At 42.9% G+C, this 72089-nt stretch overlaps 1 protein-coding gene across 4 annotated transcripts; it reads right to left on the bottom strand.

Annotated features, from left to right (window-relative positions):
• Window positions 1-21918: 21918 nt before the first annotated feature.
• On the bottom strand, window positions 21919-61937 carry TMEM200A (transmembrane protein 200A). Of its 4 annotated transcripts, XM_035109008.2 has the most exons (3): window positions 61268-61937; window positions 51297-51433; window positions 21919-25058 (listed from the first exon to the last, which is right to left on the bottom strand). In XM_035109008.2, exon 3 carries the CDS (start codon window positions 25040-25042, stop codon window positions 23576-23578), a length of 1467 nt encoding a protein of 488 aa, XP_034964899.1. In that variant the 5' UTR covers window positions 25043-25058; window positions 51297-51433; window positions 61268-61937; the 3' UTR covers window positions 21919-23575. The 4 variants fall into 4 exon arrangements, with proteins under 4 accessions (XP_034964899.1, XP_034964898.1, XP_034964900.1 ...); XM_035109007.2 differs by lacking the exon at window positions 51297-51433 and having other exon boundaries at window positions 61268-61936; XM_035109009.2 differs by lacking the exons at window positions 51297-51433; window positions 61268-61937 and adding an exon at window positions 60076-61003.
• Between the last annotated feature and the right edge of the window lie 10152 nt (window positions 61938-72089).

Raw genomic sequence — 72089 nt, 5'->3', positions numbered from 1 at the left:
ATCTAAAGCCAAGATCTGTTGGTATAAGTGAGTTTGGAATAGGCAGGTCTTGGGCTCAGCAGGGGCTACACTGGTGTAATTTCCACACCTTGGCTCAGCTGGGAATAAACTCTCGCCACTCATTCGCTGAAGCAGCCAGTCCAGCAACCATCCAGATCAACTGAATTTTAATAACTTCTGATCACTATTGTTTTATTTTAAAAAGGTGTTCAGTAGATCACAAAGGTTGTTGTTGCTGATAGTAGCTCAAACTGTAATACGGTATACAAGCAGAGGGCAGGGCCATAGCTTTTTCATGAGTTGATGTTATGTGCTGGCTAAAGGCACAAGCAAGCTATCCCTATTTTGGGGTAGGATTCCATCACAAAGCAGCAAATCCACCTTGCCAAATTAAAGTTGATTTGGAGGTATGTGGTGCTGTGGTCTAAACCACAGAGCCTAGGGTTTGCCGATCAGAAGGTTGGCGGTTCGAATCCCCGCGACGGGGTGAGCTCCCGTTGCTCGGTTCCAGCTCCTGCCAACCTAGAAGTTCGAAAGCACGTCAAAGTGCAAGTAGATACATGACCCGGAAGCTGTCTTTGGACAAACGCCAGCTCCCTCGGCCAGTAAAGTGAGATGAGCGCCGCAATCCAGAGTCGCCTGTTTACTTCTTCAAAAGATCAGACGTTCTGTAATAAGGAAAGAGTTGGGAAAGTGTGGGTTAACACTTGCTAAATGCGTCATCTAACTTCTTTGCAAACAAAGAGAAACAAATGCTCAACAAATAGCAAACAGCTTCTAACCTCCCACAAATGGGCAGGTCATCTGGAACTGATATGTCCCAGGTCAATGAAGAAGGAAGTGGTGGTTGCAATCTTGGTATATGCCCAGCCACAACATAAAAACACCCCCCCCCAATTGCCAGGACCACCTACATTCGTTTTCAAACAAGACATACTGAAGGGTAATGGAGAATCAATCTTCAATGAGCTTTTATTTTTTTGGAGTGAAACCAGTTTCTCAAGAAGTTATTTCCAGGGGCAAAAAATGTGCAATAGATTTAGTGAGTGTGTGCACTGCATAGAAAAAACAAATATGCTGTGTACATTGATTTGATAATAAAGTGTTGCATGCTAAGCAGCCTAACAACACCCTTTGTTTCATTGTTTTTACAACAATCATGCTTCTTTTCTTTCACTAAATTAAATGTTCCTTGCTTAGGGAATAAATCCTAGATCAGAAAAGGTAACAACAGAACTCAACTGGGTGCAGAAGGAGATGCCAACATAATGATTATTAGCTTACATTTTCATAAAACAGCAAAAAGCTGGTGATCAGCTTTCCTCATAGAAATAATGTATATGCTGTATAAGATTTCCTACATTTCTATATAAAACACTCAGTGGGTGAGTATCATTTGTTTTGTTGAATGTGCAACACCACTGACTATATTACATTTCAGAGATCTCATTAGACTCTCACTGCCATGGTGCTGTGCTGTGTTTTTTATTCTCTCTGTCAAAATATCAAAGGCAGTTGCATCTATCAATATTAATGAGCAGGAAACCTAAAACATTTCATACTTAAAAATTAGGTTTGGTGTAATTTAAGGACTTAAAAGAAATACCAGAAACAACTGAAAAATAATTTAGTTTGTACTATGCAGCAAAAGAAATACAATAAACACATTTTGGTGCAGACTTACCGTACATATGAACAGCAGTGCCAAGCAGCTCCTTATAGGAATTGTGAGTTGTGGAGAGGCTAGTCAATAGCAGTCTGCAACATATCTATGCTTTGAAAATGCAGGCTGTATTTCCCAGAATAGTGGGGTTTTTTAAAATGACTTTTAAAGATAAAATAAACCGCACATAGAATTTTACAACAACTGCTGTGTTGTGAACCACTTTGAGCATTCCCTCTCCCTCCACTGCCTTCTCTTGTTCTGAGATGTGTGCAAGTATTTTTGCACCTGTACATATGCACAGAGGCTTCCCAGGTATTACATTAGTGTATGAGCAAATGCTACCTGCCTGAGTTTGGTGGCGCAAGCCAATTGGGTGCCTGGGGTGGCGTGCATGCCGTGCAACTAGTTGCGGGACCAGCCACCCGCGGAGGCGGGGCCAGCTGGGGCAGGACGCTCTACGGGGTCTCCAAGGAGTCTGCCTCCCACTCAGCTACTCTACAGCTGAGGGGGAGGCGGCGGGCAGGCCGTTTGGGGCAGCGCAAAGCCTGCGGGCGCCCAAGCCACCGTGTCACTCCCAGGAGAGACACGTGGCTCAGGCGCGCTGCAGGCCCCGTGGTGAGCACCGCACGGCATTTTGTCACCCCCCTCAGTGGTGACACCCATGACACCCACTCCGCCCCTGCCTGAGTTACTATGTCTCAAAATGGGCAAAATGGAGTCTTGTGCTTTTTTGGTGGGTGGGTGGGTGCAGAATATATATTTCCATTTGTTTTGTTTTGTTTTTCCATTTAATACTGAGGTCCAGGCAAGAATATTTTTCAGACTTAGGGTGTGTACACACTGCATGTTAATGCATATTCAGTGTGCCTTTCAGGGGAGCTGTAGACATGACACCATTCCCATGTCATCCCTGTTCCGCACTATCTGTGAGTCTAAAGTGCATTCTGCTGGACCAGTTATAATCTGTTTTGTGCTAAGAATACCAATCATCACCATCATCATCATACTTAATTACTTGCCCTAAGACTGAGGAAGGTCCCTCAACCATGCTTAAGTCACTAGGTAGCAGTGGACTTGCTTGTAGAGTCAGGAGCTTCTTGTTGCTCTTCTGTTCTTGATTAAAAATACACAATAAAGTTATTGTTTAATTTTCTGACTGTCCTATATGCTCAACCTTCCATGGCCTTGCCTCCTTCCTTAGTTTTTTCCGTATCACAAGTCTTTTGATCAGAATTTATCAATGATTTCAGTTCTAAAGCAGTTTAATAAAACTCAAGATAATTGTTCCTCCATGAAGGTCTGAGTTCTAAAACAGATTAAGCTTAAAACACAACATAATTGTTTGTTGAGGTAAGAAACTCTGAGTTTTCCCCTAAAGTATGTGTTTCCCATTTATACGATAATATGGATTACTGTCAGTATATTGCTACCTCATTAGCCTGCAAGGACTAATGTTCAGAAGGTTCAGAAACCTACAATTGAATTTCTGTTCTTTTCTATTTCAGATACCTTAATATAATTAATCTCTAAGAAGACGACAGAACATCCTGATGAAGGAAATATGTCAGCCTTTATATCAATGGTAGAAACTCCAATACTTCAATTTTCCATGACAGGTATATGAAAAATAAAAGTTTGAACAGAATATATACTGTTAGTACTGTATATGTGGATTTGATTTGGAACAATGTTTTTTCAAACCCACAGTCATTTATTCATTTCTGTACTTCCCTCCAACGAGCTCAAGATGGTGCAAATGCTTCTCCCTTGTTTCATTCTCACAACAAACCTGTGAGGCAGGTTGGGTTAGAGATATTAACCAGACCCTTCATCCAGTCATCCTAGGGTTGCCATATGTCCTCTTTTTCCAGGATCTGTCCTCTTTTTCATGGGTAGTCGTCACTGTGATCCATAGTTAAATGCAGAAGTCTGCAAATATGTCCTCTTTTTTGCTCTTCAAAATATGGCAAACCTATCCAGTGCCCTTCATGGCTGAGTTGTTACTTGAATCCAGGTTTCTCCCTAATCCGAGTCTGGAACTCTTCCCATACCACCATACTAGTTATCTGAGTCATACTAGGTTGTTTTCAACTAAGATTAGTTGTATTGCCCCACCCTCCATCAATGTTTATGTATTGTTTTAGTCTTCAGCTTGGATGGCCATCTGTCATGGATGCTTTAGTTGAGATTCCTGCATTGCAGAGAATTGGATTAGATGACTCCTGTGGCCCCTTCCAAGTTCCAACCCTATAAGTCTATGAATTTATGATTCTATGACATTGTGGGGAATGATGCATATGTCTTAATTCATAACCTTGGATAGGATTCATAACCTTGGATAGGATTCTTCATACACTCAATTTTTTTTCATTCTAGTTTCAGCACACAAAACACACACACACACACACACACACACACAATACAAACAATGGAGAAACCCTATTAAGCCCAAGTCTCAGAGTGCCGTTATGAGAACAACTGAGATGCGCTCCTTGTGTGGGCAAGGACTTTTTTCTACTCTGTAATGTGAAATTATTGTTTGCATGGACCTGCTTCTATTATTTAGGGAAAGGGAATATACGGTATATGCTCACTAGGGCTGTGCCCTGGATTTGACCAAGCCCTGAGCCAGATCAGGTACACACAGTCATGGATCACTGTGAATCAGGGCGGATTGTCGCAGAGTGATCCATGACCGTCAGGAGGCGTGACATCAGAAAGGAAGGAGAGATAGCAGGGTGGCAAAACCGTATGAAAAAGGTCAAGACCAGAGGCTGCATCATCCTGGGAGACGATAAACCCAACGCCACAACTCTCCTTCCTTCCTGAAGCCCCATCCTGAATGATCAATGCCTCTGCTCAACAGCTTTTGATGGTAGCATCGATCCTGTCCTGTGGGGTACAAGTGCTGCAAGAGGAGCCCATCCTGCATGATGCTGGCTGCTGCTCCTTTGCAAGAGGCAGCAGTCAGCACGGAGTAGGACTAGATTCTTCCACTTAGCTCTGCCCCCTCTATTGTTTCAGGGATGGGTCCAGGGGTGTATGGGTGGCTCCTGGAGTGGCACAGGGGGAATCATCCTGATCTAGGAGCCACAGGGCAGATTGGGGTGGTGGTGTCTGTGTACTAGAATGCTCAGAAGGAATTCCGTGCTCACACTTGATGCTTGCCGCTCAACTTTAGTCAAAGTGTGGGCAGCTCCATTTAGAGGCAATATTGTCTATTGAAGAAAGTACAAACTGTCCCTTATGTAATTTCAGTGTAAAGTGAGAGGAAAATACACAGTGGGTAGATTTTGGACGAATGCCAGAACTGATATTTGGCATGATAAAAATGTTTTTGTTTGGATATTAAAAACCATACTTGTTTGAGGAAGATAATAATATTTTTTAAAGCATGAAAAAACTTTGATGTACTCAATTTTGTTCTCGCTCTTGCTGTTTTTCCCTTTTTTAAAAAATGAATAGCACACACACAAAATAATCAAACAGATATACAGCAATCTGTGTCACAAGAGTGTGTTTGTTCCAACTGGTCTTCCAATATAACATTGTCTGCATATATTCTTGCTTTTCTTAAGAGAAATAAATTGATGACAACCTCTGTGGGTTGGTTTGCACACAATGTTTGATGATATGGAGCAGAACTAACTGGAGTATTCTCTTGAAAAACGTTTCTGAGATAAATGAGAGTGAATCTTCCATTCATTTAAGTGAGTATTCCTACCTATTGTGCCTATGGATGTGACCTCTGTGATTTAAAAAAAGTTTGTGCATTGTAACTTATGAAATGTGAAGCTAGTGTTTGTTTTGCCATGAATATCTGGATTAGGAAGCTGATACAACTTTTAAGAATGAACTTTTTGGTACACTTCAGAAATGATTATGTACCCAAATTTTACACTCTCTTGTGTTTTGTTAAAAAGACTCTCCTCTGCGTTTGTTTACAACATGATTTGGATTACGGCACATTTGTAGCCAACTGCATTTTTTCCACTTGTGAAAACTAATATAAAACCAGAGTGTACCCTTCTTCTGGAATCTATCCTAATATTACTTGCATCAATATGTTAAGTTATATTGCACTAATTCATGATAAAATCAAAATTATTCACACACACACACACACTCCTCCACAACCACACATACAACGTTAGTCATACTGGTATTAATCATCTCCAAAGTGATCTATGTTACCATGGTAATAGTATGTTTGTATTCTGTATTTTATCTGGACTTCAAAGTTTGGAACCTTTCAGAAAGTAATCCAGCTGATTAAAAATGTTAATTCTCTAGCATGAGCCTTTCTTTGCAGCTGTCAGGCTGAGTCTATCATTGATAAGAATAGTAAATGTTATGTCCTATTCTTTGCTACAGACCATCAAATATATATGCTAGGTATCAGTCACAACCTTAGTTCTCAGTGTTTCTTCCATATTTTGTTCCACTTCAGGCAGTGAAGCCTCTGGCACTGATTGGGTGGTCTAAAAGTTCTTCTGCAAAGGAAAGCAAGATTATCAGTTTGGCTGGGCTTAAAACCCCAGGCAGGAACAGCTTTGCAACTCAGACTGAGGACTGAGCAGAGATCCTAAGAGGTAATGAAAAACAAACCTCAGAGACGAGATGATAGGAAGGGGTGTAAGGGATTGAGAAAGAACCTGGTGGAAGGATAAGTGAAAGAGAAGGAAGGAAAAGAGAAGGAAAAACAGACAAGGCAAAGAACTGAGGTAAGGCTGTGAGAGAGGAGCCTCTGAAGAAACTTTCCAGCATCTAAAGTCTGAGACAGATTTGTGTTGCATCTAGTGCACAGTGATATGCCAGCCCTCAGGGCCAGAAAGTAGTGTCCAGGAATGGAGGTCGGGGGGGGGGGGAGAGACAGGATTTACTTGAATAACCACACAGCTTGGCCAAAAGCTTCTAGCTTCATTTCATTCTGTGATGTGATGTTGACTATAGCCAACCCAGTCCTGTCCGTTGGCTCATCGAAGTTTGCCTGGGGCCAGTGCTCATAGTTAAGCTAATTGCTTGTCATCCTATCTGCATGTCAGTAAACGAGTTCTAGGCAGGAATGCTTCTCTAGTAACTCCCCTATATATACTCATCTTCATTTAATGCAAACACAGATCTTCCCATTGACAGATCGCTCGTGATGACAGCTGCTGTCCGTCCTCAAAAAAATAAAAAATAAAACCCAAATACTGTCTCTTATATTTTCCTCTTGCTGATTTGCTGTTGTACATAAATGGACTCCCCTCACATGGTTGTGTAGTGCTGGCCCATATCTGTTATTTTCTTCTGAATTTGCTGTTCTCAGTAAACACCACCAAATACTGTAGACAAAGGGGAGTTTTTCAGCAGGAAACTAACGTCACAATCAGGGACACATTTTGGATCAGCAGACTGGTCACACAGCTTATTTTTATTTGAAATAAAAGTACCACCTTAAGAATGCTTTTAAAAAATAACAGTGCAGTAGTCTGGAACTTAATATAAAGGTTCTCTGTGCTGTTGCTACTCAAAGTGGAGGTCTGGGCTTTTGTTACCTTAATATGCAATTTGCAATCATGCAGATTAACAAGATTTTCAAACAACATTACAATGCAGGCACAGCAGGACAAAGCCTTGGTTTTTTGTGTTCCTTTTAAAAACAGTTTTAATTTCCTGAGTGCAATACGTGAGTCAAGACGTGTATTTTGAATTAAGCTTTTCAAAATGTTTAATTTAGTTCCATACGGCATGTTCAGAAATATCAAATGAACTTTTCGGTCTTGGTTCAGTTGAGCTGTGATCGCACAAATCAAAGAAATGGCAAATGTTTGCATCAATGTAGCTCCAACATCACTCTCACAAAGGGATTGGAGCAGTGTTAAATGTAAGTGCTCTGTGTGCGACTTGCGTAGATGTGATCAAGTCAGCCTTAATTACCATTCTTTGTCACACTGAGCATGCCATAAATCAAAGTAAAAAATTCAAAAGGGAGGAAACTCATTATCAGAGTGTTGTACAAAAAATGTCACAAGCTAAGGAGGAGAAATTTGGGTTACTCCCTAATCGCATAACCACGAATTATATATAGCCGATATTCTGGAAGATTGGCAGAGATTTTTCAGGAGTCATTTAAGAGGTATGCCCTTTCTCATCAATAATGAAGAGCCGCACATAATGATGGAAGTTGAATCAGCTTCTGTTCCCTGGAGATGCACACAAATCTGTACAATTTAGGAGGAAATTTCCATAGTTCCCATTTTGAACCTTTTCAGAACCTGAGTGTGGTCTGCCTCTGGAGGAGTTTGAAGAATGAGACAAGGGTTATAATAAATAAGACAATAGTTTTTTTTCGCGTGAGGTTTCCAGGTTTTACTGTTAGTGGGTTTCAATGCTGTATTCACACCTTTATGATGTGTGCCTGGCAGATATATTTCACCCACTTGCCTCTCTCTCACTTTTGGATCACTTTTCCCCCACCCCTCCCTTCTCCTCTTGTGTAATCTCCAAGGTAACACAAGTTTTTATGAAAGGGGGAGGGCGATCTCAGAATCAGAATAGAAGCTTAGGAGGAATCTGGGTAGCATGGAAGTCCAGTGGTGTGGAAGTCTGGGTAGTGTGGAAGTGCTAGCAGATCACACCCACTGCAAGAATTACAGGTAAGGTGGTAAGAGAAGGAGCTGCAGTGAGATTTATCCAGGAAATAAGCTCTGAATTGGCATGGTGAAACATCCAAATAGATTTTCTCTGTGAGACACTAAACTAGCAAACGCAAGCAAACAAACAAGCACCTGGAAAATACAAAAGGGGGGGGCGGCTAAGCCACCATCTGATTACACCTAACCTCTCCTTCCTTCCCCCCCATCAATGACCATTGCGTAAGGGAGGGGAGAAGAGCAGGGATCATAGAATCATAAATTTGTTGAGTTGGAAGGGACCCCGAGGGTCATGTAGTCCAATCCCCTGCAATGCAGGAATCTCAGCTAAAGCATCATGGCAGATAACCATCGAAACTCTGCTTAAAAGCCCTCAATGAAGAAGAATCCACCAAAGGAATCCATTCTACTGTTGAACTGATGAACTCATTGTCCCTGTCTCCTCCACCACACAAATTTCATTGTCTTCCATATGTTGGGAAGGCACCTAGTGCAACGGGAACCCTTGTTGTACTCTTACAGTACAGTGGTACCTCGGGTTAAAAACTTAATTCGTTCTGGAGGTCCATTCTTAACCTGAAACTGTTCTTAACCTGAGGTACCACTTTAGCTAATGGGGCCTCCCACTGCTGCTGCGCGACCGGAGCACGATTTCTGTTCTCATCCTGAAGCAAAGTTCTTAACCCAAGGTACTATTTCTGGGTTAGCAGAGTCTGTAACCTGAAGCGTCTGTAACCTGAAGCGTCTGTAACCCGAGGTACCACTGTATCTTCTTCTTGTCATTGTTTATTTAAGTCCCTTCCGCTGTAGGTGGAGGGGAGATTGTGGGCACCACGAAGCCTACACATGGTGGGGGAATGGTTGCCATCCAGCCCCCAGCCCATTGGCCGGCTCCCGGCTGTGGCGCTCCCTTGGAGCATCCAATCAGGACGCACCAGGGGGGCGTGGCTCGCTGATTTAAGCGAGTGCACGGCAAGGAATCGGCTTCTTTTCTCTTGCAGGACCCCCAGCTGCTGCGTTTTCCCGCCCACCCTCCCACTAGGCAGGTCTCTCCTTCCGACATTGCTATGGACCTCAGTTGGTCGCCGTTGAGGGGCCTGGTAGGATTTTTTTCCACTTGGCAAATTGGCTCTGGCCTGGTGGTTTTCGCCTACCTCGTAGCAACTTGTCACAACTTTGGTTTTGGCGGTAGGCATTGGATTATCTCTGAAAGGTTACAGGTGTGGGGGGGGGGAAGGTTGCTGCCATCACCTCCCCCAAAATGCTGAAGGGTACTCCCTTAAGGAGTCCGGGGTGTGGCCATGTCCGAAGCCGTGATAGGTGAGGGCCTAAGGCATGCCCCTAGTGGTGGCCCCGGGGTGAGTTCCTAGTTGATGTGCATCGCAGGGCTCACTCAATGGTGGTTAACCCTTCACAGACTGCCAGCAGAGCGGGCTGGAGTCGGATATAGATGGTTAGATCCAATGCCTAAGCCAATACCTCTCTACATCCATAATCAATAAAGTTGTGGCCTTCTATGCCCATTAACCTTATGCAATGTGTCCTGTGTCTTTATTTATTCTGGGGAGGGTTCGGGGTATCGCCACACAATTTGATTAGTCCCTTGCTAAGCACGTCTCCAAGTGACTTACATTTAAAAACAAAAGCTCATGTAGGCTCCCTGTGCAATTTAGAACCCCGATCTTCTAAGCTTCTGAATCATGTTGGGAGCACACACAAGTAAGGAACGCTTCCCACTGCAGAGGTTCTCGCCCCTACATGTGGAAGGCACTGAAACCACAGCCTAGAGGGTGATTTTCCCTTTGTTGTGTGAAGTTTGAATACTTGAAGAGGGAGGTGATCCCATGTAGAAGTTTTGAGGGGGGACGTCCAAGCAAGAGAGAATGGAAGGAGTTATTTAAAGAACAGGAGAGATCAGGGGCTTCTGGGCAACTGAAGGCAATGGCTGTGGGTGTTTTCTCTATGTCTGTGGATGGAAGAAATCTGACTTTAGTGCACTCATCTTTAGTGTGCATTGGTGTTAACAGCTTTGTGAAATGTCTACACGAGGATGTTATAATGAAGACTTAAACTTTAATGGTATACCCGGGATAGGCAGTTACTGTCTCATAACAGAGAGCCAAGGAAGTCGCTAGGTCAATTCATACAGCACAGTTATAGATGAATCAATAATATTTTAAGCTAGAATGTATTAGAAAGTTATCCAGCCTGAGGAATACCATGAAATTACATTTCTTTCTTTTCCCCACACTCTTTCGAAGGAGGAGGAGAGAAAGAGAGAATATAAGGAAAAAATTTCGGGTATATATTTTGAGGGAATACAAAGAAGTCTGATTGTAAGCTTCCTTTCCTAAAAGTATTGAATTGTGGAAATCATTATTATGACACCAAATTCTAGATGGGGAAAAAAGGGTTGGAATAATAGTTCAAATGGTTCAATTTGGCGCCAGCTAATCTTATGGTTCTATGACTCCTGGCCCACAGAGTAAATTAAAGATATTGAGCCTTTGTTTGTTTTCTGTACTGTACTGTCTTTCATGCGAGGATAAAAAGAACTTGCAACTTCCTCGCAATCCATGGTAGGGGCAGGGTGCCTTGATAGGTATCAAGTAGGGGATCTGAAGGCAGTGTGGTAAGTGCTTGTGCCACACTGGTGATTCCAGCTATAGGACAAAGATAACATTTTACCAAGTCAGCTGAGATAGATGTATCCTCCCAGGACCAAAATACTTAGACAATGGTTTGTAGTTTGAGGCTGTTTTTAAAATCTAGGCCTGATATTCCGTCTGAACCTTTTAAATTGTAATTAAAGGGGTAGATAAAAGTGTCACAAGTGATTGCTCTCCCCCGGTGCCCTCAAAACAGAAGAAGGGTTGCAGGTAATTAGGGTTGGCATATTTAATTACAGTTCTAATTACATGAACTCTTTTCAGCCTAAAACAGCAAGAAATAATCCCTGCTGCTTAATGGAAGCTATTCTTTCTACCAGTCAGCAATTCGATGAAACATCCACTCATTTATGTAAAGGTCATTAGAGCAGCATCTCACCTCACTCGCAACCATGTGGATGTGACGATCTGGTATATACTGTGTCGTATATCCATTATATTCTCTATTTGAGTCGCCCATAGCGATCTCCAAGATTTTAGTTTCTTATTCCCTCAATCATTCACACCAGTGATGGGCGACCTATGAGCTGGGCGGGGCGGGCTGCGTGGAGCCTTTGGGGCACTGTAAGCCAACTCTTGCTCTCCAGGCACCCCCTCTGGAAAGCAGCCCTAGAAGCCCTCAAGACCTTCAGAATGAACTGAATGGAAGATAATGAGTCATGGGGTGGGGGAGGGTGTGTGAATTCAACAGTGCTTAGTTTGTTTTCGGTTGCTAGTTAGTTAATGTTGATAATATTGTTTTGTGGATTATGAATGCTGTAGTGCTTTGTGAATCTTATGACTTTTGTTGTGGTTGTGCTGTTTAGGTTATTTCTTTATTTAATAGTGTTTTATAGAATGTGGTTGTTTTGCTGATTATTTGTGTTCTATATGATTTATGTTGTATTTGTGATGTTCTGTTGTGTTGTTGTTATTTATTGTTTGCAACGTTCTGTTGTGTTATTGTTATTTATTGTTCTGTGAGCTGCTTTGTGATTTGGGTAAGTGAAAAATGGCATAGAAATAAATGAAAAATGAAAACGAAATGGTCAGATCATTGTTGCCATTACCCAGATAAGATGGCACCATGAAGGCCCACTTTGAACTTTGAGCCGGCCATTGTTAAAGGCATGCAGACTTCATTCATGAAAGTAGTGACAACCCTGATTGTGGCCAAACTCTTGTCTATGAGTTTTGCTCACCCTGGAGACTAATGTGTGAATGCTGAATCCAGACAGTCAAACAATTTATGAGCCTGGACATAGCCTTGAGGGAAGAAAAGTCTCTCCTCTACTTTTTCCACTATGCATTAAACATAAGACAATGAAAGCAGAATCTTTTCCCAAATATCTGATTTCTTCCTATTTTCCTTTTCTAAAAGAAAGAAAGGAAACATCATTTCACATATTCTCATGGCAATTGCAATATTCCCTTCTCAGCAGTTCTGTGACCTTCATTTGCAGTGCACATCCCACCCCCCAAAGGAGATACAGCTGTGCACCCCTGGAGCTTCATTGGGAATAGGTTGTGTGTACAGTAAATGATCAAAAAGATAACTTCCTCTGAATTATATTTGCAAGTATGATCAGTTCTGGCCACAATTCAGAGAGAGGTCCTTCAGCATTATTTTACCAAGGCATTTTCACAGCTCCAGTTTTGTGCATCCATCTTGCAAACTCTTGTGCACAGCTTATTCTGCATAATTCTCTGGCACAAAATCTGCTGCTCATTTTGCTCCTGGCAATTTTACATGGAATGATTTAAGACATGTACAGGCAAAAAAGGCAAAATGATTGCCCTTTGAGTGTACTTGAGGGCGCACAGCCTATAGTCCCAGTGGTGTCACAAAAGCAGTGGTGGTAGAATGCAGCAGAAGATCCTTAAGTTTTTTTTCTTCTGTTGTTCAAAGTTAAAAGAATGCAAAATATTAAATGGAGAATTTAAAATAACAGTAGTGTTTGTAAACACTGCAATGCATGAAAAGCCAAAAGTGAATTAATGAAAAACTTCAGCAACCTATACCAGCTTCACTCTGCCCAGTCACCAACAGCATGGAAAGTTTTAAAGTGAACTAAACTGATCTGTTCAAAGTGCTTCATTATATTTTATACACTGGTATCCACTGGGAAATTTTTATGGTTTATTTAAGGTAAGAGTAGTTTTATTGGCTGGAACTACATATTGCATTGAACATGATGGCACAGCTGAATAAACCAACCTCTCAATTCCCTTTACCTTTCATAAAATCTAGGGCAACTTAACTCTGTCTTGAGGTCAAAGTGTTGTGTTCTTCCTCACAGGCTGGTGGTGACAAGGCAGCTGAATCTCCTGGAGCAGTACCTGATTAATTGCAGCAGACAAGGCTTCTCTGATAGAAGGAAGTACTAAAAACTCGTGCAGTGACGATACAACAAGGACATGGGCAAGTCTCCACAAAATTTGATTTCTCTTGAACTAGACCAGTTCAGAAGTGTACAGACCTATTTCTGTGATGTGCAGTATGTTTGTGGGTGGGGGGAAGTCAAGCGGTCTTCCACTCACTATCTGATCAATGTTTCGCTTTATATTTTCTGCTTTAAAATATCACAAATTCAGTTCTAGAGACCCAAACCCCCATATTGGACAAACAGGATGACAATCCCATGTATTGCCTTAGAATTTAGCTTAGTACTTAGCATATCGGCACAATTTCAACAGTGTGATGATGATCACACAGAGTATCTTCTGGTTTGCTGATTAATAAGGGACTTGCAAGAAAATGAATAAACCTTGTGGAAAATTTGTTCTCAAGGAAGGAACTTGATCTTTATCTTGGTGAAGGGGAAAAGGGTTATTCAGCGACAGATGGGTTTTGCACACAGGGGAAAATAAAGCAAAAGGATGCCAACAAACCTGGATCTGGAGTAAAAGGTTTTCTGCTATTTGTGCATTCAGTGAGGGAATAATTATTCATTTATTTGAACTACCCAGTTGATTTTCTGGTATGCGTCCTGAGTTGTTAGGATTGGAAATGCTGAGGGTGAATAATTCTGTATCTCATTAACATGATCTTAGCACAGGATGGAGGGAAGGATAAAACAGCCTGGGATGCTGTACAGTGGTACCTCGGTTTACAAACACAATTGGTTCCGGAAGTATGTACTTAACCTGAAACGTACTTAACCTGAAGCAAACTTTCCCATTGAAAGTATTGGAAAGTGGATTAATCCGTTCCAGACAGGTCCGCGGAGTACTTAAACTGAAAATACTCAAACCGAGGCGTACTTAAACCGAGGTATGACTGTACATTGTACAAGAGCTCAGTTGTGGTCCAAGACACTGGAGAAGATAGAAGTAATGAGTGGTATGAAGGAGCCCCAGCCCTCTGCTTGCAATGTTTCCTCAGCTTTTACTTGATCTTGTAGACTAAGGGTGGGGAACCTGTGCAGCATGGTCCACAGTCAGGGATGAAAGGATTTAGAGCTCAACAACATCTTGAGAACCACAAGTTCCCCACTCCTGCTATAGATTGCTCACCTCTTTTTACATATAAACACAAACTGTTCATTGAAAATGTGTAACAAGAAACAGATTCATTGTGGCTCAGCAGCCTGTTATTTTTAGCAAGTTTTGCAGTGCCCTTGGGGAACTCATGTGGAATTTCCAGGACAAAAGAGGGTAGCTGTTATGCTGGCATTTGGCACATGGATAGGGTTGCCAGACTCAATAGTGGACAGGACTTCTGTGCCTTTAATTGCCCTGCTCTTTTTGAGTCTGGAAACCTTAAAGAGAAACCAGCAGACCCTTTGTTTAATTTCCAGACTATTGAGTCTGGCAACCCTACACATGGACAATAATTAAGACAGGAAGGTGGAAATATGGTGTAGAACAGGTGTGGGCAATGTGTAGGCCTTCAGATGTTGCCAAGCCCTATCAGCCCAAGCTACCATGAGCAATGGTCAAGGGTGATGGGACTTGTAGTTCAGCAACATCTGAGAGGCTAAAGGTTTAGAAGACCTAGTGTGAAAGACTTACACAGGAATATGAAAATACATTTACTTAATAAGCCAGGGTGGGGCTGCAGGGACCAGACCAACCTCTTAAAGTTAGGAGCCTTCTATACTCAGGAAGGACTCCCTGTGCATTTTAGAACCCTAATTTTTCAGAGCTAGCGTGCTCACCCCTTTGTGTGTCAAGTAAACATGCTTGCAAATTCCTACAAAGGGCTAGAGAGGTCAAATGAGGGGGCTCATTTAAAAAGTAGGATAGTTTCAAACAAAAGTAAATAAATCAATGAGCTTAGATGCTCTAACTCTGCTTTGGGTTGTGATCAGTCTATTTCATTATACTGGGTTTCATTTTCCTGACTGGGTTACATAACTAACCTATAACTTAAATGCATTTTCTTCTCTCCAACCAATGTGCATTTACAATGTAGTAATGTCCGCATATAGCTGGAATGGGGAATGTGTTATTGGACTTCACCAGCCTCAACCAGCATGGCCAAAGGTCAGGGGTGATGAAAGTTATAGTCCAGCATCACAAGGAGGGCCACACATTCCCCATTCCAATTTATAGGCTGTCCTTTAGTTATACTAATTTGAATCTACATTACTGTCCATTGACTCCTTCAAATTAGCACTCAACTTGCATATCTTTATTTTCTGAAACTAGGAAATGTGTCCTTCTTCAGCAATTCACCAGGCTCTGCTTCCAGACAAAGTCCCTTCCTTTTAACAGAGGCTGAATGTGAGCAGTTTCATTTGTACCCTTTGATCCATGATAATCTCCCTTGGAACAATATGCTTCTGTACCTCCCCCCCCCCCTTAATTTCATAGCAGCATCTACACATTCATCACTGGAGCTCTGTATCTAAGACCCTTTCATATTCTGATGGAGAAGCTACATGACTGGTAAGGATATAATTCTCTCACAGCATATCAGTGTGATCTCTCTATTAAAATGATAATGAAGACTCAGCAGGAACAGGTATTGTTTCATTATAACCCACTTGCAGGGTCAACCTATATCCAAAAAGCACTCCACACTGGTGACTGGAATCCTTTAAAAAGCTTGTGACGCGGGCAATATAATCTATCAGAAGAAGCCCCGAAATACATTATGAACATCTATTATTTCTGAACCATGCTTGAAATTCCTTGCCTTTGAGTAACAGATTTTTGACCCAACTGTAATTCAGAAAAGTGATATCCATGTTTTCAGATATTGTGCAAACACACCATCTGCTCGCTGTGCATAAGATGGCCAAATATAATGCAAAATGTTATTGTATTGGCAGAGAAGGGCAACAGCAAAAGGGGGGGGGATAGGAAAGGAAAGGAAAGGAAAGGGGAATGAAGTGTAAGAATCGAGGGAATTAGCCTTATCCTGTTAGAGAGCCGGTTCACAGGTGCCCCCTCCAACCTCCAGACATTCACTGGATGCATATGTAGGAGAAGTGGGGCTCTGCTCATTGCCCTTACTGACCACACTGTTGTACTCACCACATGCCCAGTACAAAGTCTGAGCCTACACATCTATAGCTGAATGCACACATGCTCCTCCGTGTTGTCAGTCATGTGGAGGAGGAGGAGCCTATGCATTTACAGGGGCACATGTGTTGTTGTTGTTGTTTAGTCGTTTAGTCATGTCCGACTATTCGTGACCCCATGGACAATAGCACATCAGGCACTCCTGTCTTCCACTGCCTCCCGCAGTTTGGTCAGACTCATGTTGGTAGCTTTGAGAACACTGTCCAAACATCTCGTCCTCTGTCGTCCCCTTCTCCGTGTGCCCTCAATCTTTCCCAACATCAGGGTCTTTTCCAGGGAGTCTTCTCTTCTCACGAGGTGGCCAAAGTATTGGAGCCTCAGCTTCACGATCTGTCCTTCCAGTGAGCACTCAGGGCTGATTTCCTTCAGAATGGATAGGTTTGATCTTCTTGCAGTCCATGGGACTCTCAAGAGTCTCCTCCAGCACCATAATTCAAAAGCATCAATTCTTCGGCAATCAGCCTTCTTTGTGGTTCAGCTCTCACTTCCATACAACACTACTGGGAAAACCATAGCTTTAACTATACGGACCTTTGTCGGCAAGGTGAGGTCTCTGCTTTTTAAGGTGCTGTCTAGGTTTGTCATCACTTTTCTCCCAAGAAAAGTCTCTGCTTTTTAAGGTGCTGTCTAGGTTTGTCATCACTTTTCTCCCAAGAAGCAGACATCTTTTAATTTTGTAACTGCTGTCACCATCTTGGGTGGAGCCCAAGAAAGTAAAATATCTCTCTGCCTCCATTTCTTCCCCTTCTATTTGCCAGGAGATGATGGGACCAGTGGCCATGATCTTAGTTTTTTTGATGTTGAGGTTCAGACCATATTTTGCACTCTCCTTTCTTTAATTCCTCCTCACTTACTGCCATCAAAGTTGTGTCATCTGCATATCTGAGGTTGTTGATATTTCTTCCGGCAATCTTAATTCTGCCTTGGGGTTCATCCATTCCAGCCTTTCGCATGATAAATTCTGCATATGTTAAATAAGCAGGGAGACAATATACAGCCTTGTTGTACTCCTTACCCGATTTTGAACCAATCAGTTGACATGTAGGCTCCCCATTTTGACATTCTACTGAATTCATACAGATCAGTGCTTGGACCCATCAAGCAGACCCAGTGGGAGCAGCCCACTTTTCCTCTATGTGCTCAGTGACTTTGGGGTGGACACCAGTGAATTCATTCTAAAAGGCAGATTTTAAGATTTTACAGCCTATATTTCCATGCTTTACTTTGCTGCATGTAAGAAAATGAATAGAAATTGAGAAAGGCTATCTATTGGAGAGAGAGTCTAAAGATTATAACTTTTAAGGGGGGAATTAATTAGGAAGGTTCTGTCAAAGACGCAGCATAATTAATGTTATGTAAATTAGTTGCCTCTATCACCATTTCTCATATTAGAAGAATTAATAGACTGTGCAATGAAATTTAAAAAGCAACTCATTTAAAACTTATTAAAGGGCACACATTTTAACAGGTAACCTGTAGACCTTTAGGCAAAGACACAATTGATTAAAGCACAGTATTAATTATAAAGTGTTAGACTGTTCAGGATGCAAGAATTCGTAACTTAAATTGATTGAACTAAAGGAAAAATAGACAGCAGCCTTTGCGGTTGGTGGACATAATTATGGTTTGGATCAGTAGCAAAGTGCAGAGCTAAATGGATCAGCTTTAGTTTCAGAAAAGCATGATGGTTCCTAAAATAAAGGTCTGCAAAATGGATCCTGAGATCCCTTGAAACTCCACTCACAGGATCCCCCCATTGGCAGAAGCAAGACCCCAAAATACTGGTTCATATTATTTGTTCAACTCATTAAATTAAAATTCTTATTCAGAATCCAGTTGCATCTGTAAGGCAAACCCGCTGATTCCTTCTCCACACTGAAGTCCTTGTTCTGGAGACTTGGGGGAAGGGGGATTTGGCAAAAATCTGCCCCCCCCATTTCTGCCAGTGGGAACCACTGCTGGATCAGAGACCTTTCCACAAATGGAAGGAGCTCTTCCTTTTGCAGAAGGGCAACTGAAAATCCAAGACAGAAATATGTACCCTTGTCATGTTGAATGGTTAGAAATATGTCAATTTAATACCTGAAACAGCATTCTGTTAAAAATAGTGGAAATAAGCTTGCCCAAGGCCAAAATCTTTGTAAGTATATAGGTTCCAGAGGACATAAAATATGCTTAGTAAGACACCAGCTTATTTTCAAAATGTTGGAAGTGTGAATTTGTACCCTTCTTCAGGCAAAGGCAAATGAAAGGATTGGTAAAATACTGATCAAAGTAACAGTAGCTGCGTCATTATTATTTTTCTGATGAATGGAATCAAACTACACCTTTAAGAATGGGCATGTGTAGGTGAGTTCATAGTAGTTAGCAGAGATAACTGTGTTGTGAAACCACCCTGAGATGTTCAGATAAAGGGCAGCATACAAAATAACAACAACTTTGACTTGCATGCTCCAGTTCTGCTCTTGCCATTGATAACACAGGTAAATAATTCCCCAGAAAAGCTCATGGTCTTTAAAATCTTCTTCATTAGCCTTACAGATACAACTGGATTCTTTTCATAAGACTGTCAATTTAATTCTATGAACTAATACATTGGTGGGGGGATGGGGGTGGTAAGCCTTGTGGGATGTTGGAGTAGTTGGCCTTTCCCGCTCCCTGTCCCACTGTTGTTAAAAGTGATGCAAACATCACACAGTGTTATCCTGAAAAGGTTTAATATTCTTTAAACAAAAAACCAGAAAGGAAAGACAAGAGCCATAGTAACTTGATTGTGATTGATCCCTCTGCCGGAGGGATCAGGCTTTGCTTCCCCTTAGGTAGTGGAGTCTGCTCCTTTAGGACAATCGGGGCACTGCTCTACCGACCTCAGTCTGCCCTCCCCCAGTTGCCACCGGCCTGCCTCTTTCTTACAACCAGTCCAGGGTGTGGTGGCACTACCAGTTAGCTTCCTCTTGCTTAGCCTCAGTGTTGACCTTGTAGAACTCGGCAGAGAGGAGGATGTGGGGGAAACTAGAATTAGATCTGCCCATCATTGGCTTGGGCTCCTTCTATTCTTGGGGCTCCTAGCATTCCGCCCTACCAGTGTCGATGCCATGGGAACCAACCCCAACTGCCCTTAGGGTAGCAAAATTGTTGTTAGCAAAATGCAGGAAATTGTTCACGCAAATGAAATGCAAAGTTTGGCTGGATTCATTCCATATCCAGTACTATCAGACCCAACATAACTCTTCTCAGTAGAGGGTGAATAATGCAAAACAGACAAACTCTTACATTAGCAGAGCTGGAGCTACATATCTTTCATGGTATTCAGCTCCAGTTCCTGGAGTGTTCTTGGCAAAGATATGGATCATTCAAGGAAGTCCTTTTCTAGATTTAAATACTTCTTTATGCTTCCTTGACTGATGCTAAATGTAAACCTTGGCTGGCATTCATTTAGTTGTGCATCTGGGAATGGGGAAGGCTTTTTAATGGGAATCTTGGGGAATGCTGTGTATCTTTTTAAAGGGTTTCTTTTAAGGAAATGCTGCTGCTTATTCTGATTTTCGTATGCTGACATTTTCCCTGTGGATTACCACTTTGTCTGTGATAGTCTTACTAGTATTTCAAAAACTCAGCAGGGCTGGAGCACAAAGTAATCTGGGTAAAAAAGCCAACCCCACTTTGGTCATTTTCATCAATGTTATGTAGTACTAAGTTTTGATGGCGTGTCTCCAGCGACACAAAATCCTATGTCTAAGGGTTCCTCTTCTAGATGCTACCTGTATTAGGTCTTCTTTATTATATGGCAGTATAGAAATACTTCACACATAAATAAACTTTGTCTGAAAAACAATGGAATCTTCCAGAGCTAGACAGATTTTGCTAGTGTTGGGTGCACATTAAACAATTGAATGAACAGTTCCCCAAGACACTCATGAATGATGCAGAAACCCTGTCTAGTGCCATAGTCAATGTGGGATGTTGCTATCCAGGGATGCAATCTAAATGCAGTATTGTCAAAAATCTTGGTTAAGTGCTCAAGGCCCACACAACCAATTAATTCTATTTGACTGAAATTGGCATGCACTCAGTAATTAATTTTGGGCCCTGTGTTGTTTTGAATGTATAGTTCTGTCGTTCTTGTTAATGAGAAATATCTTTAGAAAAGATTTTGCTCCTTTGTAAAACAGTAAGAAGCACCGGCACTGTTAATTGTTATGTAGGGGGAAAGGAACTCACATCAAGGAACAATTAGTTTGTCCTTCCCTTTTCATTTTAACAGCAGAACTAATGAATCCCAATGACACATTTATGATACTCACGTAGTTAAACATTTGGTTTTTATTTTAAAAAAATAGCAAATATATTAAGAACACTGACCAGAAAATTATTTAAAGCTTCATAGCAAAATATGTAGCCAACTCTGTTACAATATATAGGCTTGAGATTCTAACAGGTTAACACTATGCCTCAATTCACTGGGCAAGTAATGCTTTTGACACAGAAACACCACATTGTTAGAATATGGAGTTGGACATTAATAGGGGGGGGGAGCCCTATTCATTAATAGGGAAAAAGTCTTTCACAGTCAACTGGAGTACAACATTTTTACATTTCTGATTGTTTAGGGAGAAGCTATTCAAATAATTCCTGAGTTATTTAGGTTAAGTGAAAATATGAAACATCTGCTAAAATGACCAGTTAACACTGTGATCCTATTGGCCAAACCACAAGGGGTGGAATGGATTACAATAGACTAGTTAGCAAAAGTAGGGTCTATCTGCCTTAAGGCAATGTAAGGAGGTTTTCTGGTAGACCTATTCACAGTGCTAATTTCTTTAGCAATAACTTTCAACTTCAACAGTGACCCAATTGGAGGGGGGGAAATGTCTGCTAACGGTATCGTCACCTTTGCGGCAGTTCACAATGCAGTGTATCCCAGCAACAAGTAATGTTTTAGTTCTTGAAAACTGTGGTCAAAAGCAGGTTCATATTTAATGTCAGCATCATTAATGAATTGCAGTATTTGTTATTTGAGTTCACACTATAACCAGAAAAAACCTTTGTTGTACAACAGAACAACCATTCTACACACATCATTTATTTAAATGCCATAACTACTTGAATTCACTGCCATCCTACTCTTTGACAGGTAGGTTACATGCATATTGAAATTTATATCTCTGAAGTGCCAGGTATAGCTATACCATACCTCATACTTCTATAGAAACACCTAAAAATGTTGTAACAGTGATAACGCCAAACTAGGTGGGTTTTTCCTTGGCCAGCACTGAGCTTTAGGTAAAGGTAAAGGACCCCTGAACGGTTAAGTCCAGTCAAAGGCAACTATGGGGTTGCGGCGCTCATCTCGCTTCAGGCCGAGCAGGGCCGGCCCTTTGGCCAGGCTGGGTGGCGCAGGGCACCACGGCGCCGGCCCACCAGGGGGGGGGCGCCGCGAGCTGCGGCCACCCGCTGGCCGGCCAGTCCGCCACGCACCTGCGCCCACGGCAGCTGTGCCCGCCCGCCGCGCTGAGAAACAGGGTGGGGGGCGCCGGAGGGATCCGCCGCACCACGGCGCCAGGGGCGCTTAAGACGGCCCTGAGGCCGAGGGAGCTGGCATTTGTCCACGGACAGCTTTCCGGGTTGTGTGGCCAGCATGACTAAACCACTTCTGGTGCAACGGAACACTGTGACAGAAGCCAGAATGCATGAAACCCCATTTACCTTCCTGCCACAGTGGTACCTATTTATCTACTTGCACTGGTGTGCTTTCAAACTGCTAGGCTGACAGGAGCTGGGACAGAGCAACGGGAGCTCACTCTATTGTGGGGATTTGAACTGCTAACCTTCCGATTGGCAGGCCCAAGAGGCTCAGTGCTTTAGACCACAGTGCTACCCGCATCCCCCTAGCACTGAGCCTTATTCAACCCCTAGCCACAAAGTCCCACATTTATAACAACCAGCTATCTTTGCATCCTAGATCAGAAACCATCTCATCTTTCTAGCTTAATCCACCCCCTTGTCATCATAACAGAACTACAAACAACATTGGTATTCAGTTGATTATAGCAAGTTCACAAAAATGGTTTTCAATCTCCATAGTCTTTCTCCCAAATCCTAATCACTGTGGTAGCAGGTTTTTTTGTTTGTTTTTTACTAATATTTGACAATGCATTATTACTACCATATGTAAGAGAATTTCTTGTGCATTCCCTGCTTGGAGTGGGGATGAGCAGTTACTACACAGATAAAATGCTATGTGTTTATTGCATGGTAGAAATATCCTTGCGGATCATACTCATTATCTACTTTACGCTTTGGATTCCAAGAAAAACCATGAACTAGTTTCATGTGCCCAAGGGAAACCTGGACTCATTCATGTTGCTCAAAACACTAATACCCACATGGCACACCTCATTTGAAAGCTTTGAAAACAGGTTTCAATACAGAATAGAATCTATATAGAATAGAATCCTATTATTCTTTTGAATAGAATCCTGCTGATATAGAATTCTTTCTTTTAAAAGGAAAACAGTCAATTTTTCCACTGGATATACTGATGGGCTAAATTTGGCTCCACCACAGCAAACCTTCCATCCATCTCCATCTCCAGTTAAAAGCACCATTGTTAACATGTTGCCATCATTGATGGCTCTGAACATCGAAGCTTATTCAGTCAGCTTGTATTGTTGACTCACAGTAATGAAAGATAGCATGCTTACATAGAAACAAAAAGAGTAATGACTGGGAGGAAAGGGATCTGAGATATGTTGAGCAGTGATAATATACAGTATTGCAATTGTAAATTAAGAAGATATCAATTATCAAACCACCATCCAATTACCATCCAAGCACGAACACCATCCAATCGTCACTATGCCAGTGCAGTGTTTTGATGAACAAGCTGCTTGACATTAAACACTTGGCACTGCAGAGGTGAAAAATAACACCTTTGCTAACACAAGGCCATTTTAATCGGATAGAAACATTTGGTAAAAACAGGCTTGTGGCAGTTTCACTGGAAAACCAAACACACACAAAAAAAGAATCACGTGTCAAAATGTTTTGTTTTGCTAAAAAAATACTGACACATTAATTTTAGTCCCCCGTCAAAACGTTGTCTCAGAAGTTCCACGTTTTAGATTGTTACTCAAAAACTCATCATGTTCAAAACTCAAATTATTATGTGATCTGGAAATCATTTGAAGTTTTTCTTTGTTAGTAAAGTCCTTCTTGACTGTTGCTGATGGCACAAGCAGCCTGTCCATTGGATCTTCTTTGTTTTCTAGTTTCATATAACCTTTACTGTTGTTCCGGTCCAGTCTTGGCCAACTTGGGTGTTTTCTTTGTTCAACTTGGACAGTCAGAGTAGAAGGTCCCCTATCTAAGTCTAGGGATTTTGAGTGCACAGACAAAAGATGCAAAGAGGTGTTGGACCCAAACTGTTTTCTGGCTGCACCAGGTGACAGAAACTTTCCTGTACTGGGCCCAAGATTCATAGAAGATTTGGATGAAGAGTCTCCATATAAACTGTTTCTTGGTATCAATGTGCTGGAATGTTTGTACATGTCGTTGGTATGAGTTGATGGAATGGGTAGAGAGTCCATAGATAAATTTCTAGGCCTGCCTCTAGTGCTAACAGAATCCTCAGTGATGTTGTCTATACTGGGCTCATCAATAACACAGTTATTTAGTTTAATTACAGGTAATGTGAAAGCGTTGATGGAGGATGACACAATTGACTTCGTTTCACACTTTAAAGAGCTGCTACTCCTATCATCCTTTGGCTTTCCAGAGTGAGGGTAAAGGCCGAAGACTGAACCAGAACGCTCAGTAAGCAAAGGTGGCAGAAGATGAGTAGCGTTTTTGCCGTCACTAGCAGCAATTTCATCCTCCTCAGCACTGCTGTCTATTCGAAAGTTGCTCGCGTAGCCTGAGAAGGGTGCAATTGTATTTGCAGCCAGCCGTGATGCGTAAGAACTTCCGTTGTACTTGACTTCATTCTCCCCTGCTAAGCCTGTGTAGGCCGCAGTTAGCTGCTTCTGTTCGCTGATCCTCAGAGTATGTATGTCAATGACAGTGGAATAGATGTCTCTCATGTGTATGATTTTTGTCTCCTTGTCACGGTTTTCATGGAGCATAGCATTTGCACAAATAAATATAAATATTCCAATCCCCATTGTGAAAGGCCCCAACATTTTCATCTTATCAGAATGCAAGTGCTGTTCAAAGAAACGAATTATAACTCCATCTTCTTTTTCTATGACTTGGGTATCATTTAGTGGCAAGCTGTATTCAGACTCTGGAAAAGGCTCCTTTTCAGGCCAATACCCAAGGATTGCCATAGCAATCCCCAGAAATGAGATAAGTACTCCCAGAACAAGGAAGAATCCTGATGGAGAGTAAAGTCGAATCTTGCCTCGGACCACGACTACGTCTGCTCTGGGTCGGCGTTTTACTGGCTTTTGTTCTTCAGTAGCTGCTGATGTCGCAAGATTTAGATGATGCTGGGATCTGGCAGAGTCTTGCCGCTTTAAGGCAGCCAGTCCTGTTATGACTCCTCCTGTTGCTATCATAATTTTTTATTGTGATCTAGATGTGAATACAAAAACAAAACAAAAATGTTTTAATAAGGAAAATTAATAAAGTAGGAAGCATTTCTTTTTTTAAAAAAATCTGTATATTTGCAACCTGTCTCTTAGCCCACCAAGATCTACAAACCCTTTCACAAGAATTAAAGTCCAAAAATTACCATTCAGTGTTCTTCATAACATTGTCATTTCTTAATCACATAATGCTGTCATGAAATTTTATTCGAACTGCAAATTCCAGTTGTAAAACAATAAATGGTGTTTCAATATAGTAAAACAGGCAAGAGGAGTTATACAGACTATAGAAATACTTGGTGAGAAGCTATCTGATTAAGAGTAACTAAAACAATTTGTATCTTGACACCAATTTCTACAGAACTCTGAAGGTAACACGCTACCAATCGTTTACCAGGCTGCAGCAACCACACACCCTGATCTAGAGATCCTCATATGCAGAAGCACATTCCTCACCCACTGGTCTCTATAAGGATCTCTTGTGCGTAACAGATGGTTGGAACTGTCATCTCACCAAACGTGGGGTTGGGGTGGAAAGGACATCTAGATTCAGTAATCACATCCCCAAACATATGACTGTTGCAGTCAGAGCCAACAGCACCGTTCATTCACCAAGAACTCACACCAAATGCTTGGTGTGGGTCACTGCTTCTCCCAACATGGTTCCATCCCATAATGTATATTTAGCGTGAAGATTGACTTTGCTGGATCACAATAAACTTACTTTAGCTGAAAAAGGTGGCTGTGCAGGGTGGTGGTAGAGGTAAAGGGACCTCTGTCAATTAAGTCCAGTCGTGAACGACTCTGGGGTTGCGGCACTCATCTCGCTTTACAGGCTGAGGGAGCTGACATTTGTCCACAGACAGCTTTTCCGGGTCATGTGGCCAGCATGACAACGACGCTTCTGGTGAACCAGAGCAGTGCACGGAAACGCCGTTTACCTTCCTGCCGGAGTGGTACCTATTTATCTACTTGCACTTTGACATGCTTTCGAACTGCTAGGTTGGCAGGAGCTGGGACCGAGCAATGGGAGCTCACCCTGTCGCGGGGACTCGAACCGCCAACCTTCTGATTGGCAAGCCCTAGGCTCTGTGGTTTAACCCACAGCGCCATAGGCTCCCCCAATTCATATCCCCATGTCTAACATGGAGACATGGTGGGCAAGGCTGGGGGAAGTCATGCAACACTGGAGATAGGATCAGCCTTGCTGCCACTTTCTGCATTTATATCTCCTTCATACAAGTAAATGCAGAGGAGGATTCTCCCACAATCTGTTGACTGTGGTGGGGGCAGTGCACACAGGTATTCTTTGGGTAGGATTGAGATACTCATTCTCTGTGAGTTTCTATACAAAATGACTTCATGGTGCTTTTCAGATTAGTGTGCAGGTTGAAACTGGACTATAGAAGAGATTTCACACTTCTCTGAAAGTTGTGGTGCAGTTCTCAGCAGTATAAATGTATTGAAAAATGAATACATGTTTTGAGATAAAATTAAAACAGGGCACACATTAATGTGGAGAGGGAATGAACTAAAACTATGGCTAGAAACATGCAGAAATGGCATGGTCCAGAAATACACAGCATAGCACTGTCAAAAAATAACAACCCATGTCCTTTCAAACATGTAGGAATAAAATCAGACTCTAGTACAACACATGTAATGATGCTCTTTTTTGCGTTTCTTAAAAGCATAATTTGTTTGTCACACTTTCAAAAAGCCCTGGCACATGCACCAGGAAAAATAATAAATAAATAAAAGTTACAGATTTTAAGTAGCAGAACAGTATCAGAATTTTAACTTGCAGTAATATTGTTCTGTAAATGGAACAGAGACAAAAACAAATACAGTGGTACCTCTGGTGAAGAACTTAATTCGTTCCGGAGGTCCGTCCTTAACCTGAAACTGTTCTTAACCTCTGAAGCACCACTTTAGCTAATGGGGCCTCCCACTGCCGCTGCCACCGCACGATTTCTGTTCTCATCCTGAGGTAAAGTTCTTAACCCAAGGTACTACCTCCGGGTTAGTGGAGTCTGTAACCTGAAGTGTTTGTAACCTGAAGCGTTTGTAACCCGAGGTACCACTGTACATATAATATGATGCCAAGGAGCAATTTGACATTAGCAATTTGACATTAGCAAATGAAGTCAATGGGCTATTGGATTACGTTAATGATCTATTCATTCTGTATAAATGCCTAACTTGCAGAAGCAAGCCTCTTCCAAGTAACATAAGGAACTAGTTACCGTGTTTCTCCAAAAATAAGACACTGCCTTATATTTATTTTTCCTCAAAAAACAAAACAAAACGGTGGCTTATTTTCAGGGGATGTCTTATTTTTTATTATTAAGTATGGTACAGTTTAACCTACAAGGTTAAATTGCCTATCACTATGGCTTATTTTCGGGGTATGGCTTATTTTCGGGGTATGGCTTATTTTCGGAGAAACATGGTAAATGCCTACATGAAGGCATCACTGGAGCTTCTGATACCTATTCCCATTGACAAAAACATTTAGTTTGCTGACATGTAATCAAAATAGTCACAACTTCTTGATTCACACAGTTTCAATTTTGTAGATCACATATAGTGAGGAAATTGCTACTGGTCTCTAGGAAGGGTGAAATAAACTTCATAAATAAAATTTATATTAGCCTGAAGAGTGCTGCCTTACTCATGCATAAGTGCTCCAACACAGAGCTGGGAACTTGGTCACTCGGGGTTCCTATCTCTATGTTGGAAAACGTGTTTAGCATGGAAACTAGCCTTTTGTCCTGCACTATAACCAAATTCAGCACACAGAACAGCAGAGATTTAGATATAAAACCTTATGACAGATGGGGTGGCGTTGACATAATAGATTCAAGGAAATTATGCTCCCATTATTTATCCTGAAATCACTGAAAAATTAAAATGGAAGCAACCCAGTTTGTAAAGAAGGAAGAGGGGAAGAAAAGTGGGGGGGGGGAGGATCTCAACTCTGCTTGTTTCAGATTCTCAAGTGAAACAACTTTTGTATAACTTTTAAGCATCTACTGCCAAACAACAGTACAGAACATATTGTACTCTAACTCTTTCACACACATATGTATGTATGTACAGAGCAGCAGTGTATTTGTGTTTGTAACATGGACTGGTTTCCGTGAGGTAAATAACACGTTGCTGCTCTGCACTTACTCTTAAGGAACAGTGAATCCTGCCTGGAGCAAGCATTGCAGGTGCTTAGCAACAAGAAAGCACCAATGCTGAGCCTACAGACCTCTCAGTAGGAGTGGTGGTAGAGCATGTTGCCATGACAGCAGTAGCACAAGAACAAGCGCACTGCTGCTGGCCAGCCTCACAGCAGGGGCACAGAATTAAAACTTGGTATATCTGTTGCATATTTACTGAGGCGCTTAAAATAGAGCAAAAATGCACCTAGCACCAAATCTGTTAGGACCCATTCACACTTACTGTGACAACATGGCACATCAGTGCTTTAACTAGTGTTGGCTATAATAACAAAGTACAATGCCAAGTGTCTATCAACATTCAGGAGTACGGTATGTAGTGGACATGAACCACAGCAGGGATGCAACTTCCTGGTACTTTGTCTTAAATCCTTAGGTCAGAATGAGATGCTGCAGGCGATATACAGCTGCCCACTGAAAACAGAAGCCTGTTGCCTCTTCTCTCCCACAGTAAGGTCTAGTAACACAAAGCTTATAATGAACTATCACCAAGCTGAGTTATCCATGCCTCACACAAGCAGCCGCCAATGAAGTAGAGCAGGGGCAAGAGCACTAAGAACACAATGTTGTCATGCCACACTTCTGGGGGTGACACTTAACTATGCTACCAAAGAGAAGAGGATAAGTAGATGCTGTTCTGCTGGAGCTCCCCATCTCTTGTACAGTCTAAGTCCAGCATTAATCCTCATGCCTATCTGAAACAAAGCCCCAATACATGCAACTGCATTTGCTGGAATTCATCCCTTATTCTCTCCTCCACTCCCACTGTTGTCTTCTTCGGCAACCCCTTTCCCAGCTAAAATTTGTTTGTAAGTCCCTTGAGGTAGGAACCAGCCTTTGTTTTTATTACTCTAAAATGTCATGTGTACTGCTGATGCTGTGCAAATAACACACAGTGTGTCTGGAAATATCCCCTTCGTAGTTTATGCATGTACTGTGGCAAATACTCAGGGTCACATAAATGGTGAGTCAGTTCTTAGTCTACTTGGTTTGTGGGGATCTTCATGCCATAGCTGTCAATTTTTCCCTTTTCTCACGAGGAAGCCTATTCAGCATAAGGGAATTCCCCTTAAAAAAAGGGAGAACTTGGCAGCTATGCTTCATGCATAGACTGGTCCTTGAAGCATCCTGCAAATTAAACACATCATGTGTCCAATCTGCCATGTTATTTGATCAAGCTGCTTTAGATGCAGCAGAGAAAACTATACATAGCATATTCGGTTTTGCTAAGGCCTACGTTATGATATACAGCATAAAACTATGGAAATAAGTTTTTCCCAGAATTACAGCTCCTAAAGTGACCATGCTACTTTTAAGACCCTGGAGAAGAATTGCCACCAGCTCTGGTATGAAGCCATAGGCCCTGCTGACACTTGTGGAAAGAGCAATGGCCATGCAAGCCTTTGGGGAGCATACTGGGACCACCAGTGGGTAGCCTCCATGAGGAGGATGTATTTGCAGCCCCAACAATTTGCAAGATTCCATCAGCCTCTTTTCAGCCCACTGCAATTGTATAAAATCCCATTAAGTGTGAAGTTCCCACACAGAGTTGCTGGCTTTCACAAACAGTGTCCTAGAATGAGTGGAGATGGAGTGGCCACTTACACGTATCACCAAATAGAGAGAGACAGGAAGGGGTTTGCATAAGATCTGCATACGTGTAGGTAAACATTCAGAAAGAATTATTATAATTTAAACAAAGCATAATTATCTCACTATTGCTGTTCAGGTATTGCTGACAGGCCACTTTGAGCCACTTTCCCTCTTTCTGATGGTTCTTAAAACTGGTCTTGAACTGGGCAGCCCTTCAAATGGAGGACTGTCCTTTGTAAAGTAGGGCACTCAGCCACCCTAAGCAAAGCCTGGCATCACCACCCCAAGGTGCTTCTGTGAAGTGAACCAGCCTACATTGCTAGATAATTTATTACAGAAATGCTAAGGAACAGGATCAGGCCCTTTAGATAGCAATTGTAAACACTTTAAAGGTGCTTAATACACCACTTTCCCTCAAGTGGCTCTTCACAATCAACCAGGAGAAAAGCAGACAAGTGAAGGTGGAAAGAAAACAATGGCCTGGATCCGCAGTTCTAAGAATGAAAGGAAGTGACAGAAAGGGACCAGCCACAAAATAAAACTATATCCTAGGCCAGCATTTCTCAACTGCTGTTCCGCGGCACACTAGTGTGCCGCGAGACGCTGGCTGGTGTGCCGCGACATGCGGCGACGAGAAGGGCGATTTGCATTGACACGTGCCTGGCGGCAGCACTGACCCACCGGGAAGGAAGCCGGCCGGGTCACGACGTGGGGCGAGCGCAGCTCTCAACAGCCACCACCACGGGAGGGTGGTTTTAGACAAACTTAAAGAAGCTGGCTGGATGAGCTCAACCTGAAACTTGCTGAGCAAAGGATTGTGCTGGCAGAGAAATCAGCGGCTTGTGAAGCCTTATTACAGGAGATTGCAACCAACACAGCAATTGGCAAGTGTTTCTTACAGTCATAATTATATAGTCAATATAGGGCGGCACAGAGTTAAATTTTTTAACTTTTTTAATGGTGGTGTGCCTCGTGATTTTTTTCATGGAACAAGTGTGCCTTGGCCCAAAAAAGGTTGAGAAACACTGTCCTAGGCCAACCCCAACAACTCTCACCATCAAAGGAAAACAAATGCACAGCAAAGAACTTGCACAACCGACGCTGACAACCCCCCCCCCCGCATTAAGTAAAATAGAAACATTGTCACACACACCCTTCCCTTATCTACCGCTCTCCCCCCTTTTCCTCCACAATGTCTCAACAACTGAAACTGATCTGTAAAAATGCTATGAGAGACATTGCACACGTCTTTGTAAACTGAGAAAACCTTTAATAAAAATTTATATATATATTTTAAAAAAGAAAGGAACTTTCCTGTCTCATCCTTCCTTATGTAAGCATTTCTGTTTGTTCATGGAGCTCAGGATCCAAACCTGTATTTTTTTATTTTGTAGGGTAAAAAGAATCATGCCCTGGAAAGGCTTCTTTAATACCAATTTTCCTTTCAATATTACTTTACTTCTTTCTTCTGTCACAAAGAGAATAGGATGCTAAGCAACCTCTAGGATCACAAGCTGGGCTGTCTAATGTTTCTGACTTCATATACTTACAAATTAAGTATTCCTCCCTGTCTTTGTATTTATTTGTATTAATATTTTTAGGGTGCTTTTCCACCAGAGGACTGCAAAGTGTTGTGCAACATAACATTCATGGTGGGTGCGGAGGAATGACCACTTTAAAAATCAATACTGATATTTTAAACTTCGTTTTTTACTGTTTTATTGTTCCTTTTCCCTTCCTGATCTTTTCAACCTTCCCAACTGCAAAGGAGATGGGAAAGGGATAGTTGGTGGGATGGGGAGAGAAAGTCATTTTAAGCATAAAGGCAAAGGGACCCCTGACCATTAGGTCCAGTCACGGACGACTCTGGGGTTGTGGCGCTCATCTCGCTCTATTGGCCGAGGGAGCCGGCCAGGGCAGTCTTGAGCAGGTCACGCGCCCTGGCGCTGAGGGGTGGAGATCGCCCTGGCACCCGCGCCCTGTCTACCGGCCCGGCGCTCTGCCGCCCCGCGCCACCGGGACTCTACCTAGAGCCGGCCCTGGAGCCGGCGTACAGCTTCCAGGTCATGTGGCCAGCATGACTAAGCCGCTTCTGGTGAACCAGAGCAGCGCACGGAAACGCCATTTACCTTCCCGCCGTAGTGGTACCTATTTATCTACTTGCACTTTGACATGCTTTCGAACTGCTGGGTTGGTTGACAGGTGCTGAGACCAAGCAATGGGAGCTCACCCCGTCACGGGGATTCAAACCACTGACCTTCTGATCGGCAAGCCCTAGGCTCTGTGGTTTAACCCACAGTGCCACCCATGTCGATTTTAAGCATACATGGAAACAATTTCCAGCAGGATTGGTGCAACACATTTTTTTACCCAAGGTGGACAGGCCTACTCTTACTCTTCACCACCTTTACCTGCTCCAACCCCCCTTGGTTGTGAGTGGGAGGTGCACAACCAGGATAGCACTTTAAGACCCTGGACTGTGCATTGGAAGCCATGTCTCCACCTGCCCCACACCTGATGTCAAAGTGTCATCTTTTGAGGATGTGGTTCATGGGGAATGGCCTCCTGAGCCAAACGGGTACCCGTGCTGGGCCAATTTTGCCTTAATGCAAGAAGTTCTCCATTCCTGTTGTACATTATGATACAGTTACAGTTTAGAGAAATCTGGAGAAGCTGACACCTGTTAAGTGCATCTGGAGTTGCATATAAAACTAGCAGTTTTGGAGATGCCACAACTTTTTGAAAGTTGTCTAGATAGCCAAAGCTTTTGTAATATGATGTAAGTATTCTGACTGCACTCTTGGGACTATGATCTCTGCAAGAGGATCGGGGAACATAGTGATGCATGAACATTCCCATCTCCAGCTCAGAAATGACATCTTCCTATCCCCCCACCCTCACTGAGTGCTTTCAAAAACTGAAGGACTTTTGCAAGTACTTGCTGGGGAGGGAATCATTACCGGTATTTGTCTCTTTGCAACTGAAAGTCAAGCAATTAAATATTTGCCTTGTATAAAACCTAATCAAACTAACTGAGTAATCATCAAGAGGGCATTCTATAACCAGGGTGCCACCACCGAAAAGACAATTTCCGTGATTATCTTCCACTTGATGGCAACACAGAGAGGGGTCTCTGATGTGTATGTTAAAACACAGGAAGATTCGCATGCAAGGGACAATTCTTCAGGCCCCTAGGACTCGAGCAAATTAAGTTATGTAGCATGTTCTCTCTTTAAAAGCCTTTTAAAAAATGTAGTCATTCCCCTTCTGCCTTGTAACACTTTCTTCCCTCACTACCGATGCACCTGCCCCCCCCCACAGCAACTATTAAAAGACTGTCCTTTCAAGTAACATTTGTCTTCAGCCCCATCTGTAACTGCAATTATGTCTCGTAGTCTGTAGAATGCCACTTTTTACTATCTAGCTGTTATCTGTAAATGGAACAGAGACAAAAACAAATAGGAAATCCATTTCATAAGAGGCACAAGCTCTGCTGTGGACTGTCCTAAGCTCTTTAAACTGCAGCACTTCTTTCTATTTTGGGAAATAATCTTTGGGTTTTCAACCATGATTTTCACATCCCAATCTGCTTTGGGCATATTTTTGCCTTCCAAAGCCCCCCAACAAAAATTGTTTAGAAATTAATCGAAAAATCTTCTTTTATCCACAATATATTTATAGGATAATTAGATTAAAGGGGGGGGCATTTCTCCTACTTATGTAAGGAGTGTTTGAAAAAGAAAGGTTAGGAAAAACTGTTAACTGAAGATGCATTTGCCTCTTCTTCTTTTTTTTGCCAAGAGTGCAATTAGTATTAGAAAAATCCTTTAATCTTACTCTAAAAATGGGAATGCGCTTCAAATCTCAAAACTATATTCACGGCAAATGAGCAAAGGAGGAGCAGAGAGGCAAAGAAAATGACAGCACAATACAATGACATAAAGGGAAATAATAATAGCTCTTTCTAAGCAGGAATGGCAGTTCCAGAAGTCAATTTTTTGTGCGTTATTATCTTTCTTACTAACACAGTAGTAATGCAGATAGCAATATTACAGTGACAGAACAAAACAGAACTGGGTGGTCGACCAAGAACATTCTTTGGGAACTACCCAGCACCTCTTCATTTGTCTGCTATTTGATGCCACCCCCTGTAATTGCCTCTTGCCATTTCGTTTCAACAGCGCATTTGCAAAGGTAAGGAAAGCAGCAATTCCACCAGGAATTACAGAGTTACAAAAATACACAAACAGTTGGAGATGTTTATGTGGTTGCCTGAATTCTAATCCACATTCAACAAGGCCTAAGAGACAGGTGCAGTGTTTCGGTGGCCAGACAAGAAGGTTTTAATGGTTGCCAACCTAGCAGTTTGAAAGCACACCAGTGCAAGTGGATTAATAGGTACCGCTGTGGCGGGAAGGTAAACGGTGTTTCTGTGAGCTCTGGCTTCCGTCACAGTGTCCCGTTGCACCAGAAGCTGATTAGTCATGCTGGTCACATTCAACTGAATACCAGTGTTGTCTGTAGTTCTGTTATGACGACAACGGGATGGATTAAGCTAGAAAGATGAGATTGTTTCTGATCTGGGATGCTAAGATAGCTGGTTGTTATAAAGGTGAGACTTTGTGGCTAGGGGTTGAATAAGGCTCAGTGCTAGGGGGATATGGGTAGCACTGTGGTCTAAACCACTGAGCCACTTGAGCTTGCCAATTGGAAAGTTAGCAGTTCAAATCCCCACAATAGAGTGAGCTCCCGTTGCTTTGTCCCAGCTCCTGTCAGCCTAGCAGTTTGAAAGCACACCAGTGCAAGTAGATAAATAGGTACCGCTGTGGCGGGAAGGTAAATGGGGTTTCCATGCGCTCTGGCTTCTGTCACGGTGTTCCATTGCACCAGAAGTGGTTTAGTCATGCTGGCCACATGACCTGGAAAGCTGTCTGTGGACAAACGCCGGCTCCCTTGGCCTGAAGCAAGATGAGCGCTGCACCCCATAGTCACCTTTGACTGGACTTAACCATCCAGGGGCCCTTTACCTTTTTTAACTAATGGCTGCAGTTAGGACATGACCTCCAGAGTTTCAGGAAGGGGTTGTTTCTCCCTGTCCTGCCTGGATATGTCAGGGATTAAGCCAGGAAACTTCTGCATGCAAAGCAGATCCTCTGCCACTGAATCGCAGTCCTTCCACAGGAGGAAGAGGAGCAAAGATAAGGGTGGAGCAAAACCCCAGGGGTATATAATCTGGTAGAGTACTTTCACATGGTCTGCTACCGAGGGTTGTGCAAGAAGGTGTGGCAGCCTGCATCATATTCTATGATCTGCCGCTCACTAACTCATTACTGTGGTGGTGGTTTCCTCATAAAAATTTGTATACCTGGATCAAAGATCTGGATTTAAAAGCTGTACATTGTCATGTTCACTGACCATTCCTTCATTCCTCTTTTATTTTCAGAACCTCTTTCTCTTAACTTGATTTTTGCACCACTGTTGTAGCAAATGCATCCACCACTTAATTATACAACAGGAAATACATTGCCACAGAGTTTGCATCTGACAGGGGGAGCCATAGCCAGTCTTAGCTCTTTGCATGATATTCAGGTTTGCAAGGACACCAAAATGCAAATACACAGGGGAAACAAGAAGGTAGAGAGAACAGAGTTGGCATTATCTATTGGATTTATATCCCACCTTGTCTATAAACTCAATACATCGTACATAGTTCCTCACCTCCAATTTCATCCTCACCATGACGAAGATGAAATAGGAAAGACTGAGAGATGGTGATTGGCTCAAGGTTACCTAGTGGGTTTCACAGCTGAGTGAAGATTTGAATTGGGGCCTCCCCAGTCCTAGACTGATGATCTTACAATGCAATCCTAACTATGTTTACTCAGCTATAAGTCCTGTTGAATGCAATGTGACTTACAGATAAGTGAGCTTAGGGTGGAAACCTTAAGCACTACACCAGACTGGCACATGTATTCCTCATACCTGAACTGCAAAGGCAAAGTAGTCATGAATCTAGAAAGCAATCACCACTTTATACAATTATACAATTATGAATAAGCAGACTTTAAGATACAGCAAGGGAATCAACTGCAAGTACTGAGAGAAAGTAAAACTACACATCAGTGCACCTTATGCAGAAATTGCTATGCACTATTTTGCAATTCAACTCTGAAAATGAAACCTGAAATTCCGATCTGAAAATTATTGTTGGCCTTCCAAAAACCCATACTGTAGTACTTTTGACAGATTCATTTAATGGTCATGCTTACATAAAGGGTATTATGTATGTCCAAAATAACTTGCAGTTTTGTTGCTTTTTAAAACTTTATTCCTCAAATGATCTTCATTGCCCCAATGATGTCACCTTTTAGTGCCACACAATTTTTTGTTGTTACCAGCATGCCACATATGTGAGGGGACCTCTTGCACACCCTCAAAATTCGAAATTGGCAGGTGGTGTTGTGGCTACAAATGAAATGCACAGCTTCCCAAAGGGAGGATTTGAGAGCATTTGATGACTTGATGCACATCTGGACCTACTGAAATTCAAATTGACAGCTAGATTTCCCTGCAGAAGCCTGCTGCCCAAGATAAGGGAAATAGAACTGAAGAATGGACTCCCTCCAGCAGCTTTCTGCATCTGCCTAACTTAGATTGTCTTCTCTTATCTGTTGCCCAGGGTAACCTTCATTTTGGACATGTAAGCAAGTTGCATAAAAACCTGTCAGTTCACACTTCCCTGGCAGAAAAGCTATGTATTAGTTTACACGGAAAGATGAAAGAGAAGATTCTTTCAGTGTCCTTGACACAAGCCATTATTACCAATTCTTTTTCTCCTTGATTGTCACCTGAAAGCATTCCATAGATAGGATATATACCTGTGCCTGAGACCACACTTCCCAAGAAGGGTTACACATTCCAATAGCTTTTGAAGAAATGTGTCATCCCTTTCCAAGACGGTGTCCAGGATATCTGACATTTCCCCCATCCTCCCAGCACTTGTCCACATAGAGAATTGCTGTGCCCAGAGATTAATTTCTAAAGAGAGAAGTGCAAGAAGTTCTGGTAGGAAGCTGTGCCATCTGCTCTGGAAACTTGCCTCTTAATTTAAAATAAGTGGGTGCTTGCTATTGAGTATTTGATGGTGCAAAAAGAAGGCACATTCTGCGCATGGAGAAGGGGTCCAATGATATACTGCCCTGATTTCCTTGGAGGAAGGGTGGGATAAAAATATAACCAATGGCAAACATTAGTAATATTCCAGGATTTGGTCCCCAAATTGAAAACTGTACAGTATTAGAATAAGAATCAAGCAAAATCCCCCTAACCTTTGATTATATACCCCTAACACACTTCTATGTTGAGCCTCAGATGTTTCTGCTATATATCATATCACTCAAATTACAACACGGTAAAACCTCAAGCCCAGAAGGGTCTTTCACAGACAGCAAATAATCTCTCTTACTACCTTCTTTCAACTTGCCTGCCTATGATATAGCATTGCATTCCTCAAGTGTTTTTAAATGCTGAGAGCATTATCTGTGAGCTATAAGATCAGCAGGTAAATTTTTAGGGAAAACAACATTCTGTAAAAGATTCGTTGAATGACAGATGCTGTCTTGAGAAATCACATTCTAATCCATTCTTTTTTAAAACAGGATTTTAATGCAGAGAGTTTAAATGTCAGGAAGGTTTTTTTGGGGTTTTTTTTAAAAAAAACCAAACAAATATATATATATTTTTTTAAAAAAAACACAACCCCTTAAGTTGCAGCTTAGTTACATCTTGGATAATTTCCCTTGCAGATATGTTTGGAAAAAGCAAATGGCTCTTTTCTGCATAATGCACCACAGTTCCACTGCATAGAACAATGAAGAGAGTTACAGTGCTCACACTTCTCCAATGCCCCCCTTTCCATTTCCTGTATTGTGTTGGTTTTTCTTAAATATTTTTTCACCCATTTCTGAATTGATTTTTAAAGCTCTGCAAGTCCAAGATGTTTGACAAGGGAAAAAAGCTTAAAGGAAAAATGGTAGAGCAGGCATCCCCAAACTGTGGCCCTCCAGATGTTTTGGCCTACAACTACCAGCATCCCTAGCTAACAGGACCAGTGGTCAGGGATGATGGGAATTGTAGTCCAAAACATCTGGAGGGCCGAAGTTTGGGGATGCCTGTGGTAGAGCATGAGACTCCTAATCTCAGGGTTGTGGGTTCAAGGTCCACATTGGGCAAAAGATTCCTGCATTGCAGGTGGTTGGACGAGATAATCCTTGTGGTCCCTTCCAACTCTACAATTCTATGATACTATGATTCTATGATACTTGCTAAATGTTCTACCTAAATGAAGACAGCTGCACGCAAACTCCAGATAAAGTAAAATAGAGGGTGTATAAGGCTGCAACCGTATACACACTTAATTGGGAGTACGGTAAGCCCTGCTAAATTTAATGAGCCGTTTATGAGAATACATTGATAGGATTTTGTTGTAAGTTAATCAGCTACATTTATGTCCCATTGATTTCAGTGTGGCAGCCTAATTAATTGGCCCTACTGGCTTCAACAGGACGCAAGTTCAACTAAGTCTGGTCCAGTCCAGAGAAAATACAAAGAAAGGAAAGGAGTTGCCACCACTAGAAGACACTCCATACCTTGGACTACAATTCCCATCAGGCCCAGCTGATAAGCCCAGTGATAAGGGATGATTATAAATGTAGTTCAGCTACTTTTGGAGGGCCACAAGTTGCCCACCCCTGCCCTAATAATGACGTATGTTCCTCATATACAGCAATGAATATAAATAATGAATATTCTCTTACAACAAATTGCTTTTATTACTTGCACACACACACACCCCTATATTGCAACCAGAAAAGAGACCTGAAATCTGGTTAAGTAATTTCAAGTTCGAGCTTCTTTAATTCTTTACTTGAGTTGCATACATGAAAATTGCACTTAGCTATCTGACCAGCTACACCAGGCATCCCCCAACTGCGGCCCTCCAGATGTTTGGCCTACAACTCCCATGATCCCTAGCTAAGAGGACCAGTGGTCAGGAATGATGGGAATTGTAGTCCAAAACATCTGGATGGCCAAAGTTTGGGGATGCCTGAGTTACACCAACATCCTGTCTCTACAGCTGAGCAGAAGAAAAGCTCTAGGAAAATGAAACACAGTTGTACATTAACTAGATTACATGTCAACGGACATCTGTTTTACATTTTAAGGCCGAATTATGCAAACTGGATTTTCCTCCTCTCTCTGGTCTCCTACCTGATGCCCCCTATGCTGTTGGAATCAGAGGTACTTGACTCCTCAGGTAAATCAGCCTTGTGAGAAGGTTCAGTTCAGTTAAGAATCAACTGACTGCTAGCCTCAGGTTCAATGCCTTGAAACCTGCTGGTGGTAGAGTGGCTGGTTTAGGGTTAGAGCTGGCCTTGGCCCAGCAGTTAGGCTCCTTATACAGTATGAGTTCCATTTCTGTATGATTACTTATTACAGTGGTACCTCTACTTACGAATTTAATGCGTTCTGAACGCACATTTGTAAGTCGGAAAAAATTGTAAGTCAAATCCCATAGGAATGCATTGGGAGAAAAAATTAGTAAGTTGAAGCAACCCTATCTAAAAATTCGTACCCTGTTTCTCATATTTTAAGACATACCCATAAAATAAGCCATAGCAGGATTTCTAAGCATTCGAGGAATATAAGACATACCCCGAAAATAAGACATAGTGATAGGTGCAGCAGCAATGCCGGCCGTGGCAGGAGGAGGAGGAAAAAAATAAGACATCCCTTGAAAATAAGCCATAGTGTGTTTTTTTGAGGAAAAAATAAATATAAGACATGTCTTATAATATGAGAAACACGGTAAGTAGAAAAAATCCTATCTAAACCGCATCCAAGATCGCGGACGGAGCTCTGTTCATAAGTAGAAACATTTGTAAGTAGAGTTATTCGTAAGTAGAGGTACCACTGTACTTACAAAACCTATAAGTGCACCATGGAGGCCAAGAGTATACCCCACATGATGCCCTCTAGTTCTTTTATTTTTGTAAAGTCCATTTTGTTATTTCATTTTATAATGTATATAAAACAAAGAGAACAATTATAACAGACAAAAAAATTAAAAGGTGAAAAACACAAACTATAAAAAGGCATGCGGAATGAGTAGGTGCACCTGAGTTAAAATAACAAAGTCCAAGTAAAGGCTATCAACTTTATCAGATCATCAAGAATAGTTCCAGATTTGATAGGCTTGTCTTGAAAATGACGGTTCAGATGTAAATGCCACAAAGGAATGCCAAATCATATAAAAGGTGTCTGGAGATTCCAGTCCTTGTCGAAATCTCAAATTACGCATTATTTTCTCCATTATAGCTATATTCTAGAATGAGCGGTACCAAGTGTGCAATGCAAGATTTGGGGCTGTTTTCCATTGAGTTGCAATTACTATTTGTGCTGCCAAGATCATATATAAGACCAATTCTTTTGGCAATGTATTTACATGGATATCACTAAAAATATTCAGTAAGATTAATTTATGACAACAAACTATATTTATTCAGTAATATTTATCATTTATGTCAAAATTAAATTACAAAAATCTTGTACAAACTGACATTCCCACCATAAATGATAATATGTACCGACTTTATTGCAACCCCTTTAACAATTAGCTGATGGAGAAAAAAAACATTTTTTACCTTTGCAAAGGAGTGCAAGACCATCTGTGTAATAATGTTAAGCAGTTTTCTCTAAGAAAACTGGAAACAGATTTTAAGGGTCGTGATTCCCAAATTATATTCCAGTCCTTGGGAAGAATCTGTGCACCAATATCCAGTTCCCATAACTTTATCAGTGGTTCCACAGATCCACAAGTTACATTAAGCTGTTGGGTTCCAGCTGCCACCAACCTCATCTAACATGGTCAATGGCCATGAAGGTTGGGAGAACATGCTGCCTGGCCACGGTAACCCAAGGACAGGATTCTACCATAAATAAAATGATTAAATATTTTATATTATGTTTGGTGATACGATCCTATCTAATATTACTGCAAATCATTCATTTTAAAAAGCTATATAGACCTGCTTCTTCCCAGGGTTCAAGGTGAGTTATATTTCTTCACTTCATATAGTCTGAATGTTCCCTTGAAGAATCCTTTTGAGAAAGGTCTCCGTTATTCATATTTTGCAGCTGGAGGCCCAAGGCTGACAGATCGCAACCTACTCAAGGGCACTCAGCAAGGCCATGACTAAAATGGGATTTAGCCAATGGCTTCTCAACACAAGCAGGGGGGAGAATAGGAAGCAAAAGGAGGGGGGGTGATATTCAATATGTTGCAGACCTCTAATACCCTTCATCAGGGAGTTTGAAATAGAGAAGTTCAGTCTTTTGTCATACTATCGCCTCTTTCCTCTGCTGTAGAAGGAAAGAAAGAGATGGTCTAGCAAAAGACAGAACTTCTGTATTTCAAATTCCCTGATGACTTGGACTTTTCTCCCTTTCCCCTTTGCTTCCTGCTCCTTCTTCCACCATTGGCCTGCAGTTTCTCTTTTTGCTACACTTCAGCACAGGCAGCCAGAGTTGGAACCCTGACTTGTAGATGAGCCTTGAAAATGGAGACACACAGTGCAGTCATAGCTTGGCTCCCGTACTTGGGAGTCTGGCTCCCGAACGATCAAAAACTGGAAGTGAGTGTTCCGGTTTTCGAACGTTCTTTTGGAAGCTGAACATCCAACGGGGCTTCCGCTGCTTCTGATTGGCTGCAGGAGCTTCCTACAGTCAATCAGAAGCCACACTTTGGAAGTCGAACGTTTCGGAAGTCGAATGGACTTCTGGAACAGATTATGTTAGACTTCCGAGGTACGACTGTACTGTATTAAGGACTAGGGATGCAGTGCTCTGCACACTGACTTGGGAGTAAAGCCCATTCAGCTCAGTGAGAGAAAGCACAGAGTGCAGGGCTGAAAAACTCGATTTGTTTTAAGTTGCGCACATCATGTAACAGTTTCCGCTGGCTGTAGCATCCTGTCATAGAACAGATAATGAATCAAGTTAAATTTGTTCCTGTTCTGGGAAGGGAGATTAAGACAACATTTTTAACAGTAAACTTCTCTTGCCCTGCAAACCATCAGATCAGAGGTTAAGCTTAAAACATCAAAAAGTAAAAGATGCAACAGAAAGAGGATTTCTGCCCAGAGGAGTCTTGTGTCTGGCTAAGCATACAGCCCTAGGCTTCCTTACTTGGGAGTAAGCCCCACTGAACTCAGCAGGGCTTAATTCCGAGTAGACACTATAAAACACAAATCTGTTACTTCCCCCTTTTCAAGGCACTTTTCCGAGGCAATATTTTCATTAACATAAATGTCATGTTTACAATTGTTAGTCTGTCTGATTTCACAGTTGTGAAGAGATATTGCCAAGATCTGCTCAGAATAAATGCTATGGGCCAAATTAGGCATTATGTACAGCAGATGCATGCTGGTAGTACTCTGATGGCCCTTTTTAAACATTAATGTCTGCTTCTGGAGGGAGGATTGGAGACTGGATAAGTAGCAGCATGGGGTGCTTTGCTTAACCCTTTCCCTGCTGCTGTCTTCCTTTTCCAAATTGTGCCTTTCCCAAAGAATCTTCTGTTTGAAATGCTATGTTTGGAAATGGAAAGTGGGGAAAGAGTTAAGCACACATGCGTGCACACACGTGCACACACGCACACACACACACACACACACACACACACACACACACACACTTGCCTTTTTGACCCCTAGTGCCCCTGCTGCCCAGATGTAGCTTTTCTATTTAAATAGGGCTGTCAGGCTGTTACACATGCCTATACCCGCTATACCTTTAGCAGCAGGCAATCTCCGCTCTCATGTAAAGGTGACTCAGAAATAAACTTCATCAAAATTTGGGAAGAGTCAGCTTATGTCTGAACCAACCCAAACACTTCTCTTGTGATTCCCCAAACCCAAATGTAGGCACATTGGGAGCGATACTGTGAGGGCTTGGATGTATGCAGAGCCTGCACTCATTCATTATTTTTCTCCCAGTGGTCTTTGGTATTTTACTGTCCTCGCAGCTTCAGCATAAACATGCCAACCACCACACTGGGAAATGTGGGGCAGGGCGGAAGAGAGGTAAGTGGTCATTGTTAAGAATAAGATCAGCTGCAGTCGCTAGAGGTGATTTCTCTCTTCTGCATCATTTCTCTGCCACCCGTCCATTATGGCAGGTGGGATGATGGCAGGTAGATGGAAGGACTGAGGGGACGGGGGACGGGACCTGAGGAGAATCAGCAGCTGTGGCTTTTTTGTCTTGTACTGGCATCAAATAATTTAAAGATACAGCACCGATCTCTGTGTTACTTCTCTACTCTTAAAGTCATTGGACTGATCTGAGTCAAGCCAGTTCAAAATTCAAAAGCCGGAAAAGTAGTAGCATGAACAACTTGTGCATCTTCTTTCTCTGTTTCTGTAGTAATGTCTGAAACGGGCACCATGAAACTCACCTACAGTTAAATTCATGAATTCCAGAAGCCAGTGATTTAGATCTGAAAGTCTTGCCTAAAACACACTTAGTCAATGCAAGGCAGTCTGGATGAAAACAAAGCATATCAGGACATGTTCTGTGTTTTGCACTTTGATGGTTATTCTTGAAAATGTTTTAAGAGTATTGTTAATGAATCTTGAAGCACCCAGTGGTGTTGTACATGATCACTGACTCTGGCCAATTTTAGCTGGTGATCGTGTTTAAGCTTTCTCTGAAGCCTTTGGGGTTGGCTTTTTTCTTTGCTTGGTTCACCCAGCCCTAATGCTTCCTTAGGCACCTGCCGCAGTGCATTGCTTTCTACTAATGGCATATTGTGTCTGTGGTCCATAGTGAAGTTAATATGGCACAGGGACTGTACATGTAAACATCCATTTCAACAGCAGAGCAGCACAAAACTCTGAAGTGAACAGACCTACTGTGCAAGGAAAAACTTTAAAGCGACTCCTTAAAAGCTCAAATTATACTGGTATGTATTAGCAAGACGGAGTCTAGCTTTGTCCTACACTCCTAACAGATAAACAACTAGACTAACATGACATAAATCTTTTAATAGTCATTGCAATTACAGGCCCTTATTCAGCCGTTATGGAACATTTTATGCTTTCGAACTGTCAACTGATTGATACAATTTTTCCATTGGGCAAAGGTTAATGCTTGCCATGTATAAATCAGCTCTATTTGTGTTGGTGATTACGACATCATAACTCATTTATTAGTTTCAATAAGTTCTAAATGGTCAAGGCAGGTTTTCAGCAAAACATTGACTGCTGGGGGGAGGGAGTAACAGCGTTAGCATAGAAGCTTAACCTCACTCCCCAAACCTCTGAATGTTATTTATCATCATCAAAGTGGTAGCATTCAAGAATGAATTCAGAATGAATACATCTGCAAACCATTTGACAAGATATATGCTGCTTCGTTACAGGCCATAACCATTCTGTTTGAACATCTGTTCTAATGGAGGAAAGAGCAGAAACCTAATAAGGAACCAAACGCTCTCTTGTAAAGCATTTGGCATAATCAAGATTTTTAATAAGATATAAGACATTAATATGTGCAGCTGCAAAGGGTTTTTTTGTGTGTGTTTTGCAACGATTGTAAAAGAACAATTGCCATTGTGCTTGCAGGAAATGTTTTAACATCCGCTTGCACCAAGAATTAAGTCTGCTCTTTCCCTTCATGAAGGCAGGGGAGACACATTTAATAGCTGTTTAGAATCAGAGGCCCTAAGCCAGGCATCCCCAAACTTCGGCCCTCCAGATGTTTTGAACTACAATTCCCATCATCCCTGACCACTGGTCCTGTTAGCTAGGGATCATGGGAGTTGTAGGCCAAAACATCTGGAGGGCCACAGTTTGGGGATGCCTGGCCTAGCTCCTCAAAGCAGTGATCAGCCCAAAACTATTCTTGTTCATTATTTCATGTAGTTGGGGCTGTGACCTCCTGCCATCCAAAGGGTGAGCAAAATATGCTAAGTTCATTCTATTATTCCCTATCCCTGCCCACTGAGACTGGTTTGAGTAAAGGCGTCATATTAAACCACTTCTGGAAGATGCAACGCAATGGATTTTCATAGGTACAGTCATGCCTCGGTTTAAGTCCGCTGCGGTTTGAGTACTTTCGGTTTAAGTACTCCGCGGACCCAGAAGTGTTTAAAGGGCATCATAGTTATGCAGTGATTAAAGTTCCGTTACTATTGCCCTGCCCTGCATGCTATACTCCGTAAAACAAATACTATGGCACATGACAGCCCCTCCCTCCAAATATATTTTGGCATTTCAAAAGCTCTTTTGAATGTGAATAATTCCATTAACTCCAGTGCCCTATAGAAATATCAGGAATGAGCAAGAAACATCAAATCAGCTCCTTAACCTTTTAAGGAAATGGTGTGTTTTACATTCATGAGAAAGCAAACAGGAAAAGAAAATATACTTTCTCTGACACCCACTGTTTTTCGGGATCAGGACCTCTGTCTTTTGCTTCTCTGAAATGTCAGTCTTGCACAACCCTTTATTAAATCGGACAGCATCTATTTTGCTGTAGGCAGTCTTATGGACATGGACAGGCAACTTTTGCTTGGGAAGATGTGCAGAACAACAAGCTACCAAATCTAGTCATTAATGTGTTCAGTGGGCTTTCCATCCCACCCAGAACATATTCTGTCCATCAGAGCACTGCTGTTGTCCATGCCTATTAATTGCTTCCTCGTAAATAAGCTAGTGAACAACCACTAACACTGGTCTTTTAGAATGCAGCAAACCAGACTTTCTTCCTGACGGACACTGGCACCTTCTTCCAGACTGCAGTTTGTTGAACAGCAACAAATACAAATTTTAAAAATCGACATTGAATTAAATCAGATTCAAACTGCACGTGCACAGAGCACATTTGAATTTTTAGGTGCCTAGCATCAAAGGGTATTTGAGGTTACTGGGGTACAGTAACAAGTTCACTCTCTGCCTGCATCTGCCTGTGATGCCTCAGCACCAACAGTGTGGCATAGATTGTAGAGAGGGGAATGGATTAATGGAGGTAGGCTAGCTCATATTGATGGATAGCTGCTGACTGGACAATAGACACCCATTTTTAAAATATGTAACTACTTGTATCTTCTGCTGTGAAACGTACAACACCAGCCTGCACACTGTAATTTTATTTAGTCCAATTCCTGCATGGTAACAGGAAATCCAGAGCTATGACATCCCAAAAGATGGCTGTCTTGTGTTCCTGCAACATAAGAAGATTCCTTCTGGGCTGGCTCAAACCAAAAGTTCGTTTGGTCAGTCCAGCATTTGGCATCTTAACAGGCAGGTGCTTTTGGAATGCCATAGGTAGGGCTTGAAGGTGTGTTCTTGTTTGTCCTTTGCTCAGAGTTATTTTTAGAATCATAGAATTGCAAAGTTGGAAGTGGCCCTGAGGATCATCTAGTCTAACCCTCTGCAGTACAGGAATATGTAGCTGTCCCATATGGGGATTGAACGTGCAACCTTGACATTATCAGCATCATACTCTAACCAACTGACTACCACTGGTGAGTAGAACTTGCCCTCAAGCTACCAGGTTCTCCATCCTTTTAAAACATGATGATAATGATTAAGTTCAGTGCCTTTTGAACTCTTGTCAATGGTCTGTTCTGCAAAGAGCTCTGCTAGTTGTCATTTTCTTCTTCTTTGTGGATCAAGACCCAGGAAATTAAGATAATGGCTAAAGTAAGCGGTTTGTATGTGAGTTTTATGTTGGGATTTATTTGGGAGGGCTGACTATATCTTTCAGGTTACCTTACCCTTGCCTTGAGGCTATCTGGAGAAAGTAATTAGAGTGAAGTGAACACTAATTAGCTGTTTGCTTTACTGCACCTGCCTTAAGAGAAATAGCCTGGAAACTGCTTGTGTATTGAGTTTAACTGAGGGCTATGAAAGGCAACATGTGGTTATTTCTTGAATAAAAAGGCACTTAACTAATACTCACAGACCATTATGACTCAACAGACTCTATGATTCTAACAAACTCTGGGTCAAATTAAAGGGGGAGGGGATGATAAAGGAGACACAGCTGTTGAAGCCCAGTAGTTTTGTTATAAATAACGGGCTAGTTTCGGCAACCAGATTTTTTGTTGTGTCATTAGTCAGCTGAGTCTGTGAAACTGAACCAGCAATTAAAGGCTTTTATGGAACTGTGGCCATATTTTCCTTTCCTATACTGTATGCTTTTTTGTGCTCCCTTTAAACTCCATCAAAGTATTTTATTATTCTGAATGTGTTTCATTCTGCTTTTCTGCCATAAATTCTGTAACACAAAAACAGCTGGAGTTCTTAACGTGTTTCCAGCACCAGGGGAAAGGGTGGCTGGAACCTGACTTGTAAGGGGGGGGCAGTGGTTGGTGGGGACCTGTACCAGACAGGAGGCAAGAATCAGAGGCGGGGAAGCCTCAGAGCTGGAGGCAGGTTAGGCAAGTGAAGGGCAAGATGCTTCCCCACCCTCTCCTGCACCACTGTCTCCCAGAGAGGAGAGAACTGAAGTGGGAAGAGCAGGGGCAGCTTCCATGCAGGTGCAGTCTCTGGCTATATGTGTGCAGCCCATCAGGGGAGGGAAGGTACATAAACTGGTGGAGGAGGGCGTGGTCCCCATTTGCTGCAACTGCTCCATAGAGCACAGACCTGGGAATAGCTGCTTAGGCTGGGAAGCACCCTTGACAGTCCAAAAGATTAAACATCCACCTCCTACCAAAGGTAGCATACTAAATAAATCTATAGGCTATATACTTTTGTGAAGCAATTTGAAACATGGTTCTACATGGTATACATGTATATCTACATGGTATATCAATCATGACTAATTAAATTGCCCTGTGATCTTCAGATGAAGGGCAGTGCCGTATGAAAATTTAATAAATAATACCAAAAACCCTAGTTAGTTAGGGATCGGGAGAAGAACAGCATGCTGTTGAAAACATGGCCTAACACAGGCCAGGATTCCCCAGCATCTGCTATGCAACCTAAAGTTCTATTTCTAATGAGTCGTCATGACAGACAGGTGTAGCTTCCATAGGTAGGGTTGGGGTGGAGCAACTAGGAACACCCTTACCTGGTGGAGCCAAGGGGAGGCCAGATGGGAGTGGTTTGACAAGGTGTCTGGGAACTGTACTACTTCCATTTTTAGGAGGCACCAGATGCCACAACTCTTTTCTCTCATTAACCTTAAGGTTGGCTTAATGTAATAAAACTCTAAAACCACCATGTTAGTTGTTGTGTAGTCGTTTAGTCGTGTCCGACTGTTCGTGACCCCATGGACCAGAACACACCAGGCACTCCTGTCTTCCACTGCCTCCCGCAGTTTGGTCAAGCTCATACAAACAAATAAAGCAACATTACAAACACAATGTTGCAATAAAAATGCAATAGAAGAGAAGTGTTTAACACCTGCAGAACCAACCCCCCCCCAAGGTATTTAGCCTTCATTTAAATATGTCCTCTTTGAAGAGTTCAACAGACAGGGTGCCACCACTGAGAATGTTTTGAATTGTTTTTTAAATACGCTTCCAAACCATTTCTCTACTTATGGGTGTTTCTCATTGTTTTACTTCGGCTGTGTGTATTTGATATACAGTATTCTGGAATTCTTTTTTTTTTACCCCAAACATGCTTGTTAAAATGCTACAATGTAATGGATTTATTCTTTGCAAAAGTAGAAAACACAGCAGCAAGCCTGGGAAATTGACATCTCTGCTTCGATGCTTTGCAGACACCTTCAGAAACGAACCTGCTCTCTGCTTGTGGTACACTCTGGTTTGTACTGAATAGAAACACAAAGAGAACTTTTAGTCACCCTGGAAAAATAGCCAAAATTAACTGCAGTGTTTTTCCAGAGCCTCTGCCAGAGCTGAACAAACAACTAGCCTGGGTTTAATGGGCAAGTGCTTCCAAAGAACAGAGAATCAGCCTGTAGCAATCTTGCATACGCCAAAGATGTAACATGCAAAAATTCTCCCTAATTCAACATGCATGTGACCACACCTCCCCTCCACAAAACTGGCTGAACTACACATGATGTTTAGTGTATGAATGGCCAGTTCAGAGGCTACATTCCGCTTCCAAAGTCCAGTGTTTAGAGGGTAATAAAAATCCTACTGAATCAGATGGATTATCAATTTAATTCAACAGACTGGAAACCATTTAGCATGAGGGCCACATTTCCTTCCAGGGATCACAAACCAGTGGTGGATGGGGCCAAAGGCAAAAGTGGTAAGAGGAGAAAATGTGGATTATGAAGCATAACCAGAATTCAATGCTGTAGTTCAGGCACGTCCAACAGGTAGATCGTGATCTACTGGTAGATCACTGGACGTCTGTGGTAGATCACTGGAAGATCATTGGCTTTCTCCTCCCTAAAAAAAGCTACACAATTTAGACCTGAACCCCTAAAAAATGGGCCTTCCTCTTCCCTAAAAGAAGCTCAACAACTTTGACCTGGAGCCCCCAAAAGGGGGTAGATCATTGCCAGTTTTTAACACAGAGTAGATCGCAGTCTCTTGGGAGTTGGCCACCCCTGCTGTAGTTGATCCAGGCAAAACACACCCAAGGAAGCTGCAAAGCAGGGCTAGTGAGCAGTTTGGTCTATGGAAAGAGGACTTTTCTGTCAGAGGGCTTGTAGCTTGGGGAAGACTCCTGAAGGTTAGACTGGGAGGCCACGTTTAGCTCCCAGGCCTGCATTCTGAAATCCTGTTTCCAAAAATAGCCAGTGTGATGCTTCATGAAAGGCCCCAGGTAGCATGAAGTATGGTTGCTTCTGCTAAAGCTGGAGATTCCACTTAGCAATCATGGCTCAAAGGGCTTGCCAAATTCTCTTTCAGTGTTATCTCCACCAGGAATTATTACCCTATCTTGTGACAATTCCACAAGTCTCCAACACAGTAAGCCTCAGACATGTTATCCTTTTGTCATACACTAGATCAGCCTACCTCAGACTGGTGCTGGCAAGGGCTGATGGGAGTTGTAGTCCAGAACATCTGGAGGGCACCAGGTATGGGAAGTCCAGTGTAAGTGTTTCAAAGCTCTACTGCTGCTTGCTTCCCTCCACTGTGAAAACTCTCAGTTTGTTTGTTGCAAGATGGTATGGTGGGAAAGCTCAGATGGTTTTATTCTTAAATAAAAGCTATTTTTTTAAACATTCATTTCCTTTTCTTCTGCTATATTGACCTTTTATATTGCAAGAATAGATCATGAACTCTTACTGGAATGAGATATGGGAGCACATGGATGTACACATACACAGGTGCAAGCAGCACTTGCTCTCACTAACTTAGCATAGCGCCAAAGGGAAGGCAAAATAAGTGGCTGCGACCAGGAGAGAAATCTATTTGAGAAACAGCAATAGTCACATGCTCTGCATCACCTTTACCTAAATGGATTTAGAGCCTACAATACATGTACCCACAGAACATTCCATACACACCCACACCACATCTATACATGGAGGGCACATTAATCTTAATTATTATAGCTTCAGCTTGTACACAACCATCACTTTAACAAAACTTAAAGAGTAGACAACCAGGGCTCCTAGGACAATCACCTTGTAACTTGGCCAGAAAAGATGCCCTGGATCAGGCATCCCCAAACTGCGGCCCTCCAGATGTTTTGGCCTACAACTCCCATGATCCCTAGCTAACAGGACCAGTGGTCAGGGAAGATGGGAATTGTAGTCCAAAACATCTGGAGGGCCGAAGTTTGGGGAGGCCTGCCCTAGATGAAATGGGTGGAATGTTTCGTTGGTGTCTGCTCTCCTCTAAAAGGTGTGCCTTTATTTTACAAAGGAACTAGTGAGCATATTCAGCTTGTCCTGAAAAGCCTAGGTATTTTAACCGATATCACTTCTCATCATTTAGACCAGGCATCCCCAAACTGCGGCCCTCCAGATGTTTTGGCCTACAACTCCCATGATCCCTAGCTAACAGGACCAGTGGTCAGGGATGGTGGGAATTGTAGTCCAAAACATCTGGAGGGCTGAAGTTTGGGGGTGCCTGATTTAGACTTTTTTTAAAAGAAAGAAAGGAAGTTCATTTGACCACATTGGACTTTCTGCGCAACATCCCTACTATTAAATCTCGTGGCACTGTGGTCACTGTTCCCAAGCAGTTAAACAATACCTCCAAGTTAGGCTTAAGTCCAAGGTCACCACCTGTCTTTGGTTGATTCTATGACTCTCTGGGGCTGGCCAGCATGGTGCATATCAGATGATGTAGACAACACCTCCCCTCATCCCCAGACAGCATGGCCAATAGCCAGGGATGATGGGAGTTGTAGTTCAACACCTCCAGACGGCATTGTGTTGGCTACCCATAGACTTACCTAAGATGATCATGTCTAGAACTGCCCATTCCATTCGATTCCCTGAGTAACTCAGTGGAGAACATTTGGGCCTCCAGCCTTAGGCTATAAGCTTCTGCGCTGAAATGCTGGATTCCCAGGTACCTCTGCACACAACTCTAAAGTATAGACAAGCCAAACAACACTATTAAAAAAGCAACTTAAAAACAGAGCTCTAAAAAAGTATTTTTTAAAAACTTGTTGAAACTTCTGGAAAAGGTAAGAACAAGACTACCTAGTATCCTGCCTCATAAAAACTGCAGCTATTCTGCCTTAAGCATTTAAAGATAATATTACCATTGTTAACATTCTGCCAGAAAGAGAGATGTGCTCCACTTAGGGACCTTCTGCACAGTTTGAACATGACAGAGTGAAAAGAAATGAAATCCCCAGCAGTTCCTAAAAGAAAGTCAGGCAGCATGCACCTTGCACTTTCATGTATGGTATAATGAAGGCAATGGTTATCATAATATGTCATTCTCTTCCCAAGTTTAAATGCTTCCTACTGAGACTTTAAAAATGTATTTTCCTGCAATATTTCCCACTCTTAATTCATGGTCTTGCTTCCATTTTACTTTCTGTCTCTCACATAGAGAGAACTGGGCAATAACTTGTTTTCAATATCACGATATATTACCAGTTAAACATCATGATATATCAATATATCGTGATACCTGAAATAAGGAAGGAACTACGCAGAGGCAAGCAGGGCAATGTTCTAGCAACTGCTACTACTTAAGGGTCTAGAACTGATAAATGATGGTGTTATCAACCACCTCATGGTCACTTTCAGCAGCAGGCAAGCCAAAATGCATCCCAACAGGACTTTGGGTTTGGGGCTTGACTACTAAATGGTGGTATTCAGGACAATCCAAAGTACAGTGATGAGTCATAGTGAATACAAATAATATGAGACTGCCAGCAGGCCTAAGTGGCAGTGGCAGCAGCAGTAGCAACAACAGCAGGACAGGCAGCCTGGCATCAGTGGCACAATATTCAGCAGCCTGCGAAGCCTCGCCATGGCAGTGGGCGGCAGTGGCAGAAGCAGCCTGCAAGGCCTTGCAGCTGTGGCAAAATGGTGGTGGCAGCAAGGGCAGCCTGTGAGGCCTTGCAGTGGCAGCAGGAGATGGTGGCAGAAGCAGTGGTGGCCTGCAAGGCCTCACTGAGGCAGGCTGCCACAGCTTTTGCCACCACCTTCCACTACTGCCAGGAAGACTTGCAGGCTGCCGCTACTTCTTGCCACCATGGCGAGGCCTCGCAAGCCCCACTGCTTGTGTCGCCACGAGGCATTGCAGGCTGCCACTACTATTCCCGCCATCTCCGTTGCCGCCTCAAGGCCTCGCGGGATGCCACTATTGCCATCATTTCCTGTCACAGACGTGAGTCTCCGCAGGCCTCTTAATCTCAGAGTCGTGGGCTCAAGCCCCACATTGAGCAAAAGAGCCCTGCGTTGTAAGGAGTTCAACTAGATGACTCTTGTGACCCCTTCCAACTCTACAAGCATATGATTCTATGATATGACAGGCACACACCCTCCACATTGTCTTAGTATTGGAGAATAAGTAGAATAATTGTGCAAGTAGAATAGACAAACACCTATTCTGCAGCTACGTAAGAGGGGGAAACAACTGAACCCAATGCCAGCTAATGTAAAGCACATGATCTACCCACTCCACTCTGCATTTCACCACCACAAAATATTGCAATGCATTGTTATGGGGTCGTGGGGAGGGGGCTGGTAATAGAAGGAACTGCTGAACTGCTCAAACCAGTTTCTTTGTCAAGTTGATGGCCATTTAAGAACCCTCATCATTTAAGAACCCACAAGAGTGGGCTATGTTACCATAAGGACAACTAAGGTAAGTGTTGGTTCTCTAGAGGAGGAGGAGGAGGAGGAGGAGGAGGAGGAGGAGGAGGAGGAGGAGGAGGAGGAGGAGGAGGAGGAGGAGGAATGGGCCTCTTCCCACCTCAGCTGTCTGTGTGACAGGAGATCTAGGGCATGGGTAGGTAAACTAAGGCCCGTGGGCCGGATCTGGCCCAATTGCCTTTCAAATCCGGCCCACAGACAGTCCGGGAATCAGCGTGAGTAGAATGTGTCCTTTTATTTAAAATACATCTCTGGGTTAATTGTGGGGCATAGGAATTCGTTCAATTTCCCCCCTAAAATATAGTCCGCCCCCCCACAAGGTTTGAGGGACAGTGGACCGGCCCCCTGCTGAAAAAGTTTGCTGACCCCTGGTCTAGGGGCTAGTCTGGGGGTGAGTTTTTTGTCTGGGCAGAAAGCTGAAGACAGAGGTTTGTCTTGTTCTGTGCAGGATCCAAAGCTATGGATCCTGGAAACCTATGGGGGAAACAAGGTGTGTTGGGAGTGTTAATGCTATGAGCCCTTGCACCCAATGCTCAGGTTGTTTAGATGTGTGAATAAAAACATATATCCTAGACATGACAAGTCTCCAGTGAACTTCTTTCCAAGGAAACTGAACCTGGGTAAGCATTGGAATCCCTGGAGGCTCTTGCCACTTTGAGACTGGTGTGCATGCAATAATATACAAAATGCAGCTTGCCTAAAATAATAGATATTGTCTGGAGAAGTTCCTAGGGTTATACATTCAGTGGGGTTTGAATAATCTGCAAAAGAGCACTCTGTGATGGCAAATGTTCAAATGTAAATTATTTTATGAACCACCATACACCAAGCTAACCATTACTCCTCACCAGACACCAAAAGAAAGTTATTGGTGCACAACTTCCATAATTTCTGACTCTTGACACTGCCTGCTGGGGCTGCTGGGAACTGGAGTCCAACAGCATCTGAAGGGCTATAGATTTCACACCCCTGCTTTAAACCCAGAATGAATCTTAAAAGTACCCCTTGGGATTTTCAGCCCCACATTGGGCTTAAAAGATTGGGCTTAAGATTTATTTAAATTCAGAATACATCAGCACTGTAATATGCTCTCTCTATATAGCCCATTACAGACAACAACATGCACCAATTAGCTGAATAGTACAAACTGTCCAGAGAAAGAATGCAACAGTCTTGATGATGTCTCATAAACAACAACTTGCTCATGTCAGCTTGATGCGCTGCCATCAAGATAGCAATAGGGCCAAGAAAGTGGTAGCAATGGAAACCTGCATAGCTAAAGCCAGGATCCCTCAGACCGCATCCAGGGATTGACAGATACATATGTTTGTTGTTGTTTTTACTTCCGATAGAAATTGAATAAACAGTATAGGGGCAGACAGTGTTAATACAAGGACCAGCATGGTAGGTATTGAGGATAGCTTGACTGAGAGCTGGGAGATCACATTTTAAATCTCCACCAACAAAATATAACTGATTTAGAGTGTACAGTCATGCCTCGGTTTACGTCCGCTGCGGTTTGAGTACTCTCGGTTTGAGTACTCTGCGGACCCAGAAGAGTTTACTTCCAGGTTCTGCAGTGTGCGGATGCGCAGAAGCGCTCTATCGGTGTTTTGCGCATGCACGGAAGAGGCGCTCCGTTTAAGTACTGCTCGGGGAATGAACGGCTCCCCGGAACCAATTGCATCCTTAAACTGAGGTACCACTGTACTGGATGAGTCATCTAGTTCCCAAAGCCTTTGTACAATCATGAGTCTCACTGAAATCTTGAACAGTTCTTATAAGTGAAGCCCTGAAGATCAGTGTGTAGGATTTAGGAGATGTTAGGGTAAAAGAGAAAGAAAAAGGATACTGTGTTATACTGTAGTTTTGTTTCACTTATGGGCGAGTGGCTGAGATTGCTTTTCAGTTGCTCATCATGTGGCCAAGGAACATTCTGGCTATACCATTTGCTCTGGGGCCTGAAATATTTACTTCTCTGAAGAAATCCGTAAGTGTGCTTTCCTTGCAGGATCCCTGGCTGCAGAAAACCAATATGAACTCCATTCCTTAGCTTGTTACTCATCAAAATGTATAAAGGTCTGTGCGCTTCCTACATTTCTTTCCAATCGGATAAAACACAATAAAAGTTCAACCGCTCCCTATGCATTCACATACGGTAGTTGCCAATAATTGCTGCTTTTATAAAGTGAAGTGCTGAGTGAGAGAGAAAGGGAAATCCTTCTTTAGCTTAGATCACCATAAGCAGGCTGCAACATGAAATGACTGCACGCCAGTAAATGAGAAAATAATGAATATTTGCTTTAACCCACTTGGAAGATCCTGCACAAAGAAATCATCTGATCTTTGGCAAATCAGTACACACACAGGACAGCCCTTGTAGAGACAGCTACAACAGGAAGCAATTTAAATTACAAAAACCACACTGATGTGGACACACAAATGGGTATAATTGGTTTGAATCAGGCTGGAAGTGGGTGCTGTGTGGCAGCTACATTCAGAGCTGACCCAATATATTTTGCTGTCTGAGCCAAAGGACAAAATCCACCCTTTCCATGTACAGAAGTCAACCGGACTGACTGTTGATTCTTACTTCAATGCATTGCAGGAGGTTGGACTAGATGTCCCTTGGGGTCCCTTCCAATGCTACAATTCTATGATTTTATTATTCTATGTACAGGTAGCAGGACAGCATCATCTACAACACCTGAAACAGCAGGCTATTTTAGGAAGTGTAGACATACAACTCTGTTTTCCACCTGCTCATTGCCGCTCTGCACTCACCTGCCATTTAAGGTGCCCACTCAATCTGCCTAATGATAGGGCTGGGCCTGGCAACATCAAATGTGCCACCCTTAATCCCTGTTCAAATTATTTGTATTGACTTGCTCCTAGATTTCTTGTCCTATCATATAAATGCTTAGGATTGGAGTTAATGCCACAAAACACATATTTTTGCATAGCCATCCAACCAACCTGATATTCTCAAGGACATAAATTAAGAGTAGAATTGCTACCTTTTCTGCTTAACCTGCTTTGTAGCCATTTGACAAGCATAAATGAAACAGGCTTAGCTTTTCATTTTCGCCGGTCAACAAGTTGACAAAGACACAGGAGCACAGCCAGTAAAAAAGTTGGTAAGTACAGATTATGCTAACAACGAAGGGGTTTAGTGCCTGTATGAATGCTAGGAAAGGGCTGCTGCTTGTGATGGGGTCCAGTGACACATACGTTTGGCATTGGTAACAGTGAGAAATTAATTCCATGCCACTGTACAAAGGGTTTCATCTCACATTCAACCCCACTGTCATCAGCCAAGACAGTGGCTTTAAATTGAATATATTCAAGTACAACTCTTTTACATTGAGATTCTTCACCAAGCAGCAAGGGTCAGCAGTCCCCTCTACAAATTCATCAATTTATGCCAGTTTTAATTTATCTATGGGGTGGTTGCTATTTTCCTACTCATATCATTTTTAATTAATTTCTTTAAAGACGCCACAGACTTTAATTGGGAAGGTTCTGGACCATATTGAAAAATTATCACACTGCTTATCATGTAATGTTATCTTTGCTAAATTAATTCTGTTATAAAACAGAGCATAATTAAAGAGCGCTGTTAATGTTTCACCTGCCCTATTCCTTTGCATACATCTTTGCATACATCTAATGTATGTTTCAAGTTCATGCACATAGTGAAGGGTGGTTAATGACTCTTCCACAACTGATGGCATCATCACATCTGGATTATATGATTTTCTCTCTTGCATTAAGAATGAAGGACATCCAAAGACACATTGTCACCAAAGACACATTATAAACCATAATGTTGTGCCAATGCTACAAACCATGACAATGGTGCCAACATCAGAGGAATGCCCACTTAATATTAGTTCTATAAACTTAGTCAAAACATCTTTATCTGAGTGCTAGATTCACCCTTCCTTCAAAGGATCATGATGGGAGATGCAGTCCAACACCTGGAGGCCAGTTTATTCCAACTGGTCTAAACAAAGGATGTCCTTATCAGTTCCCTGAATTTTTCCACCCAAATAGGGTGCCATTCACTAAATCACATGGGCAGCATTCACAAGGCAGTTTATTCCAGTTTCCCAACATTTCCCCAACCATTTCTGCATTATATAAAGGCCACGTCCACAAATGTAGTGGTATATAGCACAAGTTTAGTGCTCATTTCTGTGTTATTTGGAGGTAGTTTTTTTTCTAGAAGCAAGTAACATGGAAATAGCTTGCACTATAATCTCCTATAGTCGCTTTTATGTCATGTGAAGGCTCAAATATAATGCAGAAATTAACAGTTAGGGAAATGTCAGAAAAACAAGACAAAGGGCCGTGTGAATGCAGTCATAATCAGTGCTGTAAGGAGGTTGCTACCTGAATGCAGCCAGACTTTTCAGGTTATTACAACAAAGGTTCCTGCACCAGGCTTGTGTATGTCTGTGCTAATAATATTTGGTAAGTAAGTAGAATGAGGCGCCACCGCCAAATTAGGCATATTTTTCAGCCACTAGGAAAAACCAGTCACTGCTTCCCACACTGTCATCATGAGGAGCATAGCTAGCTGGTAGAATGTATGTTCTGCAAAGAGAAGTTTTCCATGTTCAGTTCCCAGCAACTGCAGGTGGAAATGCAAGAGACTTGTGCCTGAAATCCTAGACCTCCTGGCAGCCAGCGCAGGCAACACTAAGCTAGATTAATCAGTGGTATGATTCAGTATAAGGAATCTTCCTTCCTATGTTTCCCTGACATGGAATCCAATCTCCATCCTGCCCCACCCCCCAAGTTTATTCATTAATGGCACACTTTCCCCCCTTTAATGCACACAAATCAAGAATCTTCTGAATGTATTGTCATGCATCCCAGTATGAGACCCTATTCACACAATACAGGGTGCAAGGTTTTTCCAACACAGATTTACATTTGCAACATCTGAAAACATTTGTGAAGCCTTGTATGTCCTTGATGAAGGCTTTCTTTCAGATCTCTCTTCTCCATTAGCAGCGATGAGGAAAGCTTGGATAAGAGAGAAAGAGAGAAGAGGCAAAGGTAAAGTGCATTTAAGCAGCAGTGTGTGAGGAAGCGTGCAAGTATTGAGGAGGAAGGTGTCAGTGTGTACATCAGAGATGGTGAAACTGTGGCCTTCCCACCATCTCTGACCATTAGCTGGGCTGACAGGATCTGGAGTCCAACAGCATCTGAAGGCTTCCCATCTCTGGTGTATATGAAAGAGAAGAGCCTCACAGAAGAACTGCTGGTATGAAAAGCTTTATTTGTGTGAAGCATTATGCATATTCATGTTCCCTCAAGACCTGAAGATGCATGCTCATTTCAGGGCCACTCAATAAGTCCAAGATCTGCATACGGGGACAGGCAGAGTCTTAATTTGACCCCAACTTTACACATGTGGAAGGAAGGAGTGGCCACATTTGCATGTCACCATATGCCAGGCTTGCTGGCTTGCCATGGTCTGTTGTGAATACTGATGCAGACTACCTGATGGCCCCTGCTTCACTTCTTTCCTGGCACAAGTGGGAAGAAACAAACCAAGCAACAGCAATTAGGTATCTTGGTTTGCTGCTCCCTAACAACCCACTTTTTGTAAGCCAACTACAAACCACATTTTAAGGCTGGCTAGTGATCCTGGCTTGTTAGGGGGAAACAAAACAGGAACCAGGGTTTGGATGTCAAGTTTAATTTGTTTCTCTCACTGATCCCAGGGAGAGGCGGAAGCGATTGGGCAGTCTGCACCATCAGGCTGCACATACCCAATAAACCATGGGCTGGCAAACTAAGGCCCGGGGGCCAGATCTGATCCAATTGCCTTCTGGATCCGGCCCGTGGATGGTCCAGGAATCGCCATGGGGATTCTGATTGCCATTCCCCACACACACTGCGGCGGCGCCTCCTCCCTCCCTCCTCCTGGCTTCTCCCCGCCCTGCCTAGAGGAATAAGGTGGCTGGGCTTCGTTGAGCCACTGTTGGCTGAGTGCCATTTTAAACAGCCCCTCTCCGGAGCCAGCCCTTTTGCGCTGCTCATCGTCCCTCCGCCACCGCCACCGCCTGCCACTCGCAAGTCACAGGTAAGCAGCCACCAGGGCTCATCTGGTGCTGTGGAGAAGGGAGGGGAGTGTTGGGGGGATTCCCCCCCAAAAAAACATAGTCCGGCCCCCCACAAGGTCTGAGGGACAGTGGACCGGCCCCCTGCAGAAAAAGTTTGCTGACCCATGCAATAAACCATGGTAAGCCAGCACCTCTATTTATTGTGAAGGGTGAACATGGACAGTGACTTCAGGTCGGTTTTGTTTTTTTGCTCTCCTTGCAGTGCACTTCCATCTGAATCACACTGATGTCAACAAAAGAGCAACAAGTAAAATATGTTCCTATGCCAACACAATACAAATTACATATGATTTTTTTCTCCAAATTGCTATATATCTGCACTTGAGCGTTTCTCTGCATGAGCACTGCTTTCTGCTCAGGACAAAAGACTAATTGTTATCCATGCACTAAATTACTCAAATTGCCTCTTAATTATACTCTAACAAGTATTTTGCTAGAAAAGAAATGTTACTGGCAACATGATGTAGACACTAAAATGTTCCCATTTATAAACAAGATGAAGCACTATTGCCAAATCATTCAACTATTCATACTTCAATCTAATAAGAATATAGCTTCTTCTTAGTAGACCCTTTTCAAAACTCAAAAGGCAGAAATGTTTCTCTCATGTGGTCCATTATACGCAAATAGAAGTTCAGAGTGTGCTGTACTTGTATGATATCAGACAACACCAAGTTACAGAACCAAGTCCCAAAATATGGAATTTCTTTTGAAATGTAGTTTTACTGAGCAGGATAATTCCATATCTAAATACCTGGTTGCAGTCCTGAACACCACCTGCAGCCAATTAACTGTGACATCAATGAGCTTGAAGCAGACACACTGTGTGCCGGTTTGCAACTTATATGATTAAAGCACATTTATTGAATGCTATATTTGGTAGTGGGAGTTGAAAGGAAAGCTGATACTACAGAAAAAGGTCCATTGAAGAATATATACCAAATGCACAACCCTCTCATGCGCAACTTCTGAGAACTTCAATTTAGCCAGAATTTGTTGCCTGAGCTTTTCCCACTTTTCAAGTGTAGATTATCTACTGCAGTTTAAATGGACACAAACTAACAGTTCTTCCATCCTTGAAAATTTTAAACTAGGAAAATTTCTGCACTTTTTATGTACTGCTGTAAAGGAGCAGATGGTCTGAATTCTATGTAAAGTGACTAAGACCTTGTTAATTTTAAACATGGGCTATTTAAATTCTTCATTAACAGGTCATCTGAGCATGACACGCTTCTTACAACCATCTGTCTGGTCAATTAACAATCCAGGCTGAAACCCTAACCTGATTTAAGGGAAGAACGGCATGTGTTTTTTCTCATTTCTGTCATGGGGAAAGTACACTCCCCTGGATAGTTTCCATCTGTCTCTCTCATCCCTGCAAATATTCGGCAAAGCAAGTGTGATTCTGTGTTGTGTGTGTAAACCAGCAAAAAAATTTAAATATAAAATGTCAAGTTCCTTTTAAAATAGACAAGAAACTACCCTTGGACGAATGCCAGCGTTTTCCCCGTCCATTTCTTGCGCCTTGAAGCTGGTAAGGAATTGTTGCTAAAGAATTTCAGAGCCAAACAAAAGAGGGTGTAGCAGCTGCACAGAGCAGCGGGGAGACTCAACGTGCCGTGGCCGTATTTTTTGGGCAAGGGTGCCCCATTTTAGGGAATGCTGCCTCCCCCGTTTTATCACTCTGCCCCCTATCCAATTGAAATCTATTGCAATAGACCCCCCCCCCCCCAGCCCCGACACGTGCATGTTAAAATATACATATGGGAGTCGGGCGAGGAACAACACGAAGAACAAAGAGTTGCTCCTTCCGTCAACTGGGAATCCTAAGGATCGCTGCGAATCCCCTTCGCCCTCCTACGAAGACGGTCGTGCATCTCCTTTAAGGAAAGAAATACGCCGAAAGGGTTTCAGGTCCCTCCCCCTCCGCCGCTGCCGCGAATTACCTGCAGCAAGTGCGCGGGGTCTCCGAGGGTCCGGCGGCTGCCGTGCTCTTCCCGGCGGGGTCCTCCGTCTCTCGGGTGCCTTCACACCAGGGGAGGCTCCGCGCGAGCCAGACCCCGAGCGCGCCTCTCCATGCTCCCCGCGCGCCTCCTCCTCCTCCTCACCGGGGCTCAGGCAGACAAAGCCATGAAGGGGGCGCGGGTGTGGGAGGCGGGGGCAGAAACCGCGCAGAAGGGGCCGTGGAGGGGGTGTGGGCAGCGTAGGGGGGCATTTATTTCGGGCTCCAGCCAAAGTCCCGCCGTGGCGCGCGGGCTCGCGCTAGCCGTTCCCTCTCACCTCCACCGCTGTGCAGCCAGCCAGATGTTGCAGCCCCCGGCTCATCCGTGGGAAAAGCAGAGGTGCCCTTGGTGGGAGTTTCTCTTCGGGGGGGGCGGGGACAGAGGGCCCCTCCTCGGCGGCGGCCAATGGGAGGCGTGTCTCTCAGTGAAGAGAGGAGGAGACAGGCAAGCTCGAAAAGTTTTCAGCTCTTCGTTGATTCAAGAGGTCGCGTGATCTGGTTCCCTGTTCACACACACCCCTCCTCCCTAGATATGAACTCTCCCGAGCTGGAGTCGTAAGGCGAGTCGCCGAGGGCACAAACCATCGGCGCCTTGCTTTCAGGGGTGACGCTGAAGAAAAGCGTGAAACGTCTCCCGCTGCGCCTTTCAATTCCACCAGGTCCCACGCTTGGGGCTGAAAGGAGAAGCGTGCCCACTTCAACCAGCCTCTATATTTGGTACATATAAATAGGATGATCTTCTTCTTCTTCTTCTTCTTCTTCTTCTTCTTCTTCTTCTTCTTCTTCTTCTTCTTCTTCTTCTTCTTCTTCTTCTTCTTCTTCTTCTTCTTCTTCTTCTTCTTCTTCTTCTTCTTCTTCTTCTTCTTCTTCTTCTTCTTCTTCTTCTTCTTCTTCTTCTTCTTCTTCTTCTTCTTCTTCTTCTTCTTCTTCTTCTTCTTCTTCTTCTTCTTCTTCTTCTTCTTCTTCTTCTTCTTCTTCTTCTTCTTCTTCCTCTTCTTCTTCCTCTTCTTCTTCTTCTTCTTCTTCCTCTTCTTCTTCCTCTTCTTCTTCCTCTTCTTCTTCCTCTTCTTCCTCTTCTTCCTCTTCTTCCTCTTCTTCCTCTTCTCTCTCTCTCTCTCTCTCTCTCTCTCTCTCTCTCTCTCTCTCTCACGCACACGCACAGACGCACAGACGCACAGACGCACAGACGCACAGACACAATGGGGTGCGTGTGCTAATTATTTCTTAAATTTATATCCCGCTCTCTGTCCCAGGCAGCCGCGCGGTGGGGCGCTGCCAATATCCATGCGCGTCTTCCCCACTAGTAGCGACGCGCAAAGAAAGCTCAGCGGGGATTTTTGGAAGGAAGAACCTCTTCCTGCGAATTAATCCGGGGCAGCTGCTTGTTGGCTCTGCGATCTATCGCTGCGGCCCTTCAGCTGTTGCTGGGACTCCAACTTCCATCATCCCATGGGAGGTGGAGTCCCAGCAACACCCGCAGGGAGGCGCAGACTTCTCGCCCGCCCGCTCCCAAGCGTGCCTAGAAGGGCGGAGTGGTGGGAAGACCCGCTTTGATGCCGCGATCATTTGCGTGGCGATGGTGAGAGCCTCGGGGCGAGCGATAATAAACGAACGCCAGTAGGAACTCTTAATTTCCATCCTAATTATATAATCCAAGATCCTGTGTTTATGATTGGGAGAGGGGGCGATAACACGGGGGCATTCACGTGACTGGGAATCGCAGCTGAAAGGGGTCAGGAAGGAAATGGGATTTCTTTTTGCCTTTTCAAATTGCGCGGATCATCGGCCAACTACTCTTGGCGGTAGGCGTAGGAAGGAAACCGTAGCAGAAACTGTGCCTGGAGAACTTGGAGAGGTTTCGACATGATGTGCTTTTGGGGTGGGGAGAGACGCCCCTCTTTGCATTGCCCTCGAAGTTCGCAACTTACTACCATACCTCCCACAATTTACCGTACAGTATTACTGCCAACTTGGGAGGGAGTGGGTGGGTACCACTTCGTGAAACTGATCTGATGATGGTCCACAAAGCTTATGCCATGATGAAGCTGCAGCCGACTTTAACTTGACACAAGACTCTGCTGTCTGCTCTCCCCCACACCCTAAAAATAATAAATCTGTAGCAGTTCCTAACGGGACTTCGCTCGTTTCTCTTTCCTTTGCTCCCCCTCTCGGTGCGCTGCTGCTTTGAGCGAGAACTCGCAGATCGAAGAAGCTCAGGAAGCGGTCAGTGTGGAGAGAACTCCCAGCAGCAACTTTGGAACCAGCAAGACAGCGGGAAAGTTTGCAGCTGAGCTTCCAGCTGGAATGACCTCTGAAGCGTTTCCCAGCCCAGGAGAGGCAGTTTCCCAAATACAACCTTCTGGGCTGGGTGGATAAAGTTAAGTTTCTTGTAAGTGTGAGGTGTCCAGAGCAAAACATCTCCAAATTTAGGGCAACTTTGCTAGGGTGTGATTTCAGTCGGTGCTTAATATTGGGATTTGTTTGCCAAGCTTAGAGTCTGTGAATTATAATAAAAGAGAGGAATGTGCTCAAGGATGTGCAGAGTTTTTCTTTTGCATCTGGTTTTATGCAGAAGAAGCTTTGATGGCTTCTTCACTCCATTCCTCAAAATTGCTCGAGGAAATGGAAGAGGCCTGGTGCTGATGGCGTAAAGTCTTTGGAGCAGTTTGGAGAAATTAGCAAAGCATCTAACTAATAAAGTGACACATCCTTTTAAACACATCAGCCAGATTTATAGTTGTTGAGATGTTGGGAGAATGCTTATTTCCAACGAACAGATTTATGTACGGTCAGGAACATGGCCAGAAATTGTAACTTTTTAATATGGGGAATTTAACTGTGTAGCCTCTGTCTGCCTGTCTCTCACACACATTATTGAAGTTCTTTTTAAAAAATGTAGTTGATCAGATCAGATCAGAACAAATTTCAAGCACACATGATCCAACTGTTTTATGCACTTGTATTCTACTTTTTACACTCTTCTAAAAGCATAATTATCCCTAGAAACTTGCGGGTGAGAGAGAGAAGATGGGTGGCCTCTGCTACTGCATCTTTGTTTAGTAAGCAGTTACAAACAATCCATAGTGATCATGTTGCTGCCCAACAGCTGCTCTGGGTACATAATCCTTCCCTACTGTGGTAATAAAAGCCCAGAACATATCTCTTGTTGACTCAGGAAGCAAATCATTCCATTGACGCAGGAAGCAAATGACCATGTTCATATCTCAAAACGAGAAGTGGATGCCTATAACTAGAGGGTATACCCATCTTTTTTTTCCAGCAAAAAAAGTGGAGATATATACACTGATAATACAATGGTGCTATAAAATTAAGGTGGCGACAAGTTATTGTTGACAACACAGGATATTGGTTGCAACACAGTCAAAAAAAATGTCCCGTGTGGTGGCTGTAATTGCATGGACAAGCGGACTGCCACCTGGAGCTTCCAGCAACACCTTGGGACCTTTGTTGCACCCCTTCCACAACTACTTTGGCAACCTAGAGAAGCCAGTCTCATGGTAATACTAGGTTTACCATGGGGGCAGAGAGCACAGATTACAGCCTCTGTGTGTTTACCCGTGTGATTCACCATCATTTCCGCCTTCTGTTCCATGTTCCATCCATGTTGGTATTTATTGATTTCTACTGAACAACTTAGGGACACAGGTGGCGCTGTGGTCTAAACCACTGAGCCTAGGGCTTGCCAATCGGAAGGTCAGCGGCGGTTCGAATCGCCACGATGGGGTGAGCTCCCATTGCTCGGTCACAGCTCCTGCTGTTTGAAAGCACGTCAAAGTGCAAGTAGATAAATAGGTACCACTCTGGCAGGAAGGTAAACGGCGTTTCCATGCGCTGCTCTGTTTTTGGTGTTCTGTTCCAGAAGTGGCTTAGTCATGCTGGCCACATGACCCAGAAAAACTGCGGACAAACGTCTGCTCCCTCAGCCAATAAAGTGAGATGAGCACTGCAATCCCAGAGTAATTCACGACTGGACTTAACTGTCAGGGGTCCTTTACCTTTTACTGAACAACTATTTTGCACTGATGAACACCATTCTCTCATAAATATGAAGAGGACAATGAAGAGGATAGAAGGAGCAGACATTCTACTTCTGTGTTGATTTAACATGCAAGAGGCAGAGGGGATGAGCATGCTAGCTCTGCTGTCCCTGTTCCCATACCTTCCATCATTTGGAAGGCAAAGATTTGAAGTGTGGAGTTTCCTGTACTTAAGTACTTCCTGTACCATGCAGGCCTCCTGTATGGTCTTCCAGGGTTCTGAACTGGGCAGGGAGCCTCCACAAGGGTGAGCCTGGCTCATAGAAGCTTCCTGTTTGACCTAGCACATCTGGATTCCAAAATCTTTCCTCTTAATTGGCACCATCACTTCTTCCACCTGTGCATGTGGAATTGGCAAAGGGGCTGTTTAGCCTACTTCTCTTCTGTGGTGAGAACAGCAGGCCAGGGCCTATCAGAGATCTCCCCTTTGGTGAATGAACCAAGACACTGACAGAACCTCTGCTGGTTCCACCATTTCATCTTTCACCAGGAAGCTTGGGTTAAGGATCTGCACATAGTGTTGGGTCATTGAGATCCTGTTGAAGTCCCACCCACCCCACCATGCAACAACCTCCCTGCCAGAGCTGAGAAAGGAGCTCTTGGAGATATGGGTGGGTGACTCTGTTAGGTCTCCTTGATCTCTCAGTGGCTTTGGGGACCCATCAACCATTGTATTTTACAGGTCAGCCTTCTGGGGTTGAGGTTGAGGCCATGGTGAGATGTTGATGAGACACTGGTTGTGTTCCTGCCTGTAGGGTGTCTTCCATGGCTGTCAAGCTGTGGAGCATCATTATTACAACTTGTTTCTGAGTGAATGCTTGGGTACTGTTTTCAGATTTTCAGTTTCAACCTAGCTATATAATGTTGAGTGGGTGTGATGAAATTCTCTCTGAATAATTTTAAACGTTAAGAAATATGCAGTGTGTACAACAGCAAGGAACTGTTGACAAGATGGTGACTTATTGTTTACCTGATAGGGGTGGCTGAGGCACACAGCCTAAAGTAGGGGACTTGTTCCACTTGTCCCAGAGTGAGAAGATAGCTATATACAACACACACAACCTGCTGGTGCCACAGTTCTTCCTGTCAGCTATGTGGACGTTGCCGAGGCATGAAGTGTGGCAGAGCTTTCCGAACATTTCATGTTGGCGACACATATTTTTAGACATGCATCGTTTCATGACACAGTAATTCAATTTTACCAGCAAACCAGAGGTTAAACTAACCGCTTTCTAGTCCCAGGAGAAGAGTGGGGAGCATGACACACCAACACACTGCAGCCGACACACTAACGTGTTGCAACACACAGTTTGGAAAGCTCTGAACTATGGGAATTGCCCACACATATGATATGTTAGGATGTGCCTTCAGTGTGCATTTTGCTACTCCTTTAACACAGGAAATTTCAGCAAGTGCCTTAAGCTGATGTGTGTCATCAAAATATTTGAAGGAGCTGACAATGTCAGTGAAATGAATGGCACAAGAAATTGTCACCTTCTGTTTCCTGGAAGAAAAAGAAAGGTATTGTTCGATTTTACTATCCAATTCCATAACAACAGACTCCTTACACGTGGATGATACCATGAGCATTACTAATACTGTCTCTGTTAAAAAATTCCACCAGGGACCTCTGAACTGAAGAAACAAGGAAGAAGCAAAGCATAATTCTCGCTGGGAATATGTAGTGTGTCCTAAATTCAAGAAGCAGATAAATTTCCATTATCTTCTGCTTTCTACGCCTGAATCATGCCATCTTGTGAAATTATTTCAAATTAACTCACTCTGGGCACAGAACATCAAATTGTTGTTTAGTCGTTTAGTCGTGTCCGACTCTTCGTGACCCCATGGACCATAGCACGCCAGGCACTCCTGTCTTCCACTGCCTCCCGCAGTTTGGTCAAACTCATGTTCGTAGCTTCGAGAACACTGTCCAACCATCTCGTCCTCTGTCGTTCCCTTCTCCTTGTGCCCTCAATTTTTCCCAGCATCAGGGTCTTTTCCAAGGATTCTTCTCTTCTCACGAGGTGGCCAAAGTATTGGAGCCTCAGCTTCACGATCTGTCCATCCCGTGAGCACTCAGGGCTGATTTGCTTAAGAATGGATAGGTTTGATCTTCTTGCAGTCCATGGGACTCTCAAGAGTCTCCTCCAGCACCATAATTCAAAAGCATCAATTCTTCGGCGATCAGCCTTCTTTATGGTCCAGCTCTCACTTCCATACATCACTACTGGGAAAACCATAGCTTTAACTATACGGACCTTTGTCGGCAAGGTGATGTCTCTGCTTTTTAAGATGCTGTCTAGGTTTGTCATTGCTTTTCTCCCAAGAAGCAGGCGTCTTTTAATTTCTTGACTGCTGTCACCATCTGCAGTGATCATGGAACCCAAAAAGGTAAAATCTCTCACTGCCTCCATTTCTTCCCCTTCTATTTGCCAGGAGGTGTTGGGACCAGTGGCCATGATCTCCTCTACCCTTACCTTTTCTATCCAGCCTGGTGTTTGACCTCTAATCCATTCATGATGACCACAACTCATAACTCTGACACATGTGCCCATCACCTTACTTTGCAAAATTAGGTAGGATAAGATCTTTCTTCGAACCAGCTGCTTGATTATGCAGTACCTGTATTTCTAATCTTTCAGATTGCACAGTCCTCTTCACCAGACATTTTCAGATGATCATTCCAGGATTCATAAACTTTGTTTTGTTCAGATGGCTAGAGAGTCTGGGCCAAGCACTCCTTCCTCACCCCATCAAATTCCTGTGGCACAACGGCGCTGGCTTGCATTATATGTTTTGCTAAAACTGGTGAAAGTTAATAAGCCTTAATTCAAAAGAAATAATCTAAGAGGTTTATTTATCATGGGCACCTACCCACAAATCACACTACTTAGGTTAGGTATTTTTAAGTGTTTTATTGATTGACAGCCCTAAATATAAGACGTTTTACTTCGGAAACCTGCCAAAGAAATTATACGGAAGTCCTTCTGCAGTGACACCATAGAAATAGCAGGAAGCAACACAGCATAAGTGCTTGCTTATGCTGAGTTATTTTAAAGGCCCCCCTTGTAAAGTCTTTGCTCAGGTCTCTAGCTAGAGACCACTGAGCAATGCAATTAGTTTAATTAACCAAACAAAATGAAATGCAAAACTCTTATGAATAAAATGTTTGAAAGGTCAGCCATAGTCTTGAGTTATATTAACAACATGTGAATGCCTTGTCATTTCATTGCCTGCGTGTCAGACATGGTCATTAAAACGAGAGTGTAATTTATCAAGAAAGCTGTCCAAGTGTGACAGTCTAGCAGACTACATCAGGTAGCTAGCACTTGCTATAAGAAAGATTAGCATGACATTTTTTTTCTAGAATCAATGGAAGCTGAGTACTCTGTGTGGGGGAGTGCACTACACACACAAACACACACTGCATAGTTCATACACAATCTAGATCTATTGCATATTTTGTGCTCCTGAAAAGTGCTCTTTGTCTCCCAAGACAGATGGATGCCAACCAATATGTTGAATCCTGAACCGAAATCTACATTTAATTTTGACTGGTATTTAAAGACTAAGCCCATTCCATATGTTATGACTTCCTCTCTTTGTGATACAAGAACATATGAGGCTTCCCCACACCCACACTTGACGCCGTGTCAGCTCATCAACTTGCAAAATCAAACATCCCTTAAACTAAGCAAGGAACACTCAGGGTCTTGTGTCCGAAGGGCTCGTTCACATTGATTGAAGAAAAGAGAGACACAAATTGGGCAAAAAGAAATGTGAATTTAGAACGTGGAGTGGAACAAAGCACGGCACAATCTAGGGTACAGGAGGTTTCTATGATGTTGTCACAGGAAGTCTGGGATACCTCAGGGTTGTGGGTTCAAGCCCCATATTGGGCTAAAGATTCCTGCATTGCAGGGCTTGGCCAACATGACCTTTGTGGTCCCTTCCAACTCTATGAGTGTGGAAGAAGTGTGGAAAAGGTAGCTAGAGGTGTCATTAAGACTAACCATTAAGACTAACCGACTGTCGCAAAGGCTGTCCTTTCCCTGGCTCTGAGTAATGGATAGAGACAGAAGAATTGGGAGGGGCAGGTTGCCAGGGTTACAGGGGCTGTGATGTCACCACAGGGGGAGGGGGAAGCATCCTTTTGCAGGAATTTTCTGGAAAGGGCAAGAAGGAAGTGGGGACAGACCTCCATGTGGTGCTGGCTGGGAGAAGCTGCACACAAAGACCAGGGAGCATGGCTGGCTTCTACTCCAAACCCAAGCTTTCTGATGCTATGGGAAAAGCAAGAAGAAATGCTCTTGAGGTATAACATGTTCTTCACTCCCTCCATTCCATCAAGGCTCAAGTATAAATATGTGTAAATGAACCATATTTCATAAAGACACTGCAGCCTTTGCTGTGCCTTGATTTTCCAATGAGAACACAAACCTGGTTTAAGTGCCTGGAACTCCCTGGAATCTTGCTATAGCTCAGCGGAGATTGGGGATGGCACATAACAATATATTTTAATGAAGGCACATCTTGCTGCTAAGGGTCAGCATTTCATTTTTTTAGCTCACATAAACCTCTCAAATGGACACCCCGACCAATTCGTCCATCAGCCAGAATTGTCATTCCTGCTGACATTCATGTCAATTTAACACACACAAAAAGATGGCAAGGGCAGGCTCCAAAAAACATTCAATTTCAACTGTTAAATGTTGGAGAAAAATTCCTCCTATAGGATAGAATGCCTAGTGACTTTTTTTAACCTGGCATTTCACTCATCACCTCACCATGCTATAGTGATGTTGGCCTTGGATTGCTAGTTAAATTATCCTTTGAATAATGACATCTTGATCACCAAGATTATGTCATCTGTTTCAATTTGTTAGCACCATCACTTTTGCTCATCACCTTATAATATTGCATAAAGAAACTCTGTGGTTTTAAATAGATATCAATTTGCATTCTGCAGGTTGTGTAGTCTAGACAAATGTATTGTAGTCTAGACAAAATTACCAAATTCTGATTTCATCACTAAATCCTTTCCCGTAAATATTTCAAGCACAGGCCTATTATCTAATGCCTTCCCTGGATAACATGCTATGAATCTTGGACCTGACAGACTACATCTGTTTTAGTGACAATGGGTGGTTTTCAACTAAGCTTTACGCAACATGGAATTAAGAACAATAAATATTACAAGACTATGTTCATGAATTTCATTGGATCTACTCTGAAGAAGTGTAAATTCTACACTGGGTGGTATTTAACTATCTTAGTCATTCCATTGTTGGAAAAACCAATGATAATGGACTTCTCTGAGATACCATTAAACCTGTGCTAAATTACTGTTATAATTATTATTTAATAATTAAGGAAATACACAGTCTGTAATCATACTTTTTCCTTTATTTTATTTTTAAATGTGCCATTTTAATGTTCTGATTTGCAAGAATACAAGATAACAGACAGCAAGCAATATACGTATAGCAACTCAGGAGGTGGCTTGGGAAAACTATGAGGGCTAGAGAAACATCTTTATTTGGAAATTAATAAAACATAATGTGCCACTACCAAGAAGGCCCTCTGCCTGGTTCCCTGTAACTTGGCTTCTCGCAGCGAGGGAACCGCCAGAAGGCCCTCGGCACTGGACCTCAGTGTCTGGGCAGAACGTTGGGGCTGGAGATGCTCCTTCAGGTACACTGGGCTGAGGCCGTTTAGGGCTTTAAAGGTCAGCACCAACACTTTGAATTGTGCTTGGAAACGAACTGGGAGCCAATGTAGGTCTTTAAAGACTGGTGTTATATGGTCTCGGCAGCCACTCCCAGTCACCAGCCTGGCTGCTACATTCTGGATTAGTTGTAGTTTCTGGATCACCTTCAAAGGTAGCCCCACGTACAGCGCATTGCAGGTTGTAGCTATGGTGGGACTGGTTTATACCTAGTATTTAAAGGAAATTACCAATTATACCTTTCTTTGCTGCTTCCTTGTCCAGCCTTTGTCAAGAATACCACTACTTGCAAGTTTGAAAACCAGAAATCTACCAGTCTTTTTAATGGATATGCAGTCTTTTTAAAGAAGATGCAGTTATAGCTTTCTCAACAAACAGAGCTATTATATTGGCCCCCAGGAGGTGGAGGAAGCAGCTGAGTGGGTCAAGCTATTGCTACACTGCATCCCCTTTCATACCTGCGCAGAGAGAAACACTATCCCTGGGCTTAACCTGAATCCCCTAGATAGCAAACTCATGAAGTGATTCATTCCTATTACAAGAAAATCAACTCAGATGAGCTGATGTGGAAAAGAAGCAGGACCTAGCTGCAGTTTGCAATGTACATTCTGTCCGTGACCTCAGGATTACTATTATGTTTTTAAATCACTACAAAACCATTTTTGGAAGAGGTCAGTCATCCAAAGGTTATTAAATGAAAATAAGGCACACCTGGCAGCATATCAATTGAAAGCAGTACATGTATAAGTACCTTTTTGTTCATTTATTGGTAAATGGATTCTGGACATGCCCCTCAAAGGCATAGCCTTCCGTCCTACATGCAAAATCAAAATCAACATATTATATAAACCAATAACAATCTTATCCCCTGAGATTATGAGCAGAACCATTTACAAAGCACTATTACAGAACCTTTCTGTTATCCAATACCCCTGCTTGCCTGCAGCATAAAAGGAATACATCATCCTTGATTAAGCAAT

The sequence above is a fragment of the Zootoca vivipara genome, chromosome 3 (genome assembly GCF_963506605.1).
Source record: "Zootoca vivipara chromosome 3, rZooViv1.1, whole genome shotgun sequence".
NCBI lineage: Eukaryota > Metazoa > Chordata > Lepidosauria > Squamata > Lacertidae > Zootoca > Zootoca vivipara.
Note: the sequence above shows the minus strand (reverse complement) of the source record. Positions and strands in the feature narration are given on the sequence as shown.

Excerpts from the sequence above, each read along its gene's own strand:
- TMEM200A (XM_035109008.2), bottom strand. The coding sequence starts at position 25,042 with ATGATAGCAACAGGAGGAGTCATAACAGGACTGGCTGCCTTAAAGCGG.